General features: G+C 37.6%; 2 protein-coding genes across 2 annotated transcripts; both read right to left on the bottom strand.

Moving 5' to 3' along the window:
* Positions 1-5,634: 5,634 nt before the first annotated feature.
* LOC119789759 (carbohydrate sulfotransferase 11-like) lies at positions 5,635-30,498 on the bottom strand. Its single transcript, XM_038294819.1, has 4 exons — positions 29,995-30,498; positions 10,481-10,557; positions 9,288-9,455; positions 5,635-7,230 (listed from the first exon to the last, which is right to left on the bottom strand). The coding sequence occupies exons 1-4, from the start codon at positions 30,089-30,091 to the stop codon at positions 6,547-6,549; spliced, it is 1,026 nt and encodes a 341-aa protein (XP_038150747.1). The 5' UTR covers positions 30,092-30,498; the 3' UTR covers positions 5,635-6,546.
* On the bottom strand, positions 24,478-28,091 carry LOC119789758 (E3 SUMO-protein ligase ZBED1-like). The gene is made up of 2 exons (XM_038294818.1): positions 27,072-28,091; positions 24,478-26,333 (listed from the first exon to the last, which is right to left on the bottom strand). The coding sequence occupies exons 1-2, from the start codon at positions 27,928-27,930 to the stop codon at positions 25,279-25,281; spliced, it is 1,914 nt and encodes a 637-aa protein (XP_038150746.1). The 5' UTR covers positions 27,931-28,091; the 3' UTR covers positions 24,478-25,278.
* Positions 30,499-65,136: the final 34,638 nt, after the last annotated feature.

Here is a 65,136-nt window from a genome sequence, read left to right as displayed (position 1 = left end):
AACCGGCAGTTTAATTACCCCTACTGGAAAATATGAATCACAACATAAATAAACAAGCTTTCTGTATTTTTTTGTGTTGTTTTCCTAAATCTCAATTTGTCTGTATGTTACTGTATTAATTGCAAAAAAGTAAAAAAAAAAAAAAAATCTACTGGACGTTGTTTTCCAAGTTAGAAGCCGTTTCGCTTCCCATCCAGGAAGCTTTTTCAATTCAAAATTCAATGAATTTTGAAAATTTCACTTTTGAATTGAAAGAAGCTTCCTGATGGGAAGCAAAACATCTTCAAACTTGGAAAACAAAGTCCAGTGGTTTTATTAATTTTTTTACTTTTTTGGAATGACTGAGAATCTTCTCCAGCATCTTAGTTTATTAACAGCAAAGGTTCATTTATTCATCAGAATGTTTCCTACATGAATGGAGATAATTTTGCAATTTTCCCTTCATCCTCTGTTGGACTCATAGCCACTACCTCTATAAGGGACAGTTTTTACTGTTATAATCAGTGTTTTTTTTTAACATTACAATACTGATTTCAACAAGGTTTACTCAAATGATTATGTACTGTAGTCCATCAGAGGTTGGAGGTCAGGGGTCAAAGGGAAGGAAATGATCAGTGTTCAGCAGTCAGAGCTGCTCCGTGTATCTTTACTCATCAGCAGCATAAAGTTGACTTGACATCAAAGTAAATGTTAACTGTTTCCTTACTTTCATTTCCTTTAGTTAATGTTTGAAATGTTTCACTAATGTAATGTTCCTGTAGACATAACCTGTACTGCATTGGGTGTTAACACTGCCATGTTATGAAATAAAGTCCTTTTGGAAGGCGCCGCCTCAGCGTCTACACCATGCTGTTTTATGTCTTACCTGTAGGAGTTTGGTTATAATAAAAGCAGCTGGGTGTGCTACTTGGCCACCATCTTCTTTATGAGTTAAAACATGTAGTGAAGAATTGCAGAAAATGCACATTTTCTCTGCTGAACTTATTAATTAAAAGGTACCTTTTGGTAAAGGTCAAGTTTTTGCTCTACTTGCATCAAATGCATCAAATTTTAGAATATTTCTTCAGTTCTTCTGATTCTGTATCCTACATATTTGATCTTTCTGTTTTGTCTCAGGTAAAATTATTATTTTTAGATCCAACAGAATCCATGATAAGATACAAAATTAAATTAAGAAAAAGGTGCTGTGAAGGAATAAAATTATCTAAGGCAGCTGTTCTGTTAGATGAAAAAAATAACGTTCTAAGTCGTTATTGCAGCCCGTTGTTTTGTGAGAAAGCTAATTGTCTCCCTAAGACTAATTTTTAAAGCATCTCTGATTCTGTGTTCAGGCTAAACTGAGTATCTCCACAGGAAGCAGTATCTGTTAAATCATTAGTAAGGAAATCAGGAATCCAGACTTCACTCTTGTTTTTCTGCTGAGAAGGGAGGCAGCTCCAGTAGTTCTACCTGAAAACTTAAGTTAATTTCAATGTTTACAACTTAAAACTGAATTCTGGTCGTTTCAAAGTGAGAAGATGTTTGAAACCCAAATATTAAGCAAATAGTAACTCAGAACATAAATTAATCCTTATATCTTTTTGGATAATTTTATCATTCCTTCTTCAAACATAACTCTTAAGCAGAAATGATTGATTTATAATCATAAACTTAACATTGATTATCTGCTATGGACATGACTGAGTATCTTGAACCCCGTCCACAAAGTTCTGCTGATATTAGAATAAACGCCTCCCTACGGCCTTTTTCTGGGCTAAATTTTTATATTGTTGATTTGATTTTTCACCAGTTAACTGTTCTATCTCCATCATCTTCTAATAATTATTTCTTATTGGTCAAGCATCGTGGAAAGGAAAATGTAAGTAAATGGATAAATATGAAGTTCCACAGAGACACTGTTAGTTGTGTTCTATAAAATAACAAATAAATCTACTGGACTTGGTTTCCAAGTTTGAAGACATTTCGCTTCCCATCCAGGAAGATTTTTAAATTCTAGTGGATTGCGTTTTTTTTTTTTTACATTTTTGGAGTGACTATGACCTGGATAATAAATAATGTAATGCTTGTTATTATGGGAAATCCCTCAGCGCCAAAGTTCCTCCATCATGTAATACTGAAAGTAGAAATCTCTGTTCCTCTGTCTCTGTTCCAGTAAATATTTGGAACTCTTTGAAGTTATTAAAGGTCAGCTTTCTCATACCAGAAATAAAGAACAACGTTGATATAATAAAATAGATCAGTTCTCCAGTAAAACCAGGATAAAAGCTCACTTCTCCATTTTGTCCTGAGTTCAGACTACTACATGAATCTTTAGCTAATATTCAAAACAATTTTAGAGGAGAATGTGGAACATTACTATGAATTTAGAACTGAGAGGAGGAACTGGTACAAAGGGGAATTCTTAGAAGATGATTCAGGAGGGAGGCAGACTTTTCTCCACTGATGCTCAGCCCAGTGCTGTGAAAACCTGGACCTGCAGATATAAATTATTTCAATCGAATCTCTCTAAAGGATTAATACCTTATGAAAAAACCCAAGAGTTTCAACTTTTAATCTGGAAAGGATTAAAGACATTCTTAAGACCTGAAACATAATCATACCAAATTAAGAGACTTCATGTAAAGTTGGGAAACACACGCCTTAGTGGTGAACCTCTAAAGGAGAAGACAATAAAACTAGTCCGACTTAACTAAATTAGGGCCAGAGTTTAAGATTTAACGAGGCAGAGCAAAATGCTGTTAATAGCAAGTCTTCTAGTGGAAATGACTTAAAGGTCAATGTGGGGATTTCGACATAACTTCAATTATTCCTAAGGAATATTTGTCTAAAGCACTATTTTAGTTAAAGGCAATATAAACAAGCACAATGACATCTTCCTGCAGCAGGGCTGAAACATCAGAGACACTCAGTCTCTCTGCTTCCAGCAGCGCCTCACTGCTGCTGGAAGCAGCCAGCAAACATAAGCAATCATCTTTAAAAAAAGAAAATGTCAATGTCAGGTGCCGGCTGCGCTAATGTTACAAGCTAATGCTAGGACACTGCTCTGCAAGAAATCTAAATCTCAATAAGTCATTTTTCTCCTTAAACTAAGGGCATTTTTTCTTAAAATAAGGAAGTAAGAGAGACACTTTGCCAATAGAGCTAGATAATTTACATTTAAAATAAGAAAAAAACTATATTGTCTAATTAAAAGTACATATTATAAAAATACTCATTCTATTGGCAAATCATCTTATTTACCTGCTCAAATTAAGGGTAAATAATTTAAGGCATTTTTACTCATTTTTAGATTGTCTTTGCAATGTGATGTTTGAAAGCAAAATTAAGTTGCCCGGTTTGAATAAGGAGCAGGACAGTAATCCAATATAAGAAGGATGCCTCTGAAGGAGTAAAGAAGGCGGGACTAAATCTGAACTGAAATCCAGATGAGATGCTCTAGTTCAACCTGAAACATGTTCAGGAGAGCGAGGCCAAATTACTGAAAGTAGCAAAAGCTCAATGGCAGCTGCTGTTTAAGCTCAACTAGTTACTAAACCTAAGGGACAAACACCATCTCACATAGATCAGGTTCGCTTGTAAGGCTTTTTTTCTCTAATAAAAAAGAAATTTTTTTTTTCCCCTGCTGGAAATGAACCAAAATAAGGAGTGGAAACACTTTTCCACAGCAGGGTCCATGTTCTCTAGGTTGTAAGCCTCAGTGGATTTACCTGGTGGGATGTTACCCACGATGCATCTTGATGTGACGTCAGATCCACCTCAGCAGGGGTCCAATCCTCCGCCCCACTATGTCCTGACATTTACGCCATCCCAAACATGAAGCCTTCTCTGTTTACTGAGAACTGCAAATGTGAACTTTATTTTATTTCATTTATTTTAAAGAATATTGAAAACAGCAAGGGTTCATATTTTAAAATGACAACCACAAACGACAAATATACAACAAAGAACATTTTAATGAAACAAAGCAAACAAACCAGAAAACATTTAACAGCTTCGACAGGGTCTGTTTGATTTCCTGTGTTTAAAATCAGAGAATACTGTCACACAGCTAACATTCTGCATAACGTCAGCACTGTTACATCATCGGACTACAGTTACTGACGCTTTCATCAAATGCTAATCTAGTTTTCCATACTCTGTGGTTTGGGCAGCTTAGTTAGAAATTCAGCAATAGATCCTTAAAACTTCATTTCCTTCTATAGTCACTGCTGAAGCCAAAAAATGTATCCATTCAAAATACATGTTTTACCATAAGGTTCATTCTGTGCTTTTTAAGGCCAAAAAATGGATTTACCTCAACCTCATGTCACAGCTGGACATTTGTCCCAGGAGCTTTAGAAAGTAAACAGAAGACCGTGAGATAGTTTTCCTCTTAACCTGCCAAACTAAGGGCAACAAAAAATGAACAGAACTTAGGTGAGCGCTGCTAAAAGCATGAGCTTCCTGTTAATACAGTCCATCAGCTGACGAATGGGGAGAAGTGGCACTTGGATCATCTGGTAACCTCAGAACACTTTGTCTTCTTCTACAGAAACAACAGTTTAAAGGGATGTAATGATGCAGCGTCAAGATGATTGTTGCTGCTGAACCACCTTAGTGACAAAACACTTCCTGTTCTGGTAACCTCCATATTGCTACATCAGAAAAAAGTCACATACAGCAAGATTTCCTTCATCTTCGACACCTGATCTTTCCATTCAGAAGTCTCACGTTTCCCTTTTGATTCATTCTTATGCTACGTTCAGACCGCACACAGCAAGAGCAGCAAAAACGCGCTTGCTGCTTCATTTTTGATGCTTGTACAAGTTTAGTTCTGATGCGCAGCTTTGCTGCTCTAGCTGGTTGGGAGGAGCTACCCAATCCTTTCTTTAACTGTAAAAAATGGCAGCTATATTTGCTGTGATCAGTTGGTAAAAAGTAGTTTCAATATGTTTTTCAGTGAGAAACTCCACCTGAAAACTTCATCTGTGCAGTCAGTTCATCCAGATTACCATCCTCCCTTCAAATATTATTTCTGTCAGACCCCCACATACCGGCGGTGCGCTGTAACTACCGCGAAGAGGCGGTTTTCATGTCCGTAATCCTAACTGCAGGCACCAGGACAATAAAAGAGAACCTGTTTTTAACGGCAGATTTCGGCATTTTAAGTTAATCTAGGCGTTAATAAATGTTTCGGCGGAGTGATCACAGCGATCTGCATCAGCAGCGATGTGTCTGTCTCCCTGCCAGCTCCCAGATCAGCTTCTCTGATTGGTAGACGTGGCGCGTCAAGCAGCAAAAGTCCAATTTTTCCAACTCCAGCAGCTGCTGCTTCTGAAGCGCGTCAGATACTCAGAAGCTCACGACGCCCTTCTTCATGTGCTCAACCTTTTGCAGAACGTTTTGCTGCGCCTCGATGCATGTCAATCATTGACTTTGCATGTAAAGCAGCTGCTCCTGCTGCCTTTGCTGCTTTAGGTGTGAACGTAGCATAAGATCTCTGAGGTTCAGCAGCTGAAGTAGAAAGAACCAAAAGTCTCAGTTAAAGAGCTTTCTCTATGGCCCACAATGCATTTCCATAGACAAACTATAAAGGACTGGAAGTTGTAGTTTCAGGTATAGTGATAACTCTTCTTAGAAGCTTTAATCTTTTCATGAGCTGTAAAATGGAACTCAAAGAACCAGAAAAAGGCATCAAGTTGCAGAACTTTCCTCTTTTGGACAGAAGACAGTAAACTCCTTTAATAAATCTTTTCCTTTAGTAAGCTCCAAATTATTCCTCCCAAAAATTCCAACACGTTTGCTGAACAAGGCGGCGCAGTGCAGATGGCTGTAGGTGGATTTAACTCTTCGTTCCCATTAAACAAGGACAGCTCTGACTGGGCCGGACCCGGCCTCCACCACAGCTATGTGCTTGTTTGTTTAGCCTACAGGCCTGCAGCTAAATACAGGCAGTGGAAAATGCTGGAAGGCAGGATTTTAATGAAATGAAGAAGACCATCAGAAGCTGATATCAGACAGAAACCATCCAGATTGTTTTCTTTTAATCCTGTTTCCAGGATTTAGTAAACTGGCATCAGCTGATGTAGTGAAACCGAGTGAGGAAGCTTTAATATCCTGCCTGCATGTTTCACAACTCACTTTTTAGAACAATAAATACTCTGCTGACATACGTTTATAAATAAAGGCTTTCCATAGGCATTCTGAAACAGTCCTCTGAGGAAAAACTTCACAGTCAGCACAATGGCCAGCAAGAGGAGAACCTGCTCCTCTCAACCCTGACTTTCATGTATGGCTCATTAATTCCCATAAGAAGAAAAGCAATAAGAGGATTATCACTGTAGTGGGCACAGCAGGAACGCTGGTGAGCCACGTTTCACCACGAGTCAAAGCAAACTTTGATCAGGAGTCCAGAATCAAACAATGCTGAACGAGTTTAGGAATCTCCTACATCAGTCTGTCGGTTCTGGAACAGTTCAGACGCAGGATTTCTTGTGTCATTTCATCAGAAACTACAAAGTGCAAACTTTTCATCACTTTAAAGTTTGAATGGAAAGTGATTCCTGGTCATCGAGTCCTTAGATACTCCGGTGTGGAGTAGTTGAAGAGTAAAAAGTCCATTCTATAAAGATTGAAGAGTTTCTTCTGGTAGAAGGGGCTGATCTGCTTAAAGAAGCGTTCTGCCATGCTGCTGTCCGTCGTCGTGCTCTTGCTAGATGTCGGAAAATTCACTTTCCCCTCAACGCCTGCTAACCTCAGCACGGCATGAGCGTCCGGCTCCAGAGTCTCATACTTCCCCACCACGTCGTAGTGGATCATGCAGGGGTGGCAGAGGGAGTGCACCCGCTCCCAGTGCTCGTTAAAAGGCCCCTCCCTCTGTGTCCGAGGGTCTACCAGATACTGGACAAACTCCCGAAAAGAGACATCGTTTCCTTTCTCCAGCGCCTCGGGTTCAGGATTGAGCCGATGGCGACGGATGATCTTGGTTCCGTAGCGTTTATGGAAGGCAGTGTTGAAGCTACGGGTGAACTTGTTGCGGTAGGCCGACACCAGACGCTGGAAGGGTTCCCGCACGAAAATGAACTTGAGGTAACTGCGAAGGCGCTGGTTGATCTCCGTCACTGAGAACTCGGAGAGCGTGCGGAGGTTTCCCGCCACGTGGGCCTCGTTGGCAGGGATGGCCAGAGGGTCAGTGTAGCGCCCGTTACTGGTGAGCACCATCAGCACACGCTTCCAGTTTGTACAGGCCACCTGGAATCAGAGACAGAAACGCATCAGGTTAGGAAAGTGTTTAACTCATCACCCCATTGGATATAATTACCTGGACTTAGACTAAGAATATCTATAGCGTATTATAAAAGTATGTGCACCCTGCAAACTACTTTAATTTACTGCAACTTCATGCAGCTGACCAGAGGTGGGCAGTTTCTGGGGGGCTGTATCCTGCAACTTTTACACCCGTCCTTGTTCCAACACACCTGAAAAAATGGCTGAATTATCTCTTTAATATGCCGTCATTTCCTCCATAGTCCTCTCAATCATCCAATTACTTGATTCAGGTGTGTTGAACCAAATGCACATCTAAAGGTTGCAGGATACCGGCCCCCAGTAACTGGAATAGCGCACCCCTGCTGCAGACCAACACAATCTGGTGCAAAGTTATAAATTGCAATTAAAGATGCATTCAGCATGTCTGCTCTGATTCTCCTATATAAGTTCTAGCCCAATGGTTTGTATTTAATTCAAACTCAGTATAAAATTAGCTGCTCAATGAAAAAAACTATGCAGACAGGAAGCTATGAACAGCAATGAATTGTATATTTAGCTATAGAGGAAAACAGACTGTAGGGATGATTCCTATCAGCTGGGAGAGAGAAGCAGAAAGATGATGGATCTAAATACAGAGAAACACTGGAAGGAAACCTGCTGTGGATTAGAGGGGGAGGTCCATCAGAAACCCTAAACATACAGCCAGATCAAGAACTACTGAAATCTGACAATGGCCTAGTCAAAGCTCAGTCAAAGTGCAGGAAAACTGAATTAAGAATTTGTGGTAAAATCTAAGTATTAATATTCTCTGCAGGTAAGTATGAATAAATCAGAAACATTTGCCAAAAATGAAAAGGTGCAGGAGCTTGGCAGAAACAAGTGCATCAACTGACTTGATTTTAAAGTCGTAGGGAAGCGGCTGTTCCAAAGGTTACAGTTCCGAATTCTCCCGAGTGGTGCCGGACTTTACACGAGTGAATAAAGCGAATTTGATTGGTCGATTATCAAGGGGTTTTTTGTGGCGGAAGGTTGACAGGCAAGTTTGATTGTGGCCGGTTTCTTCAAAGCATCTTGCTAACCAGTTAGCAACTTAGTGTTAGTAGGTTCCCAATGGGAAATTACATTGGGACCAAGTAGGAGACTTAGAAGTGACACTGTCAAGGAACCCTATGGACAGTGGAAACATGCAAGAGGAGGAGAGTTTTGTGTCGGAGGTCGTGGATGAGTCTCCTCCATCATACATTTTTTATTTAGAGGAGGAAAGCGGGGATAAAGATGTTATGAAAGAGGACGCCAGGGCGGCAGAAGCTTGGTTTGGTGTAGAAGGCTTCCAGCCGTACATGTTTGAGCCCTTGCCTCACAACGCTGCCAGCCAGAACACTGGGATGCAACTCAATGATTCTTTATTAACCATTGCATATAATAGCTGGGACATTTGAATCAAGACGCTATGGCAGAAAAAATGTGATTGACAGATGACCGTTGATATATGATTGGCCAAATTTAGGTGTACAGGCTGACGTAGAACTAACTGGTCTGCATAAGATAACGAAAAAGCCCACAGATTTTAAGACCGGATTTTTTTTTTTTTTTATATAAAATTTTGGGACAATATAGCCTGATAAAGAGTACATATATATAAATGTTTAAGCCAGAATGATTTGAAATTTAAATCTGACTTCCCTTTGACTTTAAAAAGAATCAAGGTTTGTGAAAAAATCTCTCTGTTCACTCAGCTTTTCTTTCTCTTCAAGTTGTAGGTTCTGCTATTTAGGAATGCATTATTATTTAAACGCTGAATAAAACTGTTAAAAAAATGTAATTATGTAGACAGTTGAACATGAAGGAAGTTATTAAACTAGGGCTAGAGAAATATTCCTTAAGGACTAAAGACCATAATATATCAGCCTCAGCTGATGTCTGTCTGCTCATACAGCCTCTTCAGTCCTTGATCCTCCACCCAGATGGTAAACTCTCCCTCTCAGCCACAAACCTGCTGCCTATAGCTGCTGCCGGGGATAAATCCTACAGAAACCAACCTTTGGCACGTAGCAGTAAATAAGGCCGTGTTTATCGTCAACAATGAGGTGCTTGAGATCCTCTGGTGAAAGAACTCTGCGCTTCTTCGTGTGACTCAGACACGCCTGCTCCAACACCTCCCTGCGGCCTTGGAGGGGCTTCTGAGCTCCAGACAGCTTCAGCTGCTTCTGATGAGGAGCAGAAACATAAACAGGAGCTTTTTAACTCCTCATTGAACTAATCAAATTGATGACAGAGTAACAGAATATTTGTTGATTCAATTACTGACGTTAAGAAGCCAGAAAAGTTCCATAAGATTCATCAGACAAAGCTTCAGTCTTGAGGAGGGATACAATTCGAAATTTGTCTAATCCTGAGTTTCTAAGTTTAAGTCATTATTTACAAACCAGGAGGCTTTGTGGATGAAAAATCCAACAAAACTGGAGACTATTTGTAATCAAATCCCTTTCCTCATTTAAATCTTTAAAAAAACACCCTGAGAAGTCAGATAATTAGGAAATTGACTCCATCGGTCTAATTACAGCTGCTGTCAGGTGTCTGTAGACTTTTTCCTACTTTCTAATGAAGCATTTCTTTGTGTAACGACAGCATCTCTCTGATCATATGACAGAATATCCTCCAGACATGTTTTTTTTTTTTTATAAACTTAAGATCTTCAGAGTCTAATAACACAGACTGATATAACTGTGGTCTCTACAGAAACTATAAAGAATTCATATTTTAATGTCAAATAATAAAACAACATATAGGCGTAGGTCACATCGAACAAATCGTTTCCATTCTGATACTACGTATTATTTCAACATTTTTTGCAACCAAAAAATATTTCAAGCCTTTATTTCTCGTCTAGGTGATTATGGCTTGAATAAAATGAAAGCCTAAAGCTTCAACACAATAAAAGATCCAAGTAAAGTAATATTTTAACGGAACTCACGAACATCTGGACGTATGAAGTAGGTTTATATCAATGTCAGCGTATCGGGTTGTTTATATGCAGAGGCATATAAACACATAAACAACATGGCGGCACATAAACAATGCTTGATTTATTTCACTTACTGTAATTCTTATAAAGCTACACTTTCTAAAGGCACTGATACAGAAATGTGATCTCTTCATGATACTCTTATTGTTTTAGATGATATGTGGTGAAAAATGTCCAATAAAATGTAAGAACTATGTTTGTGCTCACCTGGTCTCCTTTGTAAAAAGTTTGCAGAGGACTTCTTCTACTCTTTCCAGGTCTGCTGCCGGTTTTCTGAGCCGTTTCTAAAGACCACAAAGAAAGTGATTGATTAAGCTCTTAACACAATCCTTTGATCTAAACAAGAATTTTAAAAAATATGTACTAGAAAAGTTCTTATATTAATGCCACCATTATTTCATATGATGATTCTAACAACCCAGTAATCATTTCTAAGTAAAAATGAAGGTATTTTCCTGTAAATCTGAACAGAATTTTACAATAATCAGGTACAAATTAAGAGAAAACTTGATGACCTTATTAAAAGAAAAAACCATTGTAGACTCCAGGCGCGACTCATAGTCCAATACCAGGCCAATACCATCCCCAGAGTGAAGGATGGTGCTGGCAGCATCATGCTTTGGGATTATTTTGCAGCAGCAGGTACTGACAGTTTATTTAAAAGTAAAGGGAAAGATGAATTCCTTAATAAACTGAGACACTGTGGATGAAAACCTGCTCCAGAGAGCTCTGAGGCGACCGGAGAAAAACCCAAATCCCACAGCGCAAGATGAACAAAGCAGAATGGGACAAACTGCCCAAATGTGGCATCATAACTTAAAAAATACTTTAGGCTTCAATTGCTGCAAATTGCATTTTTTATTGAATTTTGCTGAAACAGCTTAATTTGATAACACTTGGAATAAGGCTGAATACAGTTAACAGGATCCGGATGTTTGTTCAACAGCCTTAGAAATGAGCCTGGATGGAGGAAAAGGTTCTTGGTTAAAACACACTTTAAGTAAGAAAAGAAATTTGTTTAACAGATGTGGCTCAACAATGTGAGATGATTGTATCTAACAAAAACAAGGAGTCAGACAATGGTAAAGGGAGGAGGGAGGATAGCTTTAAAGCACAGCAGCGTAAAGGAAACTATTTGATTATGATAAAAATTTTGAATATATTCTTAGTGAAACAATATGTCATTAAACACAGTCTATGTTACATAAGCACAGCGTTCAGCTCATGCTGCGCTCCCCGCTGACTCTACAGGCACTCTACTGGAGTTCCTGTTTTATTGCCTGCAGAAGTATACGTTTGTCATAAATCATTGTTTTAACTTTAAATTCCTGTGATAATAGAAACTCGTCCTTCTTTGTGTGATTTACAGCTTCGATTCAAGCTTTAAATCATAACTGCTTCCTTTCTGTCAGAGGAAGGGGAAATGAAAAAAAGCAGAACAACAGAAATCAATGGTGACACAGCAAATATCCATCTGAATACACAAATATGTTTATCAGAGTCTTGAAAGACAGTTCTTAAACTTTACTGTTTATTAAACCTTTTTATAAATAAAAGACATTTTGGATGTTTGGGGAAGAAATTGCACTCGTAGTCACATCTTTATGGCCTTCCTCACTGGAAAAACGATCTCGAAACAAGTAAAAAATTCTTAAATGAAGTGTATCTATCCTTAATTTGAGTAGGTAAATTAGATAGCCAATGGAATGAGTATTTTTACTCTTAAAATAAGATAATTAGATAATATGCACTTGAAATAAGTCAGTGCAATTGTGTTTTCTTATTTTAAGTGCATATTGTCTTGTTCCATTGGCTAAATGTCTCTTTTACCTCCTAATCCAAGAACAAATGCACTTATTTTAAGAAAAAATGACTTATCTAGATTTAAATTTTTTCCAGGGCTTTTACAAGCTCCATACTTGTATTCACAGGTTTCCCATTATCAGACAGACAAATCCAAGTTACAATGCTTTTTACAATTACAATGTTTTCTGCCATCCAAGTTGTCTGCAGAAAGAGCCGCAGCTCAAACGGCCTTCCTCAGGAAGCCAGAAAGTAGGTCAGCAGACTCCTGCAGAAGCTCTGCCTACTTAAATACCATGCATAATAATTTCCTAAATATATGAAAAAGGTAAATTCTTTAAGTCGCTTAGTTAAAAAAATGTTTTAGAATATCAAGCATTTAAAGACATCATCATGAATTGACCACTGTAGTGAAGGAGGCAGAAACAATAATCCTAATGGAAGATAGAGAAAATAATGCTAATTAAAAAATGGGGAATGCTCCTAAGAGGTTTATAGGTGGCCTTTTAAAACAAAGTTTTAATTTAGCCCTCGGACTGTTTCTTCATCCTACCTCCACCATAGACACCGACCAGAAGTCGCCTGTTCTCCCCGCTCAGCTTATCTGTCTGCCAAGCCAGCAAACTCCACTGTTCCCTAGCTGTCATTCTTCCAACTCCAGCAGTTAGCCTCTAGTAGTTATCTTTGGCTAGCCGCAGCCTCTCTCTGCTCATTCTTCCTGGTGGGCTTCTCCAAAGTACCTCTGTACTAATACGGGCCAGCAAAAACATGTCCCCTACTTTCAGAGTTATTTTTCCCCAGTAGACTTATCCAATCCTTCATTATGCTCCTTTGATCCTCCACAGTTAAACTAACTAGCCTCCGTCAGATGCAGCTTCTCCCCGGCGTGGCGCTGTTTCCCCCAGGAGACTTCTCTGATCTACCACTGTGCTATTTCACAGTAAACTAGCCCCACCCGCCAGCGGCCAAAATCATTTTAGCCTGCGAGTTTGGTCTAGCCTCGATCAAAGCCCTAGAGCTGGCAGGCCAATCACACCGCAGAGATGTGTTTTGAATTTCTGGATGCAAAGCAGGCGGGGTTTTGAGGGCGTGACGACAAAGCTGTGTGACGCTGGAGAAAACACAACAAGAAAGATGGCAACAACTATGAAACAGTTCTCGTTGCTTTGGAATCAGTTTTGGAAGGATTAGACTTGGGGTTTTCCTTGAAACGTGAGCAGGAAGAGGCTCTATGCTCATTCCTTTTTAAGAAGGACGAATTCGCCATTTTACCGACAGACTGTTTGTTTACACTCCCCACACAGCTTTCTGTTACGCTTACTACGTCACAGTCAGTTGCGCTGATTGGTCAGAGCATTGGCCAATAGGCACAGATATGATTTGAAAAACAACGGGTTGTTCTCATCAACAATCTTCCGATGTCTCATTCATCGGGGCCAGACTAAATTACACATTTAATCTCACATTTAGTCTGGTTTATCAGGCTATTATCTCCCCACTCTGGCATGCTGTCTGCCCGGTGGGCTCCTCCAATCGACCGCTGTGGTTCCTTAGCTCAAGAGTATAGCTGGCTACCTCATCCTGGTAATGGATCTCTCTCTGCCATTGTTCTTACACTGATTCCCTGCTGCTTTTCTTTGAGCTCAGAATTTCCACTTTCCTCTGTTGTGTGTTTGATTTGTCACCATGATGGGAACTCTGACCAAAGCAAACATAGACCAAAAGTAGGAGAAAGATGTGTAACCCCTCATAGAAAAATAAATCAGCAACGCAAGGTTCAGCACTTAAAATCGGTGGTCTTCATAATGACCGGTCGTTGGTCTTAGCCGATTGATAATCAGCCAATTTCCAAGCACTATCGATTGAACGCTGCAAGACGATTTATAATTTTAAACTTATTTTGATTAATAAGGCATTGCTAATATGTAAAATGTTTCTGTGTTGAGTTAGGAAAATAAATGCATCAAAACTTGAAAAACTTTTTAGAAGCTTTTTGTTCAAACATAAAACGTTACATAACAAATAAAGTCAAGTATTTTTCAAGATTATGAGCAAAAGAATCTAATAAAAATGTATGTAAGTACTAAATTACATCATGAATACATCTTAAATAATAAAGAAAAAAAAACAACAACCAACATTAAATACATAAAATCATTTCTCCACGTGGAAACCGCATATATTCCAGCCACTTCTGATGTTCTGGTTAAACAGATTCACTTTGTGCAGAATCACCTCTTGTACAAGATGACTTTCTGAATGAGTTCTTCCCACACTGATTAAATGTCGACGTAAGATGTTTAGCAGCGACCGTGAGTCATTTCGCACCCTGCTGTTCCTCCACTCCTCTTTTCAGTGCTGACTTTTCATAAGAAACACCAAATAAAGCTCGAGTTCAGCCTCAGGGTGAGGTGGAAACGTACGTCAGAAGTGAGACATTACCAGATAAAAGCATACATGTAAAGTCGCATAAACTGAACCTACAACGTAAAAGACTACAGCTTTTTGACAATAACCTTCTTTGTTATTGATTGGATGGCAGATCAATTGGAGAATCATGAAGATACATAGAAGGTCAGGAGACATTTGAACAGTTTTTGAGCTTCTTAAAACCTACTGGTTCATAACACAATATTAAAAGTCCCTGGTGTAAACAAACATGTCCTGCAGTGCTCAATAGATAATACTTTCATTGAAACAACCATTAAGCTACCATCAGTGCTGTGGTCTGTGGTCCTGTCAGAATAAGGTTGTTTACACTGAGATTGAGCCATTTTGTGGACCCAATATCAAGAAAGCTCCACATTGGTTTTGAAAGTACTGGTATAAACCTAAAATCATCTATCTTAAAAAAATGTTATATATTTTTTTGCCAATAGTTTTGATGTATTGTGCAAGCTTTAAACAAGAACCACGTTAAAACAACCACTGGTACAACAGACAATCTACAACTTAATCTCACATGTGCTACAACTTTTTTAACCAACTTATAGCATCTCATATGTTTAAACAATTATTTTTACATACATTTCCAGATGCCCAATTTCTAACATCAGTGTGTTAATGAAACACTTGAGGAGGACACCACCACATTGTGATTATCGTAAACCGCATCTCTTTCAGTCTGATCTGTCGTGTCACATGTATCAGAAAACCACTACTTCCTTTCACGGGAAGGAAGTGACAAAATGCTGCCTGCAGAAGAGCCTCTATTTCTATTTGGCCTCATCTTAGCGGGTCCATTTAGAAACTGGATCATGGATTCATGTCAGGTTGTTGTTTTTTCTAAATAGATAACAATGGCTCCATTAATCCTTCCAAATATGAAGACAACTATAAACACGCAGCACTTAACTCATCTATTGAGCAGAGGAGGGAAAGTAAATATGCTGTTTAAGTGGGTTTGTGTTGATGGTGAGGAGGTTTTGTTTAACTTTAAAAGTGAAACGAGCAAAATTTCATTATTTTAGATAATCAACTCTGAAGAATCAAAGGTATCCTTCCAGGTGGACTATGGTAAAACATCACACCCATACCATCTCAGTGTTGTTCTCCAGTCTCTTGTTTACATAGCCAGGCCGACATGTGTGTGTGTTTACATGGCGTCAGCCACCACTCAGGGCTTACCAACAAAGTATACATTAACAATGCTTTTTGACAACAAAAGTCTGAGATAAGGAAAGGGACAAAACAAGGATTAACACTGGCCTCACGTTTCCTAGTTGGAGTGCACCAGAAGCAGCTCCAGTTTGACTCAGAGCTAGTTTTTCTCCTCCTGGACTGGTGACTAAAAGCATGAGGGCAAATGTTTGTTGTTGTTCGTTAATTGAATGTAATGCTACATTTGTGGCCTGTGGGTTTGTTGTTGGAGCTTGATCGACCATGCACCCCACATTACAGTTATGTGAGGCGAGTAGCTAACAGTTAACATTGTTTATTTCAGCCTGGTGGGCTTGTAAGCTGTCCTTCCTGATCCTCACATTCAGGTAATTTTCTCATTTTGACAAATAATCAAGATTGAAACAGATAACTTATTCGAGTCAGTAGTGTTTTCTCTGCTCTGTGTATCCTGTGTTATTAAGCGGAGTCTTTACACCCATAGCCTGTTTTATCATAAAACAAAATGACGAGTGGAGGGAAACAATAGATCTCAGATTGTATATTTATATTAAATGAAAAAATACATTAATGCAATAAAGGGAGTATTAGGTTATTCAATAAGCTACTAGTCAGTCTAAATTTTGCAAGGGGATTCTGATTAGTACAACCAAATCACCTCTTGTGTCTTATGATTGAGCTTAATAGAAGGTGGAATCAAAATGTAGTGTTTCAGTCTACAGACAGTGGTTAACAGCGCACAGGTGGTGAGATTTTAATTATTATACCTCTGCAAATTTCTTTTGTAGACACTCCTGAAAATATGGAGCATAGGTAGTAAATGTCTAGTGGAAAACAAAAACTCAAAACTTACAGATTAAGTTTTGATATCTACAAGAAAAAAAACCTTAGATAATCCTAATGCTGAAACATTGATGTTGAAACATCCATCCATCCATTTTCTGTCATAAGCTTTTTTTCATTTATGTAAAGATAACATTTACGCCATCTTAAAATGAACAAGCTACTTTAAGCATCAGTAATTAATAGAACCAATACTGCTGAGACAGACTGATGAGTGACAGAGCTTCTGAAGTCGTCAATCGGAGCATGTTGGACATGTTGGATTTGATTGGTTTTAAGCCAGACATAAACGATATTTTTAATCCTCCCACTGTATGACCTGACACTCTGATGCCATCTACCTGCTCAGACTGCACGTCCAAAAACCACATGTCAGACTGAGTGCCGACAGATGGCGCTGATTGGACTATCTGGAAGAAGAAGAACACCCTTGTTTGCACATGCTCAGTGCTCGAGGTTCTGGTAAATCGACTCGTATTTACCAGAACCCACAAGAGTTTTTCTCTTGTGTAACGTAACTCTGCTTCAACAGCAGGATTTGGTCATGAAAGCCTCACGACGGCCGACTGAATTTCCAACATGTTTGATTTCTCCCGACCTTACGATACCTGATCGGGAGGTGATCCTGAGAGGCTAATCGCTCCTTGAAAATTTCTTGCACAACTGGAGAATCGGCCCGAAAAGAGCAAAAAAAATCGTTCAGTGTATGACCAGATTTAGATGAAAGGGCTAAATCTCTCCCTAGCTGTAGCTGTGCTGTCGCCAGCCTATTTCTCACTGCATCAACTCTAGAAGAACAAAGCCTACTGCATCTCTTTAAAATTATGCTGTTTATCCAACTTTTTTTGATTTACAACAACTTAATAGCTTACATCTACATTTTAATGGCGTCTTCTAATACAGCATGATGATTATTTTGTGGTTTGAAGCCCAGGAGATCACAACAGTTTGTTTAAAGGCAGCAGCAATGTTTATGCTATAACTGAGAAGCCACAACCTTATGAGAAACACAATCAGAACCCCACCCAGCTACACTGTTCAGATTACAGTATACAAAACATATGCAAGGGTAGCTTTAGTGTTTTTGCTGTTTTTATATGTCAAAGCAAACATGCTTTTAAAGCTGGTTCTTAAAAATAGATACAGTGCTTACAGGCTAAATATTATACAAAACAGTTCCTGTTTGTCTTTTCCCATTTAGTCAAACTTTCTTTGTATGAGACATTTGGAGCAATAAAACATGTCTATGCTTAATAACATGTTGATTTGAGATATTGTTAAAACTGCAGGTTCAATGTGTTTAGATGACAAAGATCATCTAATTTATTCAGTATGTGAGGATCAGTGTTGGCAAAAAAAAAAAAAAATACAGAGCCAGAAGAGGAAGAATAGTTGGCTAAAACACCATGACAAACTGTCATCTATCTCTAGCGGTTTACTTGTTCGTTAACATGAGGTCTGGATCTGGCCAGTCAACATGAAATGTGTTAGCAGTTATAAAAGACCACAATAGATGAACCTGAAGACGTGTCTGGGTGGTTCATCTCTGAAGATCAGAAAACTTTGGAGTGTTTACAAAGATAGGAGGAAACAAAGAAGAGTTTTCCTCCATATAGAAAGGGAAGAAAGTGGCACCAATACCATGAACAGTTAGATGAATATTTGCTTTTTTTGTGTTCTCAAACATGTTAATAAGAAATGTACCAGTTTTTCTGTTGTGCAACAGATTCCTGTCTCAGATATGATAGCGGTTATTTCTTTAGAACTTCTTGTACTATTCTTTAATGAAGGGAGATCTTGTCTATAGCGACTCATTCATACGATGAAAGGATGCTGCGCTGCAGCACTGCTGAGTCATTTTAACCACATAAAAGAGCTCATCAGTAGGAAAAGAGAAACAAGGAGTTTTATCGTTAGCCTGTTTCTTTCAGAAAACCTGCGATATTGCTACAGTGTTGAGGCATATTGCAATAACAATACGATTGGTAATTGTAAATATATTTTAAAAGTCTTAAGCTGTTTTTGCTTTGGGTTCATGGAAGAATCAGACTTCAGATAATGACTTGTCTTTTCAGCTTGAAGCTAAAAGGAAGTATGTTTACTTTCATTTACAAGGCTGGTGTAAAAAGGTTATATATAGTACATCCTTGTTGTAGTATATGGAGCACCTTGAACTACTTTACTAAAGCCTATTAAAGTCTTTCTAGTCCTTTGCTATTTGTATATTGCATACAGGGTTCAAATATTGAATTATATATATATATATACCAATAAATGCCGTGTTTGTGATTTCCTTCAGATGGAGTCTGCAGGATAACGGCTAAAATGACAAAAACTTAAGGTAAAATATCACGTGTCAATGCCATCTTAGCTATCAGAGAATCTATACGATTTTATGCATTTTACACTGAAAAGCAGGAACTGTTCCTACCGGAACTGAAAGAAAGACAGGATTGTGACTAGAGTAGTAAAGTCACATTATCTAAAATATTTATTTATTCATTATGATATAGTCAAAAACATCAATATAAAGTTAAAAGTAGTTTTTAAATTCTTAATACACATGATATAAATTCAAGCAGTTTTTTTTTTTTCATTGTAAACCAAAAATAAAGTAAACAAAAACACAACAGTATTTTGTTTTATTGAACCGAAACGAGACCACAGGTAACAGACTTTTATCACATATTTTGCACGAAACAAAAAATGAAAACATAGATACCAAGCACTACTTTCTGTTATCATATGTTTTCTGAACCAGGGGTGTAGAGGCAAGTCCAAAATGAGATAAATTCCTTTGATTTTTACTCACATGCTGCCTTTCTTTGGTCTGCACTTAAAACACAGAGCCACCAACATATTAACATTTTAAAACTTTGATGTACTGTCTGAAAAGCTGTACTAAATGAAATTTCATTTTGTATACAATGACAGTTTACGATTTGTTTACAAAGACTGTCTAAAGTCTACTGACATTAATAACCTGCCATGCCCATCCTGGCAAATTTTTTGCAGTTTCTCCAGCATGTTTTTAGCCAGAAATTAAGAAGCAGTTTATGGGAGAACTTAACTCAGACTAGCTGTTCATCTCAGCCCAGCAGTGAAATTACACTGATATTACAAACCTTCCAGCCCTGAGCTGGTCGTAACTAGCAAGCTCGGAGAAAATATCTTTTTCCTATTTCTAAAGCCTGTCTCAGTATGAAAAACGACTAAACAACTGAACATGTTATGAATTTGGATCTGCGATAAAAACTAGGGATGCACGATATTGGGATTTTGGCCAATATCCGATATGCCGATATTTTAAAACTCATGTAGCCGATAACCGATATCGATACCGATGTTAAAGCTGGACAAAAATAAGTAGTCATTGAAAATAGCAGTTTTGTTATCCATTTCTGACACTTTGAAAAATAATATACTCAAATATATTTTCATATGCTGATATCAAATTGATTTTTAAAAACATGGTATCGATCTATTTTACTTTCAAAATCTTGTGAAATTTCATCGTTCTGTTACAAACTCTGGTGATATTTTGCAAATTCTTGTGAGATTTTGTTAGTAAAATAGATCGATAAGGCGTCAATATATCAACATATAAAAATATGGCAAAATTCCGTGAATTTTCGGGGGATTTCGTAGCATAACAACGACATAGCAATATTTCATTAGTAAAAGAGATTGATATGGTGTTTTTAAATGGCAATATATCAGCATATGAATATATTGTGATATTTTAAAGTATCAATATTTTTTCCCTCGTCTTTAGAAGTTTTTAAGTCTGTAAAAAATAAGTTTTTGAGGAAGAAGAAGTAGTATTTTTTATTTTTTTTTTTTAGACTTTAGAAACTCAGAAGCTGATCAAATACCGGGTTAAATATCAGTGGGGTGGCCGATGTCCGATATTCAGTTTTAAGGCAGATACAGGCCGATACCGATAGGGGGCCGATTATATCGTGCATCCCTAATAAAAACTTTTTTTTAAAAGACAAAAAAAGGAGAAAAACTGAAAAAAAACAGATTAGTCATGTTCCAACTTTAAGAATTTAGCTTTCTCTGTATTTTAGATCATGCTTAGTTTAAAAAATGGAATCAAAATATTGTAGGAGGAGAGATAATCCAGAAAGGTTGGACGGTGATTATGATAAAAAAAAAAAAACAGGAAGGTAGTTTGATCCAAATACAGGCTGAGGCTTTGACTGTTTTAGTAATTGCTTAATCTGTTGATTATTTTATTTTTTGTAATCGGTTATTAAGAGAGGCTCTTTATCACACACATTTATAAATTTAACAAAACAGAACTCCATTAGTTAACTAAATAACTAAAATGAAGAGCATTAAATGTGAAACTCTTTTAATATTCCCTGAACTGAGATATAAAAATCAATTGAATTTAAGCATTTCTCAGATCATATGAACGATCAATACTATGGATTACTGTACTACATAAGGCATCTTCATCACCGTTTTAACTACCTGTTGGATGCTTCTTTAGTTGCATCAAAAATAATCTATTGCATTCCCATCAACCAAATCAGGGCGTTCCATCTGTTAGCTGGACTGCTTTTGTTAGGACGAGTATCAGGAGGAGGAACCAAACTAACGCTTGCATTTCTTCTCCCTCTGACACAATGATTGCTTCAAAATGGTAATTAAAACTGCCATTATTCTTCCTTTTGCAATAGTCTTGTAAAATTAACAGCTTTAAACGAACTAAAGCAGCCGAGACAAAAAAGAAACCAACCTTAAAAAAAAAGTCTAAATCAGATACCATCTTCACCATAATGCTGGCAGAGATTCAAGCATCTGAATCCGTGGGAGAAATTCACTACAACTGTTTAGTAACATGTCAGAGCGTTCTTCTAGGTCCAACAGATATGTTTGAGAAGCAAATGTATACGGTTCATACTAAGGTGAATGTTACCACACTCATATAAACTTAAACTTCAAAACAGATGTATGTAGAGCAACACATAAGATCCTAATTGAATACAGGACAGGAGTTTTGTTTCTTTCCTGTGAAATAATCCTTCAGTGTTGCAGCAGGATGTTAGACAATGAAAGCAGAACAATAATAAGCAATGTGCTTCCTGTCCCGTATTCAACAGTTGTACTAATTGGCAGCTACAGTAGAGCTTGGAAGGAGTAACTGCATCTCGTTTCCTATACCCACTTGAATTTTGTCTGCAGAAGCAGAGCCCAGCAGAGCTCAGAGGGGAATCGGGTCAGCATGAGTTAAACTTCAAGATCACAAAAAGACACGAGATGCAGACCAGCAGACCAGCAGCATGACCGTTCAGCAGAGACATAGTTCAGCGAAGATTCCTCCACAGCAGCAGTGATGAAACACCAACCACGCGATTCAGCCAATAACTGTCAGGACGTTTTTTTTTTTTGTCATTTTCCTGTTTCTATCTAAATAATTGGGCAACATAACTGAAAGTGATTTCTTATCTGCCACAGCAAAATGTCGGCTGGTGGTTCAGCTGCAGTGTTTTCACTCACCTTTGCCCCTATCAGTCTGGTTAGGTTAAAATCCAAATTTCACAGATGCCTGGAAAAACTGACTATAAGTGACGATGTAGATTAATGCTATTTTCCATCCGCCTTCTGCAGTGACTGGTGCTTTAAACAGTTGCTGCTGCTGGTTTCCCAGCCAAACTTAGAAAGCTTTTGCTGTGGGCCAGAAAGATGCCAACCTAATGGATCACTGACGTGCTTGCTGATTACTTTTCTATAGCTAAACCATTGGCTTCCTGCGCTTGAAGATCACGGAGTTCACATTTCAGGCCCCAGTTACAAACCAACAGATTTCATGGAATATTTACTCTGTAAAATGGACTGTTAAGCTGAAGAAAAAAATGTCTGGGCTTGACTGAGAGGAGAGGCCCTGTAAAATACAGACACCAGACTTCAAACAGCTAAGACACTAAATACCAATCATCTAAAGCATAACTAGAGTGGTTCTTTTCTTAAAAAAAAAAACAAAAACAGGATAACCTTACATTTGAAGTTTTTAACCAAAAGTCCTTTATAAAAGTAAACTTGGATGGTTTATACTTTAATGCATAACAAAATAATTTACCTTTCTCATTGCTCATCTAAAATAGGTTATCCTGAGATATTTTCAAAAACTATGCTGCAATATGTTTATTTTGCTGGAGGACATAGGGACCATTGTTTCATCATTGTGCTTCATTCTATCTATATTCCTACCATTCTGCAATATTTCTGCAGTAATTAGTTCTACCAATAACTTAACGCTCTCTCTGCTTTTTCTTGTCATAGTAGCTTCATCTGGTCTGTTCCTGTTTGACCGTGACTCCATCCTAGATTGAAATATCAGCTGTGCTGCCATCGACAACTTTCTTTATACATGTTAGAGGTGGGCCTATTTTTCAGTCTAGTCCTGTTTATAATAATTGTAAAAAACTGAATGTGCTTTCTTGTATGTGCCCGTTTTTGTGAAGTGGTTGTAGCCGTTCTGCCTAGACCACCTGTCTTTTCTGTACAGACCACCTGTGGAGCTAATTAACAGTTACTAACTTCTTTATCTCTGCTTCGTTTTGTATCTCTGCTTCTGTCTCCTTGAACCCCAGTCGGCCTCGGCAGATGGCCGCTCACACCAAGCCTGGTTCTGCTGGAGGTTTCTTCCTGTTAAAAGGGAGTTTTTCCTCTCCACTGTCGCCGAATGGATGCTCAGTGTGAGGGACTGCTGAAGAGTCAACGACAAAATGCAAGCAAAAATCGTCACCAAAAGCTCATTGAGGAGGAGCATGTCTTGTCGGTCTATAACTCAGTGCAATAAACTTAACTTAAATATTTATCTTACTGAGATTGCAATAACATCCATTGGCCACCATTAAGTTTCATTATTAAAGTTGGCAGTAAAGTTTCTATCACATGAGCTGTGAATGTCTTCTGCTTCTCTGAATGTAAAAAGAGGCCTTTGACTGTCTCTCTGACTGAAGCTCTAACAATCTATAGCAAGTTTATCATTTATCTACAGCAGAGATGTGCAGAAAATATCATTACTTTTTAACATTAGAATCCACATGAATGAAAGCTAAGCTCATTATGCAGGAAAACAGAACTTCTGGCCACAGTTTGCTAAATTTTGCCAACTTGTGTCGAGCAAAAGTGACATTTAAGAATTAGATTATCATCCCTAAAACCAAAAGTACAACGTTTAAAACAGTTTTCACAGCAAAACAGCAAAAGTTAGATTAAGTTCACTCTGGTAAACTTAACTTTTCACAACAGTAGAATTTTGGCCATGTTTGATATGCACATAAAATCTATCATAAGCCCCGTTTACGCTACCCTTTTGAAACCGTGCCAAGATTAGTAACCAGGATAACTGTTGAGTGTAAATGACAAGCACAACTCAACCGGACCGTGCCAGACACAACCGAACCGCACTAACATGGTTCATAACTGCTACAAACATCACGACATTCACAAACATTGTGAAATCATTTAACTTCCGTTGTTACTCACATGCACCACAATGTGTTTGTCTCTATAAATCTCAAAAAGATGGGTCAAAGCTGTGGTTGTAAAATGATAAAAATGTCCATTATTTCATTTACATGCAACAACTTAGAAGTAGTTACTAAAGCGGATTATCAGTCTAGGTCAGATGATATCAAATCTCTGACTGCAGTTTCAAATGTTCGTAGCTTTGTCTAGCATGTGTCACCTACTGCAGTTCAAATACGGTAAAAAAAAAAAAAGCAAAGAATAACTAAGGAAATGCAGAACAAAACATGAATGTTATCTTCATTTTCCCTTTCGAGTACATAACCAGTAATTAAAGAAAGCCCATGATTTGTTGACATCCTGTGAATTAGTCCTGTGTAATGTGGCTCCAAGGAGCTTTACATGTGGCTTTCGTTGCAACAGGCAAGCCTAAACAGGCCCGACAGTAGGGATGGGCGATATGGACTAAAAAATTTATCACGATAATTTCTAGGTTTTACCACGATAACGATAAGTGACGATAAAAAACAAAACAAAAACACAATATCAGCCTAATATATCAAACCAATCAAACAAGCCTGAAATATGAGAACAAATTTCACATTTATTTAAATGCTACACAGCAAATACAACTTGGCTTATAAAAGTTTCAAAGTAGTGCAACTGTAAATACAACTTGATAAATTGAGAAACAGAACTTAAAAATATTTCACTGAAAATTAAAACTAAAAAATGTGCAAATGGCATGATAAATAAAGGGAAAAAACTGAAAAATCTAAATACTAAAATAGAAATAATGTCAATGAATTCTAACAAACATGTAAAACCTGAAATATTTTGTGCAAGAATGTAAACTACACAGCAAATACAACTTGGCTTATAAAAGTTTCAAAGTAGTGCAACTGTAAATACAACCTGATAAATTGAGAAACAGAACTTAAAAGTATTTCACTGAAAATTAAAACTAAAAAATGTGCAAATGGCATGATAAATAAAGGGGAAAAAACTGAAAAATCTAAATACTAAAATAGAAATAATGTCAATACAATAAAACAACAATAAAATCCAACAAACATGTAAAACCTGAAATACTTTGTGCAAAAATGTAAAAATAAGACTAGCAGCATCGTCAGCATGCTAAACAATGAAATAAAAATAAATAATTTCAATAAACTTAAACAGAATATAAAAACTGAAATACCTCTCTGTGCAACAGTGTATAAATAAAGCTGACAGGAGCATCTGTATGTGCCTTACACCTTTAGATTTTTGGTTAGAAAGACCAGCATATCAACTGTGGCTGGTTTCAGAAGAGATCGCTGGCAAGTTACCACATTACCTCCAGCACTGAAGACCCTTTCTGAGGCTGTACTTGTTGCAGGGATGCACAGGTACTTCTTTGCTAACTGACTCATCAGAGGGAAATTCACCTCATGCACTTCCCACCATGCAAGTGGATCGCTCTCACTGTCTGCCAGTTGTCCAAATAAATAACTGCTTAGTTCGGCCTCAACTCTGTCACTGTAGGAGACACTGGTGGAGACTTCAGCAGCAGCTGCTTGTTTCAGAAAGCTTCCCAGACTCTTCCTCTGTTTCTTCCTCTGTTGTTTGTCCTCAGTTTCTTGACCCTGGCCTGTTTCAGCAGACTGAGGTGATGTTTCAGAGGCAGCAGCAGCAGCAGGGCCACTTGGCATGGCAGACACAGGTTCCCCCTCTGTGACCACTTTGGCTTTGATGACCTGGATCTCTTCCTGACTTAGGTGCTGTGTACGAAAGCGTGGATCCAGAAATGATGCCATGTTGATCAGCTCCACAACATCTGGGTCACTGTATTTTGTTGTCAGATAGTCCAGTACTGACTTTTTGATGGTTTTGGTGAGATCAGAATCTTCATCCTTCTCCTGTAGAAGCTTGCTACTGAAAAGGTGAAGAATAGGCTTCAGGCATGACACTGTCACATAACTCTCTGAAGAGAGGGCATCTGTGAAATCAAGCAGAGGTCCTAATGCCTTGCTGACAGCATCAAGAACGTCAACATCTTGCCACTTCAGCACCAGATGCCTGGTTGACCGTTCAGCAGCCAGGACTTGTGTGATGGCCTTTTCTTGTTCAAGAAGCCGCTGAATCATCCTCTGCCTGGAGCCCCATCGTGTTGGAGATTCGGTCACCAGTTTATGTTGAGGAAGTCCAAGCTCCTCTTGTGCAGCTTTAAGAGCACGTTGCCTTTTCCAGCTATGTGAAAACAAGCTGACTATCTTCTTGCTGACTCCCACAGCTCTGTCAATTCTGCTGTCCCTCATGCTTCTCTCTGGGGGAAAACACACACACACAAAAACCAAAACAATGAATGATAATTTATACATGCTTCCAGAATTGTGAGATATTAATCATGTCTGTCAGTAAATTGATTTCCTAATTTCTGATTGGGCGATATGTTGTTAAAAATGGTAATATTACACATCACGATTGTAAAAAGAAATGTAAAAAGGGCAGGCAGAAATGTAAAAAAAAACAAATAAAGGACAAAAAAATAAATACGGTAAGTATTACAAAGGCAAATAAATAAAGAAGCTAATTAAAAGAATTATATACATTTATGTCTCACTGTATAATTTAATTTCTACTTATATTTATTTGTTGATTGTGTTTTTGTTGGCAATTTATTGTATGCTTATATATTTATTGAGCATTTATTTCTGTATCTATTTTTAAATATGGCAGAGTTGGTCCTCCATATGTACCAGCGTCCCAGTGCAATGGAATTCTGCTCATGAGGACACAGGTTAAAATAAATAAACTTTTAGCTTCAGCAAAAATGCTCTTAACAGAGGCTTTGTTAAACCTCTCATCTTGCTGTTGTTTAGCAACGGTATATGCCAAGACTAGTGCGCAGGAAGAATGAAAAAAAAAAGAATCGATAGAAAACATAAGCTGTGACCTTAAACGCAATTAATTGCAAGTAGTACTGTTGAATAAAAATAATGCAAGCACACAAATTAGAACACTCAGAAATAAGAAGAAAGGAGACATTACGAGATTTACTCACCAACAGCAATGTGCAGATTATGTCCGAAGCAGGACAGCCTTGTCCACTTGTTCAACGCCACTGCCTTGACAACGTTGGTCCCACTGTCCGTGGTCAGGCACACCTGTTTGGCCTCGTCAAGTTTCCATTCTTGTAAAAATTGTTTCAAACCACTCGCAATATTTTCACCCGTGTGGTCCTCCGGGAAAAAACTCGTCTGTAGGCAGCTGCTATTTAAACTCCAGTCATCTGTTATGTAGTGCACCGTAAGACTGATGTATGGCTCAGTCGCTCGGCTGCTCCACATGTCTGTGGTTGAAGCAAAAAACGTCACTGTTGATAGCTTCGCTTGTAGCCCATCACGGCACTCGTCATACATCTTAGGCAAGGCTGTCTTGGAAAAATATTTCCGTGAAGGCATCTTATATCGTGCGTCCATTTTGTGGACCATACGCCTGAAACCCTCCTTCTCCACAGATTGAAGCGGCAACATATCTTTAGCCAGGCAAAACGCAACGGCCTCTGTTAACTCTTTCCATCGCTTGCTTTGGCTATCATACGGTGTGGAATGAGAAAACGCGTCGGCAAGTTTTGTTTGAGTTGAAGTTGGTTTCTTAAAAGAGGTTTTCGTCGAGGCTTCTGCTGCATCGCAGCGCATCTTCTGACTAGCTTCATATTCCGGTTTGTGTTTGTGTTTGAGGTGGTGAAATAAATTTGTAGTGTTGCTGTCCTTTGTCGTCACAGGTTGTCTGCAAACTTTGCATAATACGACTTTCTGCTCCGTATCAGACTTTTTGAATCCAAACCAGTTCCAGATAACGGAGCTGGAGCCTCTTTTAGGAACCAGGTCTTGCGGCACTTCTCCTCCACCTTCCGCCATGCTTGTTGTTTGCGCATGGCTCGCACGTGGGTTGGACTGCAGGTGTGTCACGCCCAGTACACGTCACCGGCGGGAGTTTATCGTTTTTATCGCGAGATGACAAATTGTTACCATGAGGAATTTCTTTGACGATATATCGCACACGATAACATATCGCCCATCCCTACCCGACAGTCAAGGCGCTCGGCTCGTGTGGAGGTGGGTCACTGAGTGTATCGTTTGTGGGGTCAGAAACATGTGCATTGTGTGTCAGGTTCTTACGGTAATGAAACTGGAATCAAACCATTCCAGATATTCTGAAAATGATCAGGTGTTGATCATCTTTTAGTATGTCTAAAGGTCCTACATCATGAATTGTTTTATCACAGTAAAATGTAAAACACAGAACCTAGTAGATAAAAACAACAACCTGTTGATCAACTTCTCCACCTTTGTATTCATTCCTCTTCTGCTTTCTCTTTCCTCTTATTTCTTTAGCAAACATGCTAAAAAAATCCTCTCATTACTCAGCTGATATAAAAAGTATAGATCAATCATCTCACTGCGCCATTTCCACCCTTTTTCTACCTAATATATGAAAAAATCCTGCTGAAATGATGTAGCTAACTGAGCTGAAAAGGTTCGGCCTGAGATAGAGGAGTATGAAGAGGAAGAAGGGATGCAGGCGTGGAAAGCAGGGGGTCTCCTGGAGGGACGGAGAGGGGGCTTTAAAAACATTCCAGTCTTCACACTGGGCCTATTCATATATCTCCTCATTCACTTTTGATCAAACCATCTGTTTTACACCCCTTGCTGATCCTCCTATTTGATTTATTTTTCTTAAAAAACGAAATCCAAGCAAAACCTGCACACCAAAGAGAAACAAAAAACACATTAAAGACCTCATTCACCTCAGTGAAGCTCCTTTGAGCAACATCTGTGTTAGGGTGGTGATAGTAGCCATCAGAGGATGGGTACATTGTGGTCATGGGTGTCAAAGATGCTTGGTGTGGTATGCTGGGGTTATGAAGGAAGACAGACTAAGCTTTAATGTCCTCCATTCTAACTCTGCAAAAAAATAGAATTAAAAACAATCCACTGGACTTTGTTCCCAAGTTTGAAGACTTTTCGTTTCCCATCCAAGAAGCTTTTTCAATTCAAAATGTCAGGAATTGAGTTTGAGGTTTAACTCAACTGTATTCCTTATCTGGGTGACTGAGAATCTTCTCAATTCTAACTTGTTTAAAGTCGGAGGAAAGCGGCTGTTCCGACCGTTGCATTTCCGAATTCTCCCGAGTGGTGCACGACTTTACACAAGTGAATAAAGTGAATGTGATTGGTCATTTATCAAGAGGGCGGGATTGTTGTGGCGGAAGGTTTGCAAGCAAGGCTGGATTTGGCCGGTTTGTCAGAAACATCTTGCTAACCAGTTAGCAACTTAGTGCTAGTAGGTTCCCAATGGGAAATTACATTGGGACCAAGTAGCACTAAGAACCGATACTGCTAAGGAACACTATGGACAGCGGAAACATGCAAGAAGAGGAGAGTCAACCGCTGCGCATATTAGCTGTGACATATGAATCAAGTTGCTATGACCGAAAAATTTGATTGACAGATGACCGCTGATATATGATTGGCTGAATTTAGGTGTACAAGCTGACGTATAACTAACTGGCCTGGATAACATAACAAAAAAAAGAAACAGATTTTATTCCCAAAATTTTGTGACAATAAAGTCTGATAAAGAATACATTTATATACATGTTTAAGCCAGATTGATTTGACATTTAAATGTGACTTACCTACGACTCTAAATCAAATTAACTTGTTTATTGTTCTGTAATTTGTTAAACAACTACAGCTTGATGGACATTTCCGTGAAATGTGAAATTTCTGTGAGATTTTTTTAGGTTATGTTGTTCCATCCTCCTCTTAAAGTAACGGAAAAAAGTTATGTACTGTTCTTTTTCTTCTTTTTTTACTGAACAAACTCCCATGCTATCTAGTACAGCTTTATTACGTGATAAAAGAAAAATAACCACGTGCCTACGGACAGGGAATCATTTCTAAAATGTGATGTCTTACCTGGTTTAGTGATGCTCTGAAAGTAAAGAACAAGGACGAAGAAAGAGCAGAGGCACGTCGCCAGGAACAGCCGTCCTCCCCTCGGCATCCCCATCATACTCTGGCGGAGCCTCCAACCCTACGACTCTTCCTCACCGCGGTCAGCCGCCAGAACAGAGGCTCTCTATGCTTCATCTACCGGAAACAGGGCAGAAAAAACACACAGCGGCCGGCCGGGGCTGGCCTGCTGAGCGGGGATGTGATCTAAGGTCCGTGAACGAGACATAAAAATCAGTCCCAACTGCGAGCTTTTTTTTTTTTTTTTTTTTTTTTGAACAGCGTTATTTCTGACAATAAAACGAACAGATACGACTGGTAGTAAAATGGAAATAAAAAAGAAACATTTAACGGTCTGGCCTGAACATTTCCTCCGTGCCCCCCTCGTTCACAGTTTGGTGTCTGAAGTTTGTCGAAGCGAAGCGAACTTCTCCTCCAGACATGTACGGGGCACTGTGCCATGACGTCACACACCCCCACCAACTCCCCCTCCCTCGCCCCCTCTATCATCTGAGCTGCCTTCAGGGACTGTCGGTACTCAGAAACTCCACTCCCCCCTAATATTCATTTTGATATGTTGGAGAGCTGTAGTCAATGAATGATAATACTCATGGATATTTCCACAACTAAACGTCAGTGCAGGAACCTATGACAATAAATTACAGACAAGCCAGCCGTTCTTAAAAGGGTAGCTTATTACTCTGCAAAAACTATTGAAGGCAGCACCTTAGAAAAAAACCTCAGAAGTGGTAACCTTTGAATAAAATCGTATTATTTATCGAAATCATTATATAGTCACTATATAAAAGTAGAAATGCATATATTGTTACACAGTTGAGAAATTTACAAATATACAAAAGACTAAATATGAAAAGATTAAGATTAAAGACGACCAAACATCTTAGAAATAAAAAGGAAAGCATTGATTTGAAATAAAATGGCATCATGTTTTGGGGTCTTTCTATACTGAGTTTAGGTTCCTCCCAAAGTCCAACATGACCTTTAGGTTAATTGGTGACTCTAATTGCTTGCTAATTGCTTCAACAATCCCCACTATTCATAAAGATTCATGTGAACATGCTTGAACGTGCATAACTACAGTTAGTAATATAATCTGTGATTTTTTTGCAATTGTTTTTCTTGTTTTGTCCCCCCATCTAAGTCCCTTTGAAATTATTAATGATTGGTGTGTATAATACAATCTTTTGTATGTTTTTTTGAGTGAAAAATGTCGTAGAAGACAATAATTTATTGTACACTGTGTTACTGCCATTTTAGTGAAATAAGCTCAAGCAGACAGTGAAAATGCTTATGCAAATTGGGAAATGATGAGCAAAATGAAAGTTGTTAGTCATTTGTATTCAAACATAAACATTTGGTTTTAATCGGATTGGAAGTTATGTGTTCAGCCAATCAACCAAATGGATGAAAAGACTTTGCCACAAGCATGATTGTAGACAAAAAATATTTCCATAACAGGTAATAAAAACAAAAAAACTAAACGTTCCAAATACTCATTATCATCTGGCAGTTATAAAAACACTTTTGAGTTCATAATGCTATGCATAAAAAAGAAATTATTGATCTGATAAAGAAATTGCAACTAAAAGTTTGTACCATAGATAATTTGGCAATCTATGTTACAGCTATATTTTACAGAATGGGCTCTCCGGCTTCACAGAAGCCTGATAATGGGGGAAATTCTCAATAAGTGATGATATTTTCATTGTAATATTGCTGTCTCCCACTGCCTGTACTGTGTGTCATGGGCATCCAAGGTTCTAATGAGTTAAGTCAACCACTTCCGCTTAGCTGCAGATAAACAGCTTCTGGAACAAACCACACCTCAGAAAATTACTGTGATTCCACCACAGTCAATGAAGGTCCTCATGTGGTTTTAGGAGCTTTAGGAATTATTTCTTAGAAAATGTTACTTTGTCCCCTCCCAGAGGCATAATGATCTTGCACAAGTGAAATAAACTGACATAAATCTTTCAAGGGTTGAAGAATAAAAAAATAAAGAAAACAGAGACTTAGCAACAAAACCCTTGTTGCTATTTAAGTACTTTGTTTGCTGTGGATTCAAACATCGTAGTCTGCAACACCTTTTATTTTCAGCACCATTTAAGTTAGAATAACTCCAAATTGTTGAAAGTAGTTATGTTGTTTCATGAGTATCTCTGATGTATTCACTTGTTGCTATCTCTCCTCTTGCAAATTCTGTGTTAAATATAAAACAAAATTACTGCACTTAAGTTTCCCATTTTAGCTTAAACCGCATGTGGAATGCAAGCCTGCAGCTCTACAGCTATATTAAGACTAATTAGCGCTGAAAGGTCAACTTTAGATTGAAGTTAAAAAAAATACATCAAGTAACCAGATAAAAAAAATAACACACACACACAGATAATATATGCTTATGTAGAAATATTAAAAAGAGGATCTACTTCTGAGACAATAAGCAATATAACGAATATTCTCAAAGCAGGGTCTGGCATGACAAACATGATGTGTAAAGGCTGTTAAAATGCAAAAGAACAACCTAAACAGCAAACAATAAAAAAAAAAGATGACAGTCTCAAAGGATTCATAAAAAGACATATGTTGACTCTCCCTACAACTCGTTTGATAAAATCTGTGCCCAGGGATGAGTGTGCTGCCAAGTCTATTCTATATTTAGAAGTTGGATTTTTTAATAGTTTCAAAATGGAAAAAATCAAAATGTAATTTACTGTATTCCAATGGTCATCTAAGTCCTTAAAACTACAGTCCTGTCATATTTTATCAATTTACCACGCCACTTTTTATTGAATAATTGAGACTCTATATGGTGGAACAACACCAAGCAACACACACACCTCAGTACTAAGTTACAAATGTATGGTTGTTATAACATTTTTTGGAGATTCGTAAAGGTTCACAGACAAACCAATTCAAATTTGAATTGAGAAAGCTTCCTGGAAGGGAAGCGAAACATCTTCAAACCTTGGAAACCAAGTCCAGTGGATTGTTTTTAAACTTTTACGGAATGACTATGACCTGGATGACTAAGAATCTTCATCAGCATTTTTCAGGAACTCAAACTTTCTGACTCAATATTTTGGAAAACTAGAAAATCTGATGATTTTTTTAAATCTCCACCAGCTTTGCACAAGACATTGTTGCCCCAGTTTTGTTTTCTTGTTGTTGTTTTTCAGCAAAACAGGTCGAGTTCAACCAGAGTGAACTGAGAAAAAAATATTCCCACAGAAGGACCACCATGTTAAATCAATGTTGACTTTTGGACAGATCTGATGAGAAGAGCTTCAGCATGTTTTTTTTTTTTTTTAATTCCCTTTGTCACTTGAGGTAATATTTCTTTATTAGCTTCTTCAACAAAATCTTTCTTTTTCCAGATGTGGTGATCAGGTGCTATGATGTGCTGTGGGTTGGCAGGTGTATGTGGGAGCAAAAGCATTTTTTTCCTCAGAAACATCTCTGGTAAATGACAAACTAAAGATGTTGTGTTAGGTTGAGTGGTACCAACTACAAATAGTTGAAATGTTACAGGGAGTACTACGTTGGTACCATTGGAGTGGCAGACTGAGGCTCTGATTTAAAGCCAAACCTCAGGAGGCACTGATCGTCTTTTTCCCCTTCCCTTCATGTAGCAGGAAAGGCCAGGCCCAGGCAAATCCTGCAGTGGGTACTTCAGGCACACCTCTGAAAAGAAAACAAGAAATATGAGTGAATAATCGGGACAGCTGTATTCATTCTTTATTTCTAATTTTACTTTGAAATCATTTAACAGTGATATTAATGTTTTTGCAAACAAAGCTCTGGTATTGGAAAATGGTATTGGGGTCTGTAGATATCCAGGGTATTAAGTATGGAATTAAACCTGAGAAGAAATATCAGTATAGGTGTATCACTAGTGTCTTCATAAAAACTGATAGGATGGAATGGAAGATGACAGATGAATTCGGAGTTCATCCTTTTTCAGGAAAGAGCTTCTGGCTGGAGACCCCCATGAAAACCACGAAGCAGCTGGAGGGACGTTATTTCCTGTATGGTCTGGAAACGTCCTGGGATCCTCAAGAAGAGGTTGGAGAAAAAGCATTTCTGGATGGATGGATGGATGGATGGATGGATGGATGGATGGATGGATGGACGGACGGACATTGTTTATCTGACTTATGAGCAATAAAAAATAATTATGATATCATCAGTAGCAGAAGAGTAGTGTTTATAATCACAATAGTAATAGTGGGGTTGGATGCAGGAGTTCACCCTGCAAACAGAGGGTTGTGGGTTCAATCCCTGACTCTGGCTTTCAGTGTCGTTGTGTCCTTGGCTAAAACACTTCACTTGCATTCCCTACTGATGGGGGTCAGAGGGCCTGGTGGCAACCTTGTATGGCAGCCCCGCTTCTGTCAGTGAGCCCCAAGGCAGCTGTGCCTAAAATGTAGTTTGCCACAGTAAGTGTTTGCATGAATGGATGATTGACTGAATTTAGTGTAAAGCTCTTTGGTCAAGTCTTCTGACTTGAAAAGTTTAATTTTCCCTTTTATAGTAATAACATTTTTAGTAGTAATAGTAGCAAAATGTTATTTTTTCTATTAGTAACAAAATAAATGGTATTAGTAAGTAACAGTAATTAGTAAGTAACAGACCAGGCAAACACAAATAAAACAACTTAAATATAATTACTGCTTGTAGAGACTAAAAGTAGAGAGTATAAGATGTCACAGTCTTGGTTCTGTTATGTTTTCTTTTGGGTATTCAGCTTTACTTTGCTCCATGTTTTATTGGTTTAATTCCTATTTTTGTTGTGTTTTGTGGTTATATTTCAGTTCTTAGGTTTTTATTTGTCGCCCTCTTGTGTTGGTCTCCTTTTTTCTAGCTCCTTTGAAGACTCCTTTCTTCACACCTGCTCCCAATCAGCTCGTTATTCCTCTCTTTGTTCAGTCTCCCATAAATACTCTCCTTGTGCAGCTCCTCAGTGCCGGTTCCTCATCTAACTCCGTCTTACTTTGTCTTACCTCGCCGTGATTGTTTTCCCCTGATGTCTCAATGGTTCTGGTTTGTTTTCCTGTTTTCATGTTGGGTTTTTTTGATTTTTGGATTCCTGCCTCAGATGTTTGTGAACCTCTCATTAAATCTAATAAAAAAAACTCATCTCTGCCTCCCAGCCTCTGCATTTGGGTCCTCATACCTCAACCAAACCCTGACATAAGGAGGGATTTGGAGGTATCCTTGAAGCCTAAAGAGCTTCCTGTTGCTACAGTTCTTCATAAAGACGGTCTGATGGGTTAAACAGGATACCTCGTTTTTATTCACCAGCCTCTTCTAAGGACTAAACTGTGGAGTCTCACACCCAGCACAAAGAAATCTTTCCTCACCATTATTCTGTTGGCCTCTCAAGCCTTGATCTCTCTTTCACAGAACACCACAGCAAAAAAATCACTATGCACACTAAAAGACTTCAACTATCCCAGAAAGAACAGTCAGCTTTTTATTTTTTATTTTAATGAGCTTACGGTTAAGGCGCAACGCAAAATACCTGTAATTGTCCACCCTCTCTGGTTCCACTTCTTGGAGGGAAACATAAGGTATTCTATTGTTCTGCATGTCTCCAACATGCCCACTGGCCTCACTGATGCCAAGCTTCACAGAGTTTTTGCTTCACCATTTCATAAAATTAGACTTCGGTACTTTTCCCAGTTTTCATTGTTATGCGATGTGAGAAAACTTCAAAGTATGTCAGGAAGAGGTGTATAGATGGTGCAGCAGCATGCTGTAATACAAGTAGAACATCCCCGAGGTACAGCGATGTCAGCTAATGGTCTGTAGTTATTTAGACTTTTGTCTTGACTGTTCTTTTTTTGCATGGGTAAGATGCAGGATGTCTTCTAGAGCAGGTGGGACCTTCTTCAGCCTCCAAGAGATTGAAAAGGTGTTGATCCATGGCCATGATCCAGGCAATGACCATTAGTATGAGTACAGGTTAAACATTGAATTGAATATGTAATTAATTTATTTAACACAATTAACTAAATGAAAGACGTAATATATATTTAATATATATTAATTACACAGCGACTGATGTTTTCAAGCATCTATTTTATTATGACGAGTCTCTGCCAGCAACACACCATCTAATACTAGAAAATACACTCAAACAATAAAAAAGTTATTTTATTCAAATAGCGGAGCCTAATAAAAAGCATAATCTTATTTTCAAAAACAACTTAACAACTTAATTGAGCTTACATATTCTATAAATATATGTGAGTTGTATATCCCTTCTTATAAGCAAGTTGAAAAAGCACCATATTGTATGATAGAACCTAATTTGAGTATTCAAGCTGTGTTTCTCCTCAAAATTCTGCCCACATTGCATAGTTACAGGGCTGGACTGAACCTGATTAAAGTCTAAAGACGTGGCAGAAAATGAGGAGCTGAGTAAGTGCCATGTCAGCGTATGAGCAGTGCAAGCACACACGCCGCCATATCTGAGAATGCTGTAATTACACACATCATTAGACCCACAACACCATTATTAGACCTCCAGCATGCACCGCCTCCTGCACTTCTTGGAGGCACTTGACAGAAATTTCAGACTTGCAAATGAGAGTGATAGCTAGGGATGAACAGGAAAAACTATGTGGTTGTTTGGAAAATGTTAGCATTTATCTCACCAAAGGATGGTTTGCTGACCACCCATAAGGCTCATTTAAGTTCAAACCTCTGGTAATCTCATCTCGCCAACAGAATGTGAGGTATCTTCACTGACTCACTCCCTACTGATGCTGATGTTGGAAACTGCAAATGAGTCAGCCTTTTGATCTTTCCGGTTTTCATGCCCAAACCTAAAAGCCTCTGATTTGGTAGAGGAAAAACTGAATATTTAGCAACCCTTTTTTTTTTTTTTTACTTTATGAGAAAAAAAAAATGAGTTATGCATAGGTTTGCTATAAACACAGTTGACTTGCTTTGTATCACAGAAATAAGATGTAGTTGTATTTAGGATAAGGACATGTTCCTAAATGGTGCATAAAATCATATTTTTTCGCACCCTACTTGTCTGACTTTGAACATGTTTAATGTGGTGCACAATTCAATTCAATTTCAATTCAGTTTATTTATATAGCGCCAAATTCACAACACATGTCATCTCAAGGCACTTTACAGTTCATACAGTCAAATTGATACAAAGTTTTCTATCTAAGGAAAACCAGTTGATTGCTTTGACTCATTGACTCAAATACAATCCCTCACACTAAGCATGCTTGTAGTGACAGTGGAGAGGAAAAACTCCCTTTTAACAGGAAGAAACCTCCAGCAGAACCAGGCTCAGTGTGAGCGGCCATCTGCTGAGACCGACTGGGGTTCAAGGAGACAGAAGCAGAGATACAAAAAGCAGCTGTAAAAGGAAACACACAGCCAGGCAGACAAGCTCCGAGCCAGCTCCAATGCCAGAGGACGAAGAGAGCACATCCAGTCAGTCACGGTCAGAGAAACAGGACCACACTGGAAAACAGGCCGTGGAAAACAGGCCGATCTCCAACATCTATAAACAAGGGTGTTGATGGAAGCAGCCTAGCTGATGTTTCTTTCCAGGATGGAGTCACAGCCAAACAGGAACAGAATAATTTGCTTTGCTTATAATTTTTTCACCTTTGCAAGTTCAAGTGCACTGATAAATGAAAGTTACATTTCATACGTTTTTTGTGCAAAGTGCTTTATTATTTCCATTGTGTTAGCATGGTCATTTTAATTGTTTGTTAGTGATAATTTCAGGCTTCTTTAAAATGTCATAATGTGGTTATTTTGAGGATCAGTACTAACGTCCTCAGAAAGTGGAAGGTTTTCAGCTAATCAAAAAGAGCCCTTTGTCAAACCACAACTCAAACTAAAAATGTTGATATTGCCACACAATGCAAATTTACCATTTTTTCTTATAAACCTTAATAAACTTGTGTGGGTTTTCTTTTTCACTCAAACAGCTTCTTAATAACTAGACTAAAGTCACACTGGTTTAGCAGTTATAACAGACTGTCATTTGTGACTTTGCTTAAGATTAGCTGGTAGCAACCAGCAGGGTTCACCAACATTATTCTGCATATTCATTTGATAGATTGGATTGATTGGTTCAGTTGAAAAAAAAGTCTGTTTTATTGCATTAGAGGCCGTGCACTTAGATGTTGTAAGAGTGACTTGTTTTTTAATGACCTTAATCAATTTAAGCAAGAAGTGTCCTTCTCCTAGTCTATGCTGGAAAAGTTTAAAGATATTAAGAGACTATTTTCTAAATCCCGATTTAAAGAAAATATTAACACTTATACATAGAAAATTGTTTCAAATTTAAGGTTTAAATTATAACAAAAAACAAAAAAATCAACAACTGAGCAATTAATTTATGACTTTACAGAATAGGATGTTCTTTAAAATGTTAAGCTTGGGGCATCCATGTAATATCACAAGGAGATAATATTGGAAGTATTGTTTGCTTTGTCTCAAAGTCATGTACAATGGTGTAGTTGGTGGGACATCCCTATGGTCACATTGTAAAGTTCCTGCCCTCACACCTGTGTCCTGCGACTTCTTGATTGATCTCTGCTACAAAACACCTGATTTCCATATATGACGTAATTAGCCAACAAACTGTGCCTTCAGACGACACAGCCGCTGAATTCAAACACAGCACTTGACTGCATGCTAGTGAGGTAATTTAGGCATTTGATAAATGCGTGTAAAGCAAAGGACACACCTAAAAGTTGCAGGACACTAGTCCGCCAGAATTTGAGTTTGAGAACAGGGATCCAGACCATATTATTATTATAAAAACAAAATTTACCATCCATAAAAAACCTTACATCTTTGCACACTAAAACTAACATACCAGCTTCCTTTTACTCATCGTTACTTAACATTACCAACATTTAAGTCTTAGATCAAGAGTCAAATCAACTCTCAAGTTATTAGGGCACAAGTCTAAGTCTGTTATAAATAAGTAGGACTTTAGTCATAAATTGAAGCCACCATTTCTGTGAGCGGTCCAGCCTAGGGCTACTGAGACGTAGGATCAGAGAAGCTTTCTGATATTGTCATGACCCCATGATCCAGTATGGCTGCCCTGCAAGAAGAACTAAAGAATGGGTGAACTGTGCTTACTGTGGAGGCTTGATATTTCAGAGTTGAACATTTCCCTTGTGTTATTGAACCATTAGACAAGGAAGAGGAGCTAATTTCTCCTGTGGCTTTAGAAAAAAAACAAAATAAAAGAAAATGTACAGAGTGGCTGTGACACTTTGTATCCTGGGGACTTGTTACTAGGAGCAGTTTGTTGCTGCCAAATATTTTCTGAGCCCATTAACAGCTTTGTAAGAAAATGGAATCTACAGTTTATAAAGGTTTTCAGACACATTTAAGTTAATTTCTTCTTTAATTCTAAAAATCACTATTACATGGATGTTTAAATGAATGTGTATACTAGTTTTTGAATACAATGGTAAGGTTGGTTGATCAGCCTATTAATAAACAAATCCCAATTGTTTAATATTGGTTACAGCAACATGTTCCAACTTTAAAGGTTCTTAAACATAATTTAGCTAAAGGACATGTCAATACATCAAGATCAGTTGTTCATATTTACTGTATCTTTTAAAAGGTTTATGACAAGTAATACTGAGGCCAACAGAGGCAGTAATGTAAAAAAATATTAATTTATTATTGAGTTATTTTGAGATCTTATCTGGGTAAAAATATTTTTTCTAGACTTACTTTGATTACATACTGTCACAGTTTATTCCAGTTATGTCAAAGGTTTTATATGATGTTTTTACTAAGCCAGCTCTTCAGTACATGATCTCTTATGTCAGATCATTTCTTAGTAAGTCAAGGGTTTACACAGGATTTGTGATTAAAATCCCTGTATTATGATACCAAAATGCTTCTACAACCTTTGTATTTAATCTTCGACACGTTTATTCATCTATTTTTGAGTATTTTCAAAAGGCTTTTTTTTTTTAGATGAAATGCAAACATTAGGATTTCCTTTTTAAAACATTTTGTTCTTTTTGTATGTCTTTTTTGGAGTTTTTCAATTTGATCCATAACTTTTATTGAAATTTCCCTTCAAACAACACCAGTTTTTAATTCAGCCTGATGAATACTTCATGCTAATATAACTGCTTGGTCATTTAACCATAGTCTGTATCAGACCAGGCTGCTCAGATACAGAGGAGCAGGTCATTGAAAGACATTTTCCATCATAGTCATCTGTTATCTTGTATGATGCCATGTCAGCTCTTATGTGACATGAAACCACTTCCTCACTCTTCAAGGTCTCATAATCAAAATTATGAAATAGTACCTCCACCTCTTTGACTAAGAATGAGAACAAAAGAACAATCAGTTCAAAATGCTAAGACAGAAACTATGATGATCCCTGTATACTGAGAATTTCAAAGGTTTATTGTCATATCTGCGTGTTGCAGCCTTTCATTGTTCTTAAAACAGAAGTCTGGAGGTGAACCTGAAGACAACAATATATCTTTGCAGATAGATTCGTATATAACGCTTCCAACATGGTGTTGCTGCTGTCAGTCTCTGTACTTCAAAGACAAACCTTAATCTAAGTCATACTCAGATGTTGTGTTATTTGACATCATGCCCTTATTCAAAATACTGTACGATGGTCTTCCAAAACCTAATAAAGATATTTGGATGAAATATTGCTTCCTATAAGGGTTCCTTTTCTTTCTGATTCTTCAAGATATAACCTTCAGTCACTAGTAACATCATTGGTTAGCAGCTTATTCCAATTAACTCTTTTCTGAATAGTGGTCACTGCTCTTCACAGTTTTAAAAACAACATTTTCTTCTTTATTTATGGATCATAACTGTGCACAGTCCAATAAAGTGGACAATAATGCATTAAAGAATACACTGACAACTACTGGTCATTCACTGCAAGTGCAACTAAATTTCCTCTACTCCAAGATGGAAGACATAAAGCAATAACATATCTTGTCAGTAAGAGTACAGGACCATTGCAGGTAGAGAAAAAAATATGGCAGCATCTTGTGACAACTAAAGAGTATTGGTTACATCATTGGTTGGTGAAATATTGGTTAAATATTTTCAGAAATATGCTTTATTTTTGAAAGAAAATTACAATGAATCACTTAATTGTAATAAATTAATGAACTACATTTGACATCATGCATATAGAACCCATATCTGAGTTCCTACAATTGCTCTGACTGTTTTTCTAGAATATGAGGGGTTTGTATATAAGCAAAAATAAATAAATATATAAAAACAATTATCTTTTTTATGTTGCAGAGTAGATACTGTGCATGTAAAAGCATATAAGACTCAGTGAGGATGAAGAAAGTGAAGGTATGAGTGATTCCAACTATAAAAGGAACTAAGAAAGGCTTGAATTTTATTTTGGATTAAATAGAATTTAAATGAAACTCCTGGTTTCAGTGCAGTAAAGTTTGACTTAGTTTTTTTTCATATAGCTCCTTTTGAAAACATTTTTGTCAGAGAAATCTATATGAAAAAGTGAATTTAAAAGAATCATACAGAGAGATTAAATACACACATCCCGAAGGATCCCAATTATGATGCAATCCAGCTTCTGACCCTGACTTGAACCCCTGATATTGAGCAAGCATGTAGCCACAGCGGAAAGGAAAACTCGTATAAATTGTATAAATATCACTATCAATATGTGTGTATATATACAGTGATAAAAATAAGTTTTCGAGCATTTTGCAAGTTCAAATTATGTCTCTCACAGTGGACATGCACCTGCGATGACAATTTCAGACCCTTTATGATTTTTAAGCGGGAGAACTTGCAAAACAGCTGGATGTTGAAATACTTCTTTTCTCACAGTATGTATATATATATATATAGATTGATTGGCTTTATTGATCTCACATTGGAGAAATGTAGTCGTTACATCAGCTCAAATACTCAAAGAAGAAGAATGCGCCAAAGTACAGTATATACAGTGCGTTCACATGTATGACAGCTTTTTTTTTTTTTTATAGTAGGATCATTATACAGGGTCATGCAGTGTCAAATATAGAGGAGCAGGCTATTGCACAGGGTATCAAATAATAATTTCCTGAGGATTATATTGCTCAGTTACATAATTCCTTAAGTGTCAAGTAAAATACTTTTGTAATAACATCGGGGGATGAATAAGAGGGGGGAGTAAATGACACTAACACCCTATATTCTCTATATTTAAAACCTAAGTTGTTGTTGAAATGTCAAAAATCTCCTGATTAAATTAAATGTTCAACTGAATAAAATCCTACATTACTTTGTATGCAATAACAACTTCTTTTAACAAATCTTTTTTTTTCTCAAAAAATCTGTTTATTGTCTTTTATATTTCAAAAAACACATACAGACAAGTAACTCACAAATGTATAAAATACCAAACAGGATGGAAAGAAACACATCAACAACTTAAACATTCAAGGTGACAAACATTCAAGGTGACAAACATTAGTTGAATACTTCAAGTTGGACATCTCACTGTGGTATGTTGAGATCCAGTCCAAGAGATCTAATCACAGTCCTCAAGTATGTGGGGTAATGGCATTGTCCCCCCGAATTCAAACATCATGACTTCAATGTGTCAGGAAAGAAATCTTAACCTTATTTCATGTATGACAAATTCCCATGTTTAATGGCTTAACCAGAACCTGCTGCTCCCCAATGTACCTTTCTTCCCAGGATATTTTAGAACCAAAAGGAAGACAGTTTAAAATTACTTCGATTTCTCAAACCATTGCCAAGAATTTTGACATCTTTATGCTCAAGGTTAAATTTATTCTACTCTAGATTACCATTGAATTCTTTTTCATTTGCATTTTCTACCACACTGAAAAAAATAAGGCAACCAATTTTGTTATTTATTTAATCATATTCACTTACTTTAAGACAACTTTTTTTATGTCCTACCCTGTTAATATTAAACAATTGTAATAAAGTATATGCCAAAAACGGTTGCAATATTTTTTTCAGTGCATATATTTCCTCTGAAAATACGATGACAGTGCCGTAGTACAATAGTAACAATTGGATGGATGGATGGATGGACGGACGGACGGACGGACGGACGGATGGATGGATGGATGGATGGATGGATGGACGGACGGACGGACAGACGGATGGATGGACGGATGGATGGACGGACGGACGGACGGACGGACGGACGGATGGATGGATGGGCGGATGGATGGATGGATGCATGGATCCATTGATGGATTGATGCATGGATGGATGGATGCATGAATGGATGGATGGTTGCATAGATGGATGGATGGATGGATGGATGGATGGATGGATGGATGAATGAATGGATGGATGGATGGATGAATGAATGGATGGATGGTTGCATGGATGGATGGATGGATGGATGGATGGATGCATGGATGTATGGATGGATGGATGGATGGATGGATGGATGGATAGATGGATGGATGGATAGATGGATGGTTGCATGAATGGATGGATGGTTGCATAGATGGATGGATGGTTGCATGGATGGATGGATGCATGGATGGATGGATGGATGGATGAATGAATGGATGGATGATGGATGGATAGATGGATGCATGGATGGATAGATGGATGGATGCATGGATGGATGGATGGATGGATGAATGAATGGATGGATGCATGGATGGATAGATGGATGGATGGATAGATGGATGGTTGCATAGATGGATGGATGGTTGCATGGATGCATGGATGGATGGATGGTTGCATGAATGGATGGATGGTTGCATAGATGGATGGATGGTTGCATGGATGCATGGATGGATGGATTGATGGACGCATGGATGGATAGATGGATGGATGGATTGTCCCTGTCTTGTTATTTTTTCACAGTGTTTTAAGGGGATATTTATCGGGAACTGATTTCCTTTTTGGATATACAAACAAATAACTATGTAGTTGAAACACTTTCATGAGTCCAGACTCTTTTGTTGACAAACAGGAGCCACATGCAGCTTAGCTCTGCAAGGCAGTGTAAGATTTCTTCGATATTTGTGCTGCAAATCTGCAGTTATGTTCCTCTTCTGGGGTTAATATAGATCAGGGGCTGCAGAACAAAGACAGACTACTTCCTCTTTTGCTCCATTAGGCTTTTGAAGTTAACATTTTAATTGAGTCATGTATTTTCACATTTCTTTTCTCATAATTGTTATTTTGATACTCTAATGGCTGTGGTTACAACTGAAACATTTAATGATTCATTAAGAAGTAGCTTCGGAGCACAGAAGCTGTAAAACAAATTAAATGAATCACTAACAAACTGCTAAACTTAGTGAAAATACTTAACTATACTGTGTCTATAGTTAAGTATAAGGACCAACCAGCAATAATTAATTCCATTAACTTGATTCCCTTATGTGATTTTTTTGTCCATCTTGTGATTATGATCCTAAACTGTAATCCAGAGTGCTTTAGCTGTTTCTGTGGCAAATTTTATTTGTGGGATCTGGGCAACTGTTGGATATTTAGCGCCAGGAAAATAAAAATAAGTCAGGAAAATTGTATCTGCCAAATATCATCTCAATAGTTTTGGTGCCAAGAAGAGAGCTGCGGCAATGCAGTGGTCAACTATTTCCAGCTCTTTACAACAAAGTGCTGTTCAAAGATATATAAAAAAAAAAAATGCATGAACCCAAACTCTAAACAGAATTAAATTAACAATAGCCTGGCAGAAGTAACAATAGCCTGTTTTAATATTTGAAAGTTGTTGACAATTTTTTTCTTGTAACAATGGCAGCAGATGAACTGGACTGCTGTAAAATTATTGTTTGATTTAAATTTAAATTATGGAACCAGTTAAATTGTTTGATTTCTAGAAACTTAGACAGCATAGGACATTTTGAGGATCTGTCTATGAGGTTGGAAGACCTCCTTGCCATTACCCTAATCTTCAGATTCAAGTCTGGACTTCTATAACACCTTCTATACCAATCTAAATTTGACATGTTATAAATACAGTTTGCTTTAACTATATTTGATCCATTGGTGAAGATAAAACATTTTAAAACCCTTTTAATAATTCTTGCGTAACTCTTCTTCCCTACATCACGTTAAAAATAAAATGCTCTGCATAGATGACCCGCAAAACGGCGCAGCATCATCAGCTTTGATTTATGTCATGCTGATTTGCAAACTGACTTAACAGGATTTTTACTAGAGTGCCAAAACGTAATGATACCCTAGTGGCTAAATCTGTGCAACTCTCATGATCTCTTTGCAGTAATTATTATTCTTTATCATAGTTAGGTGTTCTACTGAGGGGAGTCGTCCAACAGCACGTGAGGACAGGCTTCATCTTAGATAATGGTTTGGGTCACTTAGTTAGATGAAGGCTCCAGCTGCAGCAGTCTTGTTGCCACATCAATGCTTAAACATGCGGCTTGTCATTAAAACCAACTGATTCAGTTTGCAGATGTTTTAAAGTGCCTTTGATGGCTTCATATTTACAGAGTCCAGAGTAAAGTGATAGTTAGGCATGAAGAGCAGGCTTGATTACTAGACCATTATCTTATACTTTGCAGATTATTGTTGAATCTGTGACTTTCTGAAATTTTGGCAGATTTTATGACAGAGTCATAATCCTGCTTTCCTTTCCCAAAGATTCAGTCATTACTGATTCAGTGCAGCTGGAAGGTAGGACCACACTGGATCGGCTACAAATGGGTTGTTAAACCACAACCAAACCACTTGAAAACTTCCTAAAGTATACATGTTTATTCATGTGGCATTTAGGCCACAGCAGTTTTCCAACTAAAGAATTTTAAAACAGTTGATTTGAAACAGATGAAAAGCCAAAGTTTTCCGACATCTGGGGAAAAAAAACACAAAACATAAAATCTGATGTATGTTTATATGTTTTTACTTGGAAACTTACCAAACTCTAATAGGAAGTAAAAACAAAAATATTGGTTGGAGACAAAAACCTGAAGTTTAAAAGTCTTTTTTTCTACAATTGGAGATCAGAACCCTTTTTTAAGAAACCAAGGTAATGGATAAAGTCACGATTTTCCAGATATCCTGGACTAACTAGGCCTTAGCTTCTTATCACAAAAGCAGAAACAGTAACCAGTCAGTTTTATCAGTGATTCTGTTTTTGTAATCAGCGTTTTTTTTTTTTTTTTTTTTTTACATTTTTATTTACCTACATTAAAGTCCACTAATACATGTTGCCATACAGCAAGAACTTTAACTATCTCATGCATAAATTATATGCTTTATGTGTTTTTATACATCCTTAAAATGTAAAATAAGGTTTGATAAAATGTTTTTTCTATCTTTATTCTATAAAGAAATATTTTGCTGTCCACTCTAGAGTATGTTATGCATTTTATACTGTATAAAAACAGTATACCGACAAAGTAGTTGCATAGATATAGTTGTAATTTAGTTTTACAGTTGTAATATGGTAGAGGAACCGCCATCCCAAAAGATTAGCAGAGGTGTTTGGTCTTTTTCCCATCTTGTTTTCACTGACTTTTTTTCCATTGCAATGATCAACAAATGGGACTTTACTGTATTGGATGATCCAATAGCTTCCACTAGATTGCACTATATGCATAAGTGCTCAAATGCATATATAGAGTAATAAAAATGCTTTTAAACAGCTGTACACTGATGACTATGCATGAAAAGGTTAATTGTTTAAACATGTTATGGTAGCCTACACCATTATTAACTTTCTAGGCAAATATAGGAAAATAAAACAGAATCAAAGCAAGTAGGAAAAATAAATAAAAATAAAATAAAAAATGCAGAAACAAAAAAGAATATTAAAAACAATTGGACTAAAGAAAATAAAAAAGTTGATCTAATGATGTTTGAGTTGAACTGTTTAACTAGAACAGTCGAAGGCAATCCTAAACAAATGTGTTTTTAGTCTTGATTTAATGGAACTCAGGCTTTCCGCACTTTTACAGTTTTTTGGAAGTTTGTTCCAGATAAGTGGAGCATAGGAACTAAATGCTAGTAAATTATAGTTTTCACTGTTACTGTTCAACTGTGTTTTTGAAGACAAATATTGTTACAGGTTTTATAGAAAGGACCATAATAGACTTTGGCTTTGAAGGGTTGATTAGAGAAATGGCTCATACAGAGCAAAGGTGTTGTCCATAAAGTCAGGCAATAAAACCTGCCCCGAAAACATGTGCAGACACCTTCTAAGCCATTAGCACAAGTCCTGTATAAACTTTAGTCAACATTTCCTTCAGGTAGTACCAACCATTTTCGTCCTGAAAATGTGTATTTTAGATCAGTTTTAAATTTAGCTGATCTACCATTTTTTGCTGAATTATTTCATCTGAAATATGGAGCCTAGGCGGAAGTTCAACTGAAGAAACTAATTGCTTCACTACATCCACCTGCAACACAGCCAATCAGCTTTGAACTACACCTCCACAAAAGCCAATCGACATTCAAAGTTAATCTTAAAAGGCCTCCGATAAGCACTTGTCTGCTCCTGCGTGCAGACGGCGGATGCGCTGTGTGACTTCATTCAGATGACACAGTTTCAACCCACTTCCAGCCCCTCCTTCATCATTTTCATTCCTCCCAGACTCTTACTGCGCTCCTTGTCTCATCTTAACCAGTCCAGCAGAAGAACGCCATGTTGAGTTCTGCCAGAGATTTCTTCACAACGGGGAGTTTTTCCTCTCCACTGTCGCTTCATGCTTGCTCATCATGGACAGGTTCTATCAACCTGTGTTATCCAACTCCACTTCCATCTTCCAGGTCCCTGAGTGAAGCTCTAGTATCAGCTCACTCAGTCCACTGGATCTCCCCATAAAGCTCAGCGTACCGTCTTGCTAACCAGCAGTCTACAGACTGACCAACTTCATCAATCTCCACTCCACCACCAGTTTCAAGGCTGGGGGGGAAACAGCCCTATTCTTTGCTCCTGTTCATGCATGTCTATCAAAATTAAAGGGATAGTTCGGGATTTTTGACATGAATCTGTATGGCATCCCCATCACCAGTGGCATGCAATCACACTGACTTACCCCTGGCAGCATCCTGTGAGCAGAGTTCTCGTCCAGCTTTGGTCAAGCCGAAAGTAGTCCGGCAGGTTTGCTAGACCCAGCGAAATAAAACGTTTCTCTTCCCAAAACATTATGTGTTCAAAAGAGTGATATTTTTGCATCCCAAAAACATTGTAGTGGAAAAAGTCACACGTCGTTATCACTTGGTCCTATTTTCTCTCTGTTCGTATCAGTGCGCGCGACACCATGACCTGACAGCTAGGGCCTACCTGTTTGATTCGCGATTGTTTACTACTGGGGAAGATGTCTGACTACGAGAGCGACGAGGAAAACATCGACTTCCACTTAGAGCCAAAGGGATATCTTTATGAACCCGAGTACACTGACGATGAACTTCGACAAATGGAGTTAGATCGGGCAGAAAGAGAGAGGGTGGACAGAGAAGTGATGGAAGCTGAAGTCGGAGCCGCAGGAGCCACAGCTGGAGCTGCGATATCCAGGGTGGCCGACAAATCATGGTGCACTTGTTTCAAGTGCGAATTAATGCAGACAGAGGTGGAATGCTACTGTTGCCACGAGTGGGATTTAGTAATGCCCGAGATACAGAACCTTTCCATTGATGAGGATGTCGGAGTTGCAGCAGCTGCTGTCTGCATCACAAACAACAGCCTTCACCATTTTTACACACCCGGCTTTATATAAATATAATCAAATACTATCTTGTAAATGTCTAATGAACTTGGTTAGCTCTAAAGCTAGCTCAGTGGCGTTGCTTGTAAACGCAGCTGCTAAGTTAGCACTGAAATGAGCTGGAAAAGTTGAGCTCGCTGTCAGAATGACGGCGCGCACTGATACGAACAGAGAGAAAATAGGACCAAGTGATAACGACGTGTGACTTTTTCCACTACAATGTTTTTGGGATGCAAAAATATCACTCTTTTGAACACATAATGTTTTGGGAAGAGAAACGTTTTATTTCGCTGGGTCTAGCAAACCTGCCGGACTACTTTCGGCTTGACCAAAACTGGACGAGAACTCTGCTCACAGGATGCTGCCAGGGGTAAGTCAGTGTGATTGCATGACACTGGTGATGGGGATGCCATACAGATTCATGTCAAAAATCCCGAACTATCCCTTTAAGTGCTATGTTTCCTGCCGTGGTCTGAGTGCCAAAGACAATGTAATTGTATCAATACATTTCTACTAATTGTCTTTTCTCTTCGTGTGAGTTTTTCAGATTGAAATGTCAGTTAATCGGCCTCATGGTCTCTTGAAGAAAGTGGCAGAGCTTGACATAGCGCCACCTGTGGAGCCTGGCTTTACATTTGTGGAACCAGGATGCTCTCCTCATTCTTTACCTCTTATAAAGTTTTTGCTTCCAAATGGAATGTTAATATGATGTATTTTTTTTTTTTATCTTGTCTTATCTTATTAGTCCTATTAATCCTAAACCTGCGCTTGAGCCACATATCATTGTGTAACAGAAAACAGGAACAATATGTAAAAACAAATTAATCTTCCTAATGTCACACCAGCAACCTGTTCCAAGAACATTTAGCAATTTTGCCGCATAAATCTGCAGTTATCCACAACTCAAATAAAAATATTCACACTTTATCAACCTTTTCATTTTTTTCAATTCAGTTCAGTTTGCCATAATTTTCGGACTATAAGCCGCAACTTTTTCCCCATTTTTCGACCTTGTGGCTTATATAACAATGTGGCTTATCTATGGACTTTTACAGCTAACGGCCTCTAGGGTAATACCTAAATCTATGGATTTTACCATCCACCATGTTGACATCACATTTGCTTCAACACACAAGTACGGTAGCCGCAAGCGCGGGAATTCGGAGGTCCTCCGGAAGCAGACTTCTACCACGAGTGGTACGAGACAGAACGACAGCAAGAAAGACGGACATTGCGAGCGCAAGACAGATTGTATTAAACATAAAAAACCTACGGCTTAAAGTCCGGTGAGGATTGTTTATGTACAAATCATGCAATTTAGCTTCTGCGGCTTATATTCAGGTGCGGCTAATAGTCCGAAAATTACGGTATTTATATAGTGTCACTTCAAAACACATGTCATCTCAAGGCACTTTACAGAGACAATTCAACCACCTCCTACATTAAAACTGATTCAAAGTTTTCTATCTAAGGAAAACCAGTTGATTGCATCGACTCATTGACTCGAATGCAATCCCTCACACTAAGCATGGTTGTAGTGACAGTGGACAGGAAAAACTCCCTTTTAACAGGAAGAAACCTCCAGCAGAACCAGGTTCAATTTGAGATCTGCCGAGGCAGACTGTGATTCGAAGGAGACACAAGCAGAGATAGAAAAAGCAAATGTAAAAGGCGCCCCCGTCTAGGAAACACACAGCCAGGCAGATGAGCTCCGAGACAGCTCCCATGTCAGAGGGTGAAGAGAGCACATGCACTTTCTACTGTTACAACAAATATTTTTCAAAATACTTTGAATCCAATAAGATCTGACATCTGTAAATATCTTTCATAAGATTCAAAATTTATATTTGACATTTCACTGATATATTCAATTACGTGACCATTATGTGAGTCAAATCCTTCGACTGGTGCTCTGACTTTGTGTCACTGACCTTTGGGACGGTAAACCTGCACTTCAGGGTTTTTTTCTCTTAATTACAGAAAACGTTCCAGTTCTACCCTGTATTTAACTTCATCTGTCTCTTCATGTAAATTGACCAGCTTCCCTATCTCAGCTGAAGAAAACAATGCCCAAAACATGATGAAGCCACTGCCATGTGTGAGATCACAGTGGTGTGTTCACTACTTTTAGTAATCATCCTAAAAGGAAATGTCAGCTGGTGCGCTGCCAATTAACACATCTGATTATAGATGTTAGTTGTGCCTGTTTTTTGGTGCTTGGTCTTGTTTCTCTCCTAGACGTTGGTTATGGGCTCAGCTTTTACTATGACTGACTAACTAGCTAACTAGTATTTATGGATCAGTGCTTCAGCACTGTGTCTGTCTGTGTCTGATTCTATCTTCCTGAATCCCCCAGTCGGCTTCAGCAGCATATGCGGGCACCTACAGTGTGTTTCGCTGTGTTCACGCTCCAATATGTGGTGTTGCCCACGTTTACATTTTTTGGCTACCACAATGCTATGTTGATTTTCATGTGCTGGTGAAGAATCTCAATCAACAAAAACATCACCATACCATATGTTGCTGGAAAAAAAATTAAGAGGAATTTCTCCAAACACAAAATCCCAGTACATTTCAAATCAAATACTGTAAGACCCTTTAACCGAGACTATTGCATCCTAAAGACAAACCCCCCAGACCAAATATGAGTGGAGTGGTGTCTGCAGTTCATGCGGTGAGGAATTACATTATTTATTTATATAGCGCCAATTCACAACACATGTCATCTCAAGGCAATTTACAGTTCACCAGATCATCCAGTCAAATTGATTCAAAGTTTTCGATCTAAGGAAAACCAGTTGATTGCATCGACTTACTGACTCGAGTGCAATCCCTCACACTAAGCATGCTTGTAGCGACAGTGGAGAGAAAAAACTCCCTCTTAACAGGAAGAAACCTCCAGCAGAACCAGGCTAAGTGTGAGCGGCCATCTGCCGAGGCCCACTGGGGTTCAAGGACACAGAAGCAGAGATACAAAAGGCAACTGTAAAAGGAGGCCCGTCCAGGAAACACAAAGCCAGGTAGACAAGCTCCCATGTCAGAGGTGTTGATGGCAGCAGCACATTGATATTTCACACACTGATACTTCTGTTCCTTATAAGTCATTATCAATGAAGGCATCACTAACAACTGTCCTGTGAGCAGATCCTCCTACCTGAGCTTTGAATCTCTGCAGCTTCTCGAGGGTCAGTCCTTGTTAGTGCTGCTTGGCAAACCTGTCAGCTTAAAGAGATATTTGGTAGCTTCTCAGAGCAGAATTAAAAGCTTGGAACTGTATTTTGTGCCTACCTTGGCCTTCATGCCACTTGTTCTCTTTAATTCTCTAACAAATCTTTTAAGCCTTAATGGCACAGAGCTTTCAAAAACAAACCAAAAGACACTGTGTTACCAGGAAGACTTCGTCTTGAACTTAGAGGTAATAATAAAACTTATTCGCAGTTATTGCAGTGTACATTACTTCTAACTTAGTTATTGTTGTTGTCTTACTGTTTCAGTTTCATTAGATCCGGTTTAAGGGGTTTAAAAGTGTGTGTACGCCTGCTGTGAAATGTGTATGAGGTGCATACAGCCTCTAGCTGTGCCCTTCTATATAAACACCAGTTTGTGTGCGGGAGGAGGCGTCTTTTGTGTGTTCACATTGTTTATGCATCTGGCCACCGCTCGGCCCTCCAGGATCTGTCCACACTTCCATCTGTCGCCTTCTCTTACTGATAAACATCTCCTCAGTTTCTGTTTCTCGCATGCCAGGAGCCGCAGAGAAAATCCAAACATTTCTCTGGGAGATGGAAAGAAAAAAAAAAATAATACAGCTGGTGTTTGACTTTTGCCAAACAGCAACTGGCACTTGATGTTTTCTCAGTTTGAGTTGGACTTATTGTGCAACACGAGCCCCATTGTGCCTGAAAAGGCAGCGAAGCCTTTGGACACATCTGTCCCACTTTAGGTGGACTCAGCAGCCAGTAAAGCTGTCGGTGGTCTGTGACTTCCAAAACTCCTGCAATGAGCAATTAAGCAGCAGCACAAGTACTTTCTTTGAGCTTTCCTAGTAATGGCAGCTTCACCTAAACTCTTGTTAAGCTTTAAGTTGTAGAAAAATGTATTATTTTAATATAGCCTGCCTCTAAAATTTAATCACTTATCTCTTACCACAATTATATGAAATTTTTATGCCATACAAAAATTTTCGGAAATATTATTTCTTATCATTATTATGACTAACATACCTATATCATAATTACCTACAGCTAAACGGCTTAGAACCTCATCTTTCTTTTACAGCCAGATTCAATCTCCCTGTAGAGCCCCTTTTTTAATGAGGTGGAACCAAACTGGTTTAATGAGCTTAACATTTGCAAATCAATCTTTGTAGATCATCAACAACTTCCCCTCTTATCTTGTTTACTGAAAAAAAATGCATGTACAATTTAGTACCCCTTATTTGGAATTTGTGATAATCAGCCCCAAATAGTGCTGGAAATCCAGAAATGTTGGTGTCCATTGAAGTGGGCCCTAAAGCTGAAAAGTCAATGAGATGCTATCGAGTTGATGGATGCATGAGTAAATCTCCTTATAAATACCAACAACAGTCATAGCAATGCGTCTAAGCCTACTTACAGGGTAAGTTCAAATCACATTATACATAGATTTATTGACTGAAATTAGCAGTTTTCTGTCACAGCTGCCAAAATCCAGAATCAATATCAATATCAGATTCAGTTCAGGGCTCATCAACATGCACTTACAGGGGAAATAGCATTTTAATGGATATCATTTGCTTTCATTCAATAACAAACGGTTTGAGCCTACTGTATGACTACTTTTAATCTATTTAATTGAAACATTTTCTACCTTGATGATGTGTTCTGGTTTGTATTAAGCCGGTCATACACTGCAATATTTTCAATCGTTGCACGCAGCTACATCTCAAACTGTACAACGAAACTGCAGGTTTTGTTCAGAGTTCAAGGTGGATGTTCTCACACTGTTCAGCCCGACGCTCTGATGTGACCTTACGACGGCCAAATGAATAAAAAAATGAATAAAATATTAAAACACTATCAGTAGAGAAAATTGATAAATTTTGGCTTATGATCAAATGTATTTTTTTTTTCCTTTTTGATTAGGCTTAAAATTTGGCTATTCCCCTTTAAAATCGAGAATTTCTTTTGTCTTAAATGCTTTACTTCCGAATTTCCTTATCGGTTCTTTCCCCTGGTAAACATGTTTACACTAAAGATCTTCTCACAGGTTTCCCATACCACTCAGTTGAACGTTTCCATAAATTCCCATATAACTTATCAGTAGATTACATTTGATTTTTCTAAGATTTATTTTCAGGTATTTTGATTAGTGCCTGAAATCGTGAACTTTAACAAGGTTCCATTGGACTTGGACAGAAGAACAGGCCCACAGAATCATAGCCTATTTACTGCAAGTTACATATGGCATCTGATGCGTTGCCATAGTTATTCCTTTTTTCATAGTAAACTTATTCTTAACTTTTGTGCCAGAAAAGTTACATTTGTATTCCAAAGGGTTACCAACTCTTTGAAAAATAAATGAGGAACACTTCTGGACCAAGCATTGTCTTTCACCCTACCAGCATGATGAGCTTTAATAATTCTGTCTGAAAACACATTGCTGCATATCTACCTTATGTTCGAATAGAAAATTTAGACACTCTGCGTGAAGTAAGTAACACTCCAGTATCGTTTTACTATGCATTCAATACCAAAGTATATGTACATGGATTGGCAGGTAAGCCAGCCTAAGGCAGATTTATATAAACATGTGGAATTATATGATATCATGGATACAACTGTCAAAGACATGTACGACTATCAAGGCATTGGTCCATTATCAAGAGTGTAGTCCTTCAATGCATGATCACATAACTTTTTCGTTGTTGTCAGGCTTAATTTAAATACTGCTGGTGATCCAAAGTCTGAAAGTTGTCTTTCTGTCTTTCTAATTGACTCTTTGTGCAAACCAGAAAGGACTGTCCACAAAGCCCAATTTGGTTTCCCTTCCCTAAATTATCTTATTTGTGGAACGATGCTAACACTAGCCTACTTTGCTCTTTTGCACTAAAAGGGAGGATTTCAACAATCAAGGACTCACCAGCAGTAAGTGCTGCTGCATGTCTTACTTTTTACCTGTTGTGTAAGGCTGAAAGAATAATGGTAAACAGACCAAGGCAAACTGCTAATTCTGCTAACGCTATATCCACATGAAGGAGCAAACACTAAAGTCCAGATATCATGTGTAATCTCACTAGAAAAAAACCAAAAAAACAACAATATGTAAATAAGCTTGATTTCTATTTATTTTTTCCTAAAAGTATTAATCATGAATTTGAACAGAATTTTAAAACTTAAAAGGAATCTGTTGGCACAACCTACTTTCTGATGATATGGGTTAATTTTGTCTGATTGGGAGTACGCTGAGACCACTGAAATCCCTTCCTAGAAAATAAATTAATCCTTAAATACAAGACACAATAGAATTACATTATAGTAAAGGAAATTGACCTGCCTGATGATGTAGTAAACAATGAACTTGATACCATTTATCCAGCACACATGCAATATTTAGAGCCAAAGTACAACATAGAAAAACGGCCTTTATAAATGTAAGACACAACTTGATGTTGCACAAAATGGCCATCATTTCATCACATGTAGACCAAAGTAAAAATGTTTTCCAAAGCAAGTTACATAATAAGAAAGGAAAGCTACACACTGGTCCAAGAGCAGAATGCCTGTTGCTACTGTTCTATTGATACAATTTTATTATTTCTAATGACCACGGTGCATTCGCTTTACTCTTATCTCAGGAGCTCCTGTCTTTTCCATTTTGAATCATGACAAATACTGTAGTTATTTTTTTCTTTTAGAAAGGAGTTTTCATAAAAACGACTGAAGACTCTTAGTAGATCTTTGCCAGGAGTGCCAGTCATTGTACAGATCATGTATTATATATCTCTCCATGCCAAAAAAAAACTGGTATGAGATTTTACAAATGCAAAGAAAAGACTAAAAAAAAAAAAAAAAAAATCATAAATCAAGTTTAAATAAGATAAATAAAAAATCCTTGTGATTTATATCAAAAGAATAGACTTTAAGATAAGAAAGAACAAAGATGCTGTTTAATGGGGAATATTAAGAGCAGATATAAACTACTAATGAAGATAAAAACATTTACTGGAATGAGGCCGGTTTAATTCTGACTTAGTAGCATTGGGTAAATCATGACCCCTGCTGATTAAATGGGAAAACTACCACCAGATGAGAATCAATTTTAAAAAGCTAGATAATAATAATAATAATAATAATAATAATAATAATAATAATAATAATAATAATAATAATAATAATAATAATAATAATAATAATAATAATAATAAACACTATTTAGTATAAAACTTTTTATAATTTCTTATTCTTTTACAATTAACCCTTACATGGAGATTAAAAGTTTTATTCTCCATGCATGGACAAGACAGACTAATTCACATTTTTTTTGTTATATTTTTATTCTTTATTTTATGCTCTTATTTTAAGCTATTATTTCTTCTAGTGTGTGTGAGTGTCTTTTTATTGAATAATAAATTAACTGTGTTCAGCAGCACTTTTTTTGTTTGACGTCACTTGCCAAACCGAAACCTGATTACTCCCTGAGCTGTAGTATCACAAATATCACACAATTAGAACCTGTCTGACTGCACAAAGTAGGTTAAAACATCTTAAAAACAAAGAAAATAAGGAATAAATGTGAAGTATAGTCATTGAAATCATCTATAAAGGCTCCAATGCCCTTTCCAAGGCTTTGGGACTCAGCAAACCACAGTAAAAGCCACCATATACTAAAGCATGTAGCAATTTTTATTCTTTCTACGTGTGGCCAGCAAAACAAAATTACTCTAAGAGAGCATCAATGACTCATCCAGGATATCCCAAACAAACTGAGTTCTCACTTACTTTAGCTGTCATCCATACTGTAGTCTGAAAGAGAAAAGCATCACCAAGCAAAATAAATAATAAAAAAAAATCGTTCGCCAAAAAAACTCATGTTTCTTTGGACTAAAGCGACAAAAACTGACAATTTTTTAAAAGATTTACATTCTCATTTCAAATGGTGTAAAACTAAAACATTAATGTAAGAAAACTAATCTGATTCAAATTTAAGTTGTGACTGCTGATTAGTCTGTCTATTGATAAAAAATGCTGTTAAAAAAGCCAATTATTCCAGCAAAATAAAGCGAGACGTATTGTTGCTTTTGACTCAAGACTTGCTACCAATTAAGAAACATAAAACTGAGATAAAAGCAGAGAAGCTTAGCGCTACCTAAACATGTTTTTCATCATCCAACCCATGATAATCAATATACCAAGTGAAGAAACAGAAATTACATATGTGTAGTTAAGCCTTTAAATTTCAATTTGTAAATGTACATGTTTTGAGAGGTTGCCGCTTGGGGTGTAATGAAAGATACTTTCTTCAGCGTCTTAGCATTGCTGACAAGTCCATCCTTTCTTGACCAAACTGATCCTTTCCTGTGACGGCTATTTTCAGAAGGATAATGCTTAAAGCCACCAAATTCAAAAACTCTCTAACACTGTACCTCACTGCCCTTCACATACACCTTTGGAATGTCTTGGAACATGCTATTGACTTCATGGATTTACATCAGTACATTCTGCAGTTATCAAGTCAATAAGGTCCAAAATCTTAGAAGAATGTCTATATGCTTCCCAGCGTCCTTTATGTCTGCATCAGTATAAAGAAGTGAGGGTGCCGCGTAGGAGAGCGTGAAGAGAAAAGGCTCTCAGGGAATCAATTCTCCGAGCAGCAGGGGAAAAAAAAGTTCTTTTTGACAGGTGGGAGGTCTTCACCACCGGATCACCACGAAGCCATCCATTCAGAGAAAATAATGTGTCAAGTCTTCAAAAGGTATTCAAAGAAAGTGTCAGTCATGGAAGACAGGTAAACCCAGGTGGGAAGTTTTCTCCCTTTCTCATTCCTTCAACTTCCTACCAGGTTCAAAAGCCGTACATTTGATCCAAGTCTTTTTTTTTTATACAACTCTTTCCCTTTATGTGAGTAGTTTTATATTCCCCCTCCCTAACTTCATGAAAAGCTTGATCTCTCCCATATGTAGTTGTAATGAAAGTCTGTCTCTTCTCAGAAGAATATAGAGACATTTGTCATAGCTGAAACCTTGCATCGCACTCCATTAGCAACTTGCCAGACACTAGTCGTCTCTTTGGATCGAAGCAGGATAATTATTCTCTGCTACCAGCCTGTCACCGACAACAAAACGCTAAAAATGAAAATTTAATACATACATGCTTGGCAATAAAATGTCACAGCCCTCCAGCTGTGAGTCATCTGTGCATCATTTTGTGTTAAACTGAATTGACTTCTGATGTGTAGCAATTCACCAAAGCTAGTATATATTCTTTTGACGACTGCCGTATTTCCCCAGGACTTATTGCAATCTGAAAGGGCTTTTCACAAGGGAAACACTGGGGATGTGACTAAAATGACATAAATGGTAGGGCTGTATTTATTGCTTTTGTCATGATGGTACTTTATTCTTGTTTGTTTTGGTATGCAGGGCAGGAATGAAAAGGAAACAGGGTGAAAGCAGGAGTCAAAAAGCTGAGAGAAGTAATGATGGCTCATCTAGATTCAGGATCTTGGTAAAAGTAAACAGATTATACATCTAAGGATTTAATTTAATGCAGATTTATATAGTTCAGATTTCAGTTAAAGTTACATGAGAAGTTTTTTGCCTTGCCAAAAGAAGAAATTTAATTCAAATCAATTCAGTTTATTTATATAGCGCCAATTCACAACACATGTCATCTCAAAGCACCCTACTGTTCACCAAATCATACAGTCAGATTCATTCAAAGTTCTCTATCTTAGGAAAACCAGTTTATTAGATTGACTCATTGACTCAAATACGATCCCTCACACTAAGCATGCTTGTAGCGACAGTGGAGAGGAAAAATTCCCTTTAAATAGGAAGAAACCTCCAGAGGAATCAGTCTCAGTGTGAGCGGCCATCTGCCTAGGCCCACTGGGGTTCAAGGAGAAAGAAGCGGAGATACTTTTTTAACGCTACTGTGTGTTATTTTTTGCTGATGGGTACTGTTCCCCTCAAACTGCGGCTGAATCCAAAACCACTCCCTAAGCACTACCAATTAACTATCGAGTGTCCCTCCCAATTAAGTCAGTCTTGCAGCTGCGGAAGCCACCTTGATTGAAGGTAGGGGGGCAAAAATGAGAATGGGATGGCCTCTTCCCAACAACAGGAAAATGAAAGCAGGTGTTTCTAAGTCCACACAATGATGCCCCATGTGCATGGCTGTTGCTCTGTGGCCCAAGTTGACATGAAATCAAACATTTCCCCCTTTCTTAAAACAAATGTATTTGGTCAAGTAAAACTATTTTAAAGAAGACCTTTTCTTGTGGAATTATTTCTTATTTTTGACTTAAACCTAACTTGTAACATGTGATGGAGATGCAGCAAACCAGCATGTGTTTCCTCCGCCATTAGGTCGTCGTTACTATTTAAGAGCTGAATGGTTCAATCGCTTTACCCCTTTCAGCCTGTCTCTCCCTTGCAATAATTTAGAGGCCTTCATGGTACATAATTGCTTCCACAATGTCTGCTTTACCTACCTTGTCAAGTGACAAAGAGGTTTATTTACATTAGACAACAGCATCAAATCCATTCCTTTTTAATACTGTTCTTTCATGTACATTGACAGTAGTATAAAAATTACTAGATGAGAAAGACTCATGATTTGGCCACTCTTTTAGTGTGGGAGGGTACAGAGACCACCTTTTTTAAATCAAAATGAAAGACACAGAAAATGTTGACAATGGATAAAGTGGCCTCCTAAGATGTTTGTGTTGTGGGTGGCTTTTAAAAAAGCTGTTTTAACTTAGTCCTAGAGGGACTGTTTTGTATCCTACCTCCAGCGCAGACACAAACCAGTTATTCCCTTCTTGTATCCAGCTCCACCGTTTATTCCAGATGTATCCTTGGGCCATTGGCAGCTCTCTATTGGCTACCTCTGAGCTCATTAGCTCTCTACATGAGCTAGCAGCAGCAGGGTTAGGCACCTCTACTGCTGTGGTTCCTTAGCCACATAGGGTAGCATAGCTGGCCGGCTCATCCCATTTATGGAGCTCTCTAAGCCTCTACTCCCACACCTATTCCCTGATACTCCTGCCTGTGCTCAGGAATAATAAAGATAACAATTGAAATTTATTGATCTCACATTGGAGAAATCTACCTCTGCATTTAACCCCTCCCGTAGGGGAGCAGTGAGGAGTTCATGGGGACAATTAATAACATACATATAGATAATATATTACATTTATGTCACCAAATCCCTTTATTTATTACAAACTGTAATATTTAAAAAATGCCCAGTTTTTCAAAAGTTTTCTAAGCTTTTCAAATCCATTATCGCTTATTACTAAAATAAACAATGCAGTACATTCTCTTTGATATTAAAGTTGTACCCACAGTAATTGCAAAATAAAAACAATACAACACTAATGCCACACATCATAGATCTACACTGAAATCCTAAAGAAAGGAAAAGACTAATGAAAGTTTAAACACGCAACTTTTCAACAGTTATGTTTTGTCCAGCTGCTGGCTGGAGTTATATTGAAGCTGGGCTGGTATACTTCAACTGTCAGTCACAAACTGTAAGAGGTGAAGTTGTTGTTAAAGAAACCCGACCTAATAGTGTTACTCTCAGTTCTCTAAACACTTCCTGTAATGATTTTAATGTGATAATTGGTTTAGTTCAAAGAGCTGCACTAATCCACAACTATCACTTTGTCGGCTCATCATGTGATTTAATTTAAGTATTCAGTAGGTTCTGTTAGACTTAGTGACAATGTCAATTCTTGGGTTGACATTGCTATAGGCTGGACATCTTTTTTTTTTCAAAATCAATTCAATTTAATTTAATTCATGGTATTTATACAGCAATCTTAGACTATAGCTGTCATGATTCTTCCCTTTGTGGACTGTTTAAGTTTTTTTTTTTAGGTTTTCAGTTATAGTTGGATTCTTATCATTATGTGTTTTCCTGATCATTGGATTTTTTTTCCATTTTGTGGTATAAGTGGGAAACTCTCTGTTGTCTACAGAGATAATTCCCTCCTTTCCCTTAGGTCCCCCTACTACTCTAAGTTAATTAGTCCTCACATTGTTTCTGCCTCCTATGTATACACCTCCCGTTGAGTTAATAATTGCTGGATCCTCATCATTTTTTTGTTTTATTCCTCCCAAGTTTCTCCTAGTTTTTGTTTAGTTCTTGAGTTTTCTTGATCAGTTCTGAACTGTGGTTTTTGTTTTTACTTTTTTATAAAATTTTGTAAGCAATAATCCCTGTGTCTTCTACTCTGCATTTGGGTCCACAACTAAATCCACCAACCGTGACACTAGCTAGACCATCTCTAATCAAAATTTTCTGGCATAAAGTCATTCTTTTGGTTTATATGTACCCACTGAGTCACAATGATGCTGAAAAGTAAAATCAATCTATAACTTCAGCTTTCTAGCAGAGCTAGTAAGTTTTATGAACAAAATAAATCAAAATGTAGGGTTTAATTATTAAATTTTGACCAAAACCTCAGTTCCAATGAAGAAAAATAACCCCACACCATGATGCTTCCACCATCACTATGGTAAGGTTTTTATCAAAGCTTCTGGTCAATTGTACACAAGAAATCTATATGGTATGGTTACATCAGAGAAGAAACTGGGCGTTGGAAGAGTTCAAACAGGGCTGGCTGTTTTATCTGAGAAAAATAAAAAGCTTCGGATTTGAAGCTTTGTTCAAACACATAAAAAAAAATGTCTGTCTCATGTTAAACACAACCAGTAGTAGACACAAATCCTGCTGCTTCTTCTGTGTTGCTGTTTGCCTCCAGTTGTTGACCAGTTTCCTTCTTAGCATTTAAGTAATCTTGGGAAAATTTAAAGGACAAAAGAAGGTTTAATACCTGGGAAAAGTTTGGATAAATCAAAAGATACTTCAATAAAGCTTTAGGGGCTGAAAACGGATACAACCAGGTCATTAGAGCTTTTTCTTTAAATTAGCCTTTTAACTGGTCTTTTTTTTGCTTTTCAGTTAAATAGCACACAATATCTTAGGGATGGAACACAAAGCAAGCCATTGTCTATCTTTACCACATGCTTATTCAGGAGTGAATCCTGCAAGGTCAAGTGACTAAAAGCAATCAGCTGTTTTTTTATTTTTATTTTAACCAATCTGATCGGATTAAATTGTCTCTGTAAAGTGCGTTGAGATGACATGCGTTGAATTGGCACTATATAGGTACACTGAATTAAACTAAATTGAACTTATTGGAATATCAAATTAAAATTAGAAACATTCTTAAATTATTTAGCAAACTCTTACTAAACCCTTTCTGGTGTAACACTTTATATTGCCTTTACGATCTTGGCTGAAGAAAGGTCCAGAGTAGAAAACCATCAGTGGCTGACGGACTCCCCTTATTGATCTGTTGCTCCATTTAGAGATGGAGTTTTCAGATACTTTGCGATATGAATAAGTAAACATCTAAGTTCTGTAGTGAGAGTGCCTTTTAGAGTAAAAAAAACCAAAAAAACTTTTCTCTTCATTCGCAGTTTTGGGTTTTATCCTAAATTCAGACAGGTCTATTAATTCAAAGACTCCCAAGGTTTGCAGTTGTGTTTACAATGCGAAAATTAAACCTTAGAAAATATATATGCCAATAACCAGATTGGATTCAAGAGAATTACGAATGGAAAAAAGAAAAACAATGATAATTTCATAAGCAACGATTGCAAATAGACCCTCAGGTGTTTTTGAAATGCTCAATGTTTCTAAGAACTATATTCTGTGGGTTTTGGCTTTTGATCGAGTTGGCTCTGAGCTGTATTAAATCTTAATGACCCCGGGATTTTTGCGATAAAAGCAGTACCTCCTATTGCTTTCCATTTCAACATGTTCATTCCATTCTTTGTGATGTCTGGTGCTATCCAACCCCTCCTATATGTTTGTTAATGAGAACTAACAGGCTAGCATCAATAATAAAAGCTCTCATCTTTGATTTCTGCATCTTTCCAGCGCTGCAGAGGAATCAAACCCTGCTGATGCAACCTTGACTGAAAAATCTAGTTAGTGGACCTGCACAACAAAATAAGAGTCAAAGTGGTTGCTTAGCAACAAATACATCTCTCTGGCCTTCCTCCAACAGCATCTGCTGCTGGAGGATGTTTTTCATCCTATCAGAGAAAATCACAGGTTGATATGACTCAGGTTTGCTTTCTTCAGTCAACAACAGTATTAACAACATGACTCCTGAAGGATGTTTCTTTTTCCCAGAGGTCAAAGGTCAACTTAAGGTTATTAGACATGGGACAGAACTCTTTTTAGACTTTCAAGCCCCCAAAGAATCAGAACAGGACTCTCAGTTTCTTATATCCGCTTCCTAAAACCAGATTTAAGATATTTTTGCCTGAACCTATCTGTTGACCGTTTCATGTGGCCTCATCATTCATTCAAACCATCATCATCGATACTTTTATATTCCATGGGATGGCGCCATTGCTCCATGTTAGTGAGATCCTAAAGGCATCTCTGTGACAGCCATGGAATCATAGCTCTGCTCACATCAGTATGGAAATGATGGGAGTTTCCAAATACGGGCTGTGATATGTACCCTCACACTGTGGCATGAGCACTTAGGCTAGTTGATCCTTTGATGTACCTGAAATAGGCCTGCCATGAGGTATCATTAAGGTTTCAGAGAGGCAGTGTCAGAGCACCCTCTGCATCAAAGCAGGTGCGCTCTTTGTATTTGCTGCTCCGCATGAAAGCCGCGCCAGAGGAGACTGGCTGCAAGTTTTCCTAAACAGAAAACATGACACAGATGGGGGGGAAAGCGTTTCATGATTATACAACAAGAACATTTTGATCATCAATATTATAGTAACCACTGAGCTTAAATGCGTGGACTGAAATAACTAATACCTTTTGAGAATCAGTTCTAAAGCATAAATTAGAACTTTTTATTTTATCACCCCACCATCCAAAAACAGTCATGTATCCATATAGATGTTATTCAACAGACCAAGAAAAAAAGTGTGAAGTGAAAGGAAAGTAGTTTCATGATTACAACTTTTCGAATCTATCAAATCTAAAAAAGCTTTTAAAGCAGTTGTTTTCAGCTAATCTTGCATGTAATTGAATCAGTAAGTAAATACCTTAATGAATTTACTTCATTGAAGGTGATGGATCTTAAATTGTATCTTAATATTTTGAGGAATTTATGTGATAACGGTAAATGTGATAAGAAAAATATTTAAAATTTCTTTACAATCAATTTTAGGAAACTTTATGGCTATAACAAGTTGTCACTTCAGTTTCAGGCTTGAAAATGTAGTGGAGCAGGGAACCCCTAATTATATATATTGTATGAAATTGGGTTATATCAAAATAGTCCTATAGTCACTCTATTACAGATATTGTCATGTAACGAAAGTAATTACACCCTAGCAATATTAAAGTATTTATAATTCCTCATTGATGGGACAGGTGTTGTGAATGAAACGGTGCCCAGCTTGAAAGAGCTCTTGTGTGTCGCTGAATGTGTGCATTGGCAACTTTATCTGTTTTACTAGTGTGTTGAATTCAAGTTAATGTGTATTTAAATAAAAATATATAAAAAAAAGTCTAATCAACCAAAACTTTTGCGACCCCAATGCAGTGCCTATGTTGACCCGCTCTTGAAGACCTACACTTTAAAACAATACCTGTCCTTCAGGTAAAGTTTGCCAGGACAGAGTAACTGTGACAAGGGTTAAAGAAAATACTGGCTTTTGAGGTAGAAGTTTTGCTTTGCTTTGTATTGACCATTTGGTTCAACTAGATGTTTTCATTCTAAAAAATATGTGAATATAATATTCATACCACTACCACACCGTTGTTCCTTACCTACTACACTTTAATGTAACAGTTAATCGACCTGTATATAAGCCATCCTGATTGTACATATGCCACCTCAAATCTCTGTGTTACTCCCTTGTATTTTTTTTTTTTTATTTCTTATTTTTATTTTTTTTATTTTTTTTATTTTTATTTTTTTTTATTCCTAATGCACCTTTTCCTCCTTGTTTGCACCTTCTTTAAGTACTATGCCAATATGTGACCAGTGAATTTCTCCGCTGTGAGATCAATAAAGCTCATCTAATCTAATCAAATCTAAATGCTGGTCATATCATGTTGGGATAGAAAACAACAATTTCTTCACTAAACCAGATTGAAGAGAAATATAA

This window comes from Cyprinodon tularosa, unplaced genomic scaffold (assembly GCF_016077235.1).
Source record: "Cyprinodon tularosa strain WSP-4 unplaced genomic scaffold, ASM1607723v1 ctg346, whole genome shotgun sequence".
NCBI lineage: Eukaryota > Metazoa > Chordata > Actinopteri > Cyprinodontiformes > Cyprinodontidae > Cyprinodon > Cyprinodon tularosa.
This window is presented reverse-complemented; position numbering and strand designations above follow the sequence as displayed.

Excerpts from the sequence above, each read along its gene's own strand:
- LOC119789758 (XM_038294818.1), bottom strand. The coding sequence starts at position 27,930 with ATGGCGGAAGGTGGAGGAGAAGTGCCGCAAGACCTGGTTCCTAAAAGA. Across the intron at positions 26,334-27,071 it reads TAATCTGCACATTGCTGTTG|AGAGAAGCATGAGGGACAGC; the intron begins GTGAGTAAATCT and ends GTTTTCCCCCAG.
- LOC119789759 (XM_038294819.1), bottom strand. The coding sequence starts at position 30,091 with ATGATGGGGATGCCGAGGGGAGGACGGCTGTTCCTGGCGACGTGCCTC. Across the intron at positions 10,558-29,994 it reads TCAGAGCATCACTAAACCAG|AAACGGCTCAGAAAACCGGC; the intron begins GTAAGACATCAC and ends TGTGGTCTTTAG. Across the intron at positions 9,456-10,480 it reads CTTTTTACAAAGGAGACCAG|AAGCAGCTGAAGCTGTCTGG; the intron begins GTGAGCACAAAC and ends GCTCCTCATCAG.